The sequence below is a fragment of the Trichomycterus rosablanca genome, chromosome 1 (genome assembly GCF_030014385.1).
Source record: "Trichomycterus rosablanca isolate fTriRos1 chromosome 1, fTriRos1.hap1, whole genome shotgun sequence".
Lineage (NCBI taxonomy): Eukaryota > Metazoa > Chordata > Actinopteri > Siluriformes > Trichomycteridae > Trichomycterus > Trichomycterus rosablanca.
Window position 1 is genome coordinate 59,165,839 of NC_085988.1, and position 51,655 is coordinate 59,217,493.

General features: G+C 39.9%; 1 protein-coding gene and 1 long non-coding RNA gene across 6 annotated transcripts; one reads left to right on the plus strand and one right to left on the minus strand.

The window, feature by feature from the left end:
* Positions 1 to 3,532: 3,532 nt before the first annotated feature.
* Positions 3,533 to 49,616, minus strand: rerg (RAS-like, estrogen-regulated, growth inhibitor). Of its 5 annotated transcripts, XM_063004741.1 has the most exons (6): positions 42,256 to 42,329; positions 41,924 to 41,992; positions 33,175 to 33,350; positions 12,044 to 12,100; positions 6,065 to 6,138; positions 3,533 to 4,434 (listed from the first exon to the last, which is right to left on the minus strand). In XM_063004741.1, exons 3-6 carry the CDS (start codon positions 33,239 to 33,241, stop codon positions 4,015 to 4,017), a joined length of 618 nt encoding a protein of 205 aa, XP_062860811.1. In that variant the 5' UTR covers positions 33,242 to 33,350; positions 41,924 to 41,992; positions 42,256 to 42,329; the 3' UTR covers positions 3,533 to 4,014. The 5 variants fall into 5 exon arrangements, with proteins under 5 accessions (XP_062860811.1, XP_062860819.1, XP_062860828.1 ...); XM_063004749.1 differs by lacking the exons at positions 41,924 to 41,992; positions 42,256 to 42,329 and adding an exon at positions 49,565 to 49,616; XM_063004758.1 differs by lacking the exons at positions 41,924 to 41,992; positions 42,256 to 42,329 and adding an exon at positions 49,561 to 49,599.
* Positions 43,714 to 44,774, plus strand: LOC134323268 (uncharacterized). Its single transcript, XR_010014035.1, has 2 exons — positions 43,714 to 43,846; positions 44,346 to 44,774. It is a non-coding gene; the product is annotated as an uncharacterized LOC134323268 (long non-coding RNA).
* Positions 49,617 to 51,655: the final 2,039 nt, after the last annotated feature.

Sequence of the window (51,655 nt, forward strand, 5' to 3'; positions counted from 1 at the left end):
TCAAGAGAAGTAACAAATCACAGATGCTTCTTTTTATTGTGTTTTACAAAACATGTCTGAAAATGGGATTTGTACTTTATGCAAATACATGATGCTTTATTTAGTGTCCCACTTTAAAAGGGTAAACATGCACAATGGAAGAGAACAAATATACACAGAGAGGCAGTGGAAAACATTCCTGGGTCAGAAAACTATTAAACACACAGTTTGTCACAGTTTGTGTTTTTTTTTTAAAGTTTTCTGCACATTCAGAATCTGTTTGCGCCAGGAAAGGAGAATATTTACAGACCACTGCAGTTTCCACATTAACATGCATGTATAAATGCACCAAAATGCATTTAAAATATTAAAAAGTGGCATGTTACATTTTAAGCAAGGTTACACAACATCCAAATTTTCAGGAATTAAGCGGCTATTTACCAGGGTTATATCTAATAGGGGTTTCTGTTAACACATCACAGATGAAAAGCCAAGTAGTGATACATGTAACCAGAGTTGCGAATGATTATCTCATTGCATGAGGTTGTTATCGTTATCCAATAGTCTTCTTTTTCTTTTACTTATTATTATTATTATTCAGCAAATTTTGGCCAACTTTCTTCTTTCGCAATTTTTTAAAAATCGAGGCCATTCCAACATCCATCCCATCATGGCTTGTTCATGCATCACGCATTTTTTTAACCCCTTTTTTGTCCCATTCACTCCAATTTATTTTTTAAAGGCACATCGATCTATTATAATTCTGCTTGACCGTCAGCTTACACACACACACACACAGTCACCTGTCTGAGCAAAAGTATTTGCACCCCCACAACTGAGTGCTTGCACACAGTCATTTGCCTGAGCAAAATAAATCACACCCCCACCAACTACATGCTTGCACACACACAATTACCTGTCTGAGCAAAAGTATTTGCACCCCTACCAACTGCGTGCTTGCATACAGTCATTTGCCTGAGCCAAAAAAAATCACACCCCCACCAACTACATGCTTACACACAACTACACACACAATCACTTGTCTGTCTGAGCAAAAGCATTCACACCCCCACCAACTGCATGCTTGCACACACAAAGTCACCTGCCTGGGCAAAAGTATTCATACCCCCACAAAATAAGTGCTTGCTTACACACAATCGCAGATCTGAAAGTACTCACATTCCTCCCCCAACATGAATACACCCTAGCAAACAAAAAGAAAACAACAGCGTTCCTCAATTTGTCATTATTTTCATCCTTTCCCAAGCCATAGAGTTTCACTGACCTGACAGCCATTAAACTGCATGTAGTTTTTTAGTGGAGGCCAACAAGCTCTAATCCATTACCATACTAACCAGCATGCCTCTATTCCCCATTTTTTCACAAACCCACTGACATTACACATACAGTGTATCACAAAAGTGAGTACACCCCTCACATTTCTGCAAATATTTCATTATATCTTTTCATGGGACAACACTATAGACATGAAACTTGGATATAACTTAGAGTAGTCAGTGTACAACTTGTATAGCAGTGTAGATTTACTGTCTTCTGAAAATAACTCAACACACAGCCATTAATGTCTAAATAGCTGGCAACATAAGTGAGTACACCCCACAGTGAACATGTCCAAATTGTGCCCAAATGTGTCGTTGTCCCTCCCTGGTGTCATGTGTCAAGGTCCCAGGTGTAAATGGGGAGCAGGGCTGTTAAATTTGGTGTTTTGGGTACAATTCTCTCATACTGGCCACTGGATATTCAACATGGCACCTCATGGCAAAGAACTCTCTGAGGATGTGAGAAATAGAATTGTTGCTCTCCACAAAGATGGCCTGGGCTATAAGAAGATTGCTAACACCCTGAAACTGAGCTACAGCCTGGTGGTCAAGGTCATACAGCGGTTTTCCAGGACAGGTTCCACTCGGAACAGGCTTCGCCAGGGTCGACCAAAGAAGTTGAGTCCACGTGTTCGGCGTCATATCCAGAGGTTGGCTTTAAAAAATAGACACATGAGTGCTGCCAGCATTGCTGCAGAGGTTGAAGACGTGGGAGGTCAGCCTGTCAGTGCTCAGACCATACGCCGCACACTGCATCAACTCGGTCTGCATGGTCATCATCCCAGAAGGAAGCTGACGCACAAGAAAGCCCGCAAACAGTTTGCTGAAGACAAGCAGTCCAAGAACATGGATTACTGGAATGCCCTGTGGTCTGACGAGACCAAGATAAACTTGTTTGGCTCAGATGGTGTCCAGCATGTGTGGCGGCGCCCTGGTGAGAAGTACCAAGACAACTGTATCTTGCCTACAGTCAAGCATGGTGGTGGTAGCATCATGGTCTTGGGCTGCATGAGTGTTGCTGGCACTGGGGAGCTGCAGTTCATTGAGGGAAACATGAATTCCAACATGTACTGTGACATTCTGAAACAGAGCATGATCCCCTCCCTTCGAAAACTGGGCCTCATGGCAGTTTTCCAACAGGATAACGACCCCAAACACAACCTCCAAGATGACAACTGCCTTGCTGAGGAAGCTGAAGGTAAAGGTGATGGACTAAACCCAATTGAGCACCTGTGGCGCATCCTCAAGTGGAAGGTGGAGGAGTTCAAGGTGTCTAACATACACCAGCTCCGTGATGTCATCATGGAGGAGTGGAAGAGGATTCCAGTAGCAACCTGTGCAGCTCTGGTGAATTCCATGCCCAGGAGGGTTAAGGCAGTGCTGGATAATAATGGTGGTCACACAAAATATTGACACTTTGGGCACAATTTGGACATGTTCACTGTGGGGTGTACTCACTTATGTTGCCAGCCATTTAGACATTAATGGCTGTGTGTTGAGTTATTTTCAGAAGACAGTAAATCTACACTGCTATACAAGTTGTACACTGACTACTCTAAGTTATATCCAAGTTTCATGTCTATAGTGTTGTCCCATGAAAAGATATAATAAAATATTTGCAGAAATGTGAGGGGTGTACTCACTTTTGTGATACACTGTACATACTTATATTCAATCACCTTTGAACAAAAGTGTTCACTTCCACCATATAAGTGCCTGCCCACACACATAATCACCTATATGAGCAAAAGAATTCTCATTCCCACCCATTCTGTGTGCTTGCACACAGAGTCACCTATCTGGGCAAAAGTATTTGCACCCCCACTAAATACATACAAACACACACAAACACACACAAACACACACAAACACACAATCACATGCCTGCATACACACTAACAACCACCCCCCAGAACCCAAGAGACAACCACAATCACCTGTATTAGCAAGTGTTCCACCACCTACATGCTTACACACACACAATCACCTGTCTGTAGAAAAGTATTCACACTCCCACCAACTACAGGTACATGCTTACACAATCACACTTCTCATAAAAAATATTTCACCTGACACACACACATACTCTTTCACTTCTGAGCTGCAATCACACTCACATTTTCTTCAGGAAATGCACTTCTCTAGTTTAGCACTCTCTCTGTTATTATTATGGGCATGGGCAAAAGCTGATAAGTTTAAAAAGTAATGACAATTCTCTGCAACTTAAGCAAGGCACAATTTGGTTACAATTTGTACATCAGCCAATGAGCAACACATAAGAGTAGTTCTTTAGTATGGTCAAAACTTCCCTCTGAGTTTGTCTGAGTATGTTACCAAGCAAAAATTATCATTTTAAAAGTTCTATATAAATAAATTGAATTAAATTGTACTAAACTGCAATTCTATTTAGCTCTATTAAAATTGAAGTTTTGCATTGTTCTTTTGTCGTACTTTTTCTTTCTGTGTGCACAAAACCCTCTGACTTGTCATGTATGTTGCACTCTAGTGCTGGCAACTCACAAAACTGAATTAAAAAATGACTGGACATCACAAGTAATTGTTTCTGTCAAAATAACACTTCCCAATGGCTTTAGATTTTAATCAGTCAAACACAGTCCAATATTTCATCAGTCTCACTGTAGGCATTTAAGATTCCTTCCTTAGCTGTTTCATCTATTTCTCTCCACGTTTCTCCCTAGCTGCTGATCTTGGTGAGCATCTTGTTGATGGCCTGCTTGACATGTGTGGTAGAGCTGCGACGTCTGGTTTTGCCCTGTACGGCTCGTCGCCGACGGACCTCACGGCACAGCTCGTGAAAGGCTTCGGCCACGGTGCCCACACTGCCCGCTGTGCCTATACATGCAGAGCACTCATAGAAGGCACACGCCATGTCAGCAGCCAGACGCTCCCCCTCTTCAGTGGGCACCTGCCGTGCATGCTCTAGGTCAGCCTTGTTTCCAACCAGCACCAACGGCACATGCCGTGGCTTCCGTACTTCGTCAAGCAGGCCACGTAAAGGTGCCATGTCCTCAAAGCTGCCTCGATCAGTGATGTCGTAGACAAGTACAAATCCGTCACCCCAGCGCATGTGACCCTCCTTCTGTAGTAGGTCCTCCTGAATAGAAAAAAGTGTAAAAGAACTCCTCTTACCATAGTATGACAGTTGAATTTAATAATTTACAGTTTGACTTTCTTACATGTTTAATGTATTTTTACATCATTAACCTGTAAACTACAAATAAGTTATTAAGTAATCAGTGCTGTCAGAGTTGCAGCACTCCATAAATTAGCTATTAGCAGAAAAACTAGATAAAAGTAACTGTATGAAAATGCAAATAAATATTTCAGTATGAACCCAACAGTGGCGATTTCTCTAAGACTGCAAGGAAAGCTCAGCTTCCCCTAAAATGTCAAAAATTTAATTGTTAAATATGTACAGTTGTGTTAATATTTCATTGACTACAATTGTGTTAGAACACGTTCATCTCGAAGACGAGTTCGTTCAGAATCAGCTACTTATCACAAATCGACTGACTCAATTTTGTTAACTCCTGTAGCGTTAATGCATTTGCCCGTAGAAGTTGAGCGTCTATTCACTTCAATGGGACTGCATGGAAAAGTTTTTATCATTGCTTCGAAACTCGCCTGTCATTGGATAAATGCCACAATTTTGTCCCGCCCCCGGACGCTGAGCATCTCTGGGGGTGAATGGAGCTGTGGGCAGATCTGGACGCGGAGCTTCTGCAAGATGATTGGAGGATCAGTCAAAAGGCTGAATCCCGTTTTGATTAAGTGACGTGTAGATCTCAAAATAGCTGTCAATCACTGGGAGCTTCAGTCCCATCGCAGATTTTGCATCGAAGACAAACTGCAACCCATTTCTTGGTATTTGCTTGGTGAAATTACTTGACCAATGTCATTGTTCATTGTGTAAATAAAACACACTCATAGTATTTGTTTCAGGACACTGGTCAAGTCCCTGGAAAAGACACCTACTTGGTACGATAGGATCACAGGCCATTTTCTTGAAAAGGAACGGAGGGCAGAATTTATGTATAAATAAATTGACAAATTTTATGATGTAAGCCGACAACGAGCTTCCCCTCTTTGAAAGACCAGCAGCCGCCACTGGAACCCAAGATATTTCATGTTTTTTAAAACATGAAATATGTTGGGTTCATACTGTCTGCTATAGAATATGATTCAAAGTACACTGCATTTCTTTTTTATTTCTATTGTCCCAGCTGTTGCTAATATGATATTGTAAATGAATCTATGTGGACTGTCTTACAGGGAACACTGAGCATTACTTGACTACATGGCCACTACATACAGCACTTTCTGCTATAATCCACCTACATGGTGGTGTGGTGGCAGCATCATGCTATGGGGGTGTTTACAAGCAGCAGTGACATGACAATGACCTGAAACATACAGCCAAAACAACACTACAGTAGCTTCTGGGCATGTCCCTGTGTGTCTTTGAGAGGCCTATTCAAAGCTTAGACACAAACCCATCTAATATTTATAGAGAGACCTAAGAATGGCAGTTCATAGTCGCGTAGAGGTCTATGAACTGCTAATGAGGTCTAATCATTATGGGTGAATATGAGCAGATTGTTGGATAAAATGGCAATTATATTGCTTCAGAATCAACTTCACAAAACAATAAAGTGTTCAAATCACTGAAGGGGTCTGAATAGTTTCTTAATACACTGTATTAATTGAAATAAAGGAACATTAACCTGTCCAGCTGTGTCCAAAATCTCCATGCTGACTATTTCATCATCAACACTGACTTGGTGATGGTATGTAGATTCTGTTAAAAAGAAAGGAAATACATTACTGAAAAATAGACGTGTATGCATGTGTAAGTGTGGTAAAGCAAAGCAATACATTGCCTGAGATAATTATAATGGCATTGTACTTTTACAAGTTGACATTGTGTGGGAGGGCTATACCTGAGAAACTCAGTCTGTCCTGACCTTTTTAAGCCTAAACATAATTACAACTCATCAAACCCACACACACAGACACCATGTGTACTACTGATTTTAGATATTGCTGTATATCAGTAATATTATTTGCATTAGATGATTTATCTCAGAATAGCATCATGCCTCTCCACAAACATATTACTAGATGAGCCTCTTATGTGCTCAACTCAGATGCTTCATTCTTTAGTCTACATGCACTTTAGGTTATAATTAAAAATTATTATTGCTTGCCATGGGTAACATTTCAATAGAGTTCTGTTGCTGTGATTTCCTGAGAAAGAAGTCATAAGCCCAACTACCTTCTAACACACCTAATGATGGACCACCCAGCTGCACAATAACATCATGTATTCTGTAATTGAGTTATACTTGTTTAACTTCAGTGAGAAGTTAATTTATTCAGAATGTATTTTATACTTCCAAGAGGAGAACAGTGCAACAGGACTGCATGAAATTTACATAAATCATCCTTGCACAGGACTTTTATACAGGTCTTTTTTTCAGCAAAATATTCACTATGTGTCTGTTGTCATCCCCACAGAGTACATACAGACCTTAGATAATACATAGAAATGCAGAAATTACAACCCCAAGTCAAAAACTGAATGAAAAATGGAAGTAAAAAAACACAGTGTTTCTTATATTTTGACTTGTTTTGTCTGGTCAACTTCATTTAATTTAAAACACATCCATCCAGCAATTCAGGCCTGCAAAGCATTACAAAAACAGTTGGGATGGTAAAGCATTTACCACTTTGTAATGTAGCCATTACCTCTCACAACACTTAAAAGAACATTAAGCATTGAAGTGTTTCAGATGTTATTTTGACCAATTCTTCTTGCAAACACGTGCAACAGTACAGGGTTGTTTTGCATTTCAAAATTCTCCACACATTCTCTATTTAAGACAGGTCAGGACTTCAGGCAGGACAGTCCAGTACCCAAACCCTTTTCTTCCATAGGCTTCATGTCTTCGTTTAAGTGCAGCATGTGGTTTTGCATTGTTTTGTGAAATGCATGGACGTCCCTGGAAAAGATGATGTCTTAAGGGCAGCATATGTACTTTTCTGCATTGATGCTGCCATCAGAGAAGGGTAAATTATCTTTGCCAAGGGCACTGACACAGCTCCATACCATGACAGACCCTGGCTTTAGGACTTGTTGCTGACAATAGTCTGGATGGTCCTTTTTGTGTTTGGTCCAGAGCACATTGCATCCATTTCATTTTAAAATGATCTGATTCGTCTGACCACAATAAAAAGTTTTCCCCATGTGATGGTCCATGTAAGATGGCTCAGAGCCCAGAGAACTCAATGCTGCTTCTGGACATGGTTAACATAACACATGTAACTCTGTATTGTAGTGCTTGACGAAGGTTTGTCAAAGTAATACCTAGCTCAAGTGGTTGTATCAGCTAGTGATGAATAATGGTTCTTGATGCACTGCCAACTGAAAAAGCTTAAGCTTGTTCGCTTTCCTTTAGGCACTGACATTTCTCCAGATTCCTTAAATTGTTTAATGATATTATGCACTGTAGAGGAAGAAATATGCAAATCCCTTCCAATCTTTCTTTGAGGTTCATTGTTTTTAAACATTTCAATCATTTTGTCATGCATTTGTTGACAAACTGGAGATTATCTGATCATCTTTGTTCATCAAAGACTCCTGGATGCTGCTTTTGTACCAAACCATGATTACAATCACCTGTTGACATCATCTGTTTGGAATCACATAATTACTTAGTTTTTTTACTTCATTACTAGCCTTAAATTGCCCCCGTCCCAATTTTTTTTGGAACGTGTTGCAAGCCTGAAATGCAGGGATGGAGGTATATTAACAAATTAAATGAAAGTTGAGCAAACAAAACATGAAATATCTTTGGTTCAAACTGTCTGCAATCAAATAAAAGACAAAGTAAATGTAAGGAACATTCTCTTTTTTTATTTGCATTTTCCATATTGTCCCAACTTTTTCTGTTTTGGGGTTGTATAATTTAAATGAGAGAAGCCAATAAAGAAAGCCTTATACATTACCAAACTGTCATTGACACAAAAGGAAAAAATAGCCATTACTTTTTTTGTCTCTAGTATTATACAGAAAAAGAAAAATCTTTAATTTGAAAGAAATCTATAGCACTGCTATCCAGTTTTTATGCCTTACAGCTTGGTGTCAGAAGTGGAATTCCCAGTCAGTCAGTAGGCAAGTGTTCGGTTTTCTTTATTATACCTTAAAGCCAAGTCTGTTGCTGGGTAACACTAAGTCCATTGGTAAATTTGTATCTACTTTAAGGTCAGACCTATTGCTGGGAATCTCTTAGATTTCACGCATAATCAGTTTCAATTCTTGAGAATACAGGATCAGTTTGTTGCGGTATTTGATTTGACACTATAATAAAGCCCAAAATATTAATGTTAGTGTTGTCTGTATGATCATTTAGTATTATAATGAGGGATAAAAGATTCAAACCTAAACCAGGAAAGACAGGATGAATGAATAGGAACCAATTTGACTCAAATGTCAATTCATGGGTGACTAATAAAAACATTAAAAACTAAACCAGCCTGTCGTCTGAACCTTGTGTAGAAAAATCAAGTGCCAGTTTAGAGCAACGAGGTTCCGTTGGCCACAGGTGTACTGGCTCAAGTACATGGGAGGCATACTGTCATATGGCAAATTTTTACTAAACACTTAATCCCTTGGCTCAGGGCTTGCCCTCCTCTTGATGAGCTGTGGCTGCACCTGCTCTTCTTGTACAATATGCTGAGAAAATAGTCTCGTCACACCCTCTTGATCTTTACACCAGCCATCAGGTTAACACGATTTTGCATAATCTTTCAACACAACCTTTTTATCTACCCTTTATTTTTAACTCCTAAGTTGATTAGTGTGTCTAGGATCTTTTTAGCTGTAATAAATGACTTTCTGTTTTACTTGTGTTAATATGCTAGGTAACACAAAAATCTAAATCCCTCCAGAAATTGTTTTATCTTCTAGTCAAGTCTCCAAAAGTACCATCAGTCGTCACATCCATGCAAACAGATTTTTTTGTAATGATAACCCGGAAAAAGCCTTACCTGTCATCTAACCACAAGCACTCAAGGTAGGTTTGGCATAAAAAGAAGGATGACTACACTAAAAACGACCTAATGCCCACTGTAATTATAGTGGATGGTCTGAAAGGGTCTATGGTTGTGATGCTGTTTTTCCTCTGAAGGCCCTGGGAATCTTGTTAGGGTACAAGTCATCATGGAATTCCAGATTTCCAAAACATGTTTAATAAAATATGTCTGCTTCTGTCAGGAAATTTAAAAAGGGCAGCTCATGTGGCGCAGCGGTAAAACACACCAGCACACCAGAGCTGGGATTCCTGAACACATCGTTTCAAATCTCAGCTCTGCCATCCGACTGGGCTGGGCGGCTACATGAACAATGATTGGCTGTTGTTCACACAGGGTGGGAAAACCGGACCAGGGTTCCTCATAACCGATGCAGCTACTGCTGGCTGATTTATGGCACCTGCACAAAGTCAAGGAATAATGCACTGGTTCCTACACAAAGCTGGTCCGCATATGAACTCGCCTTGTGCAGGTGAAAAGATGCAGTCGGTACTGCACATGTGTCGGAGGGGGCGTGTGTCAGTTGCGGCGCTCCTTAGTCAGCGGTGGAGGGTAGAGGGGAAGCGTAATGCAATCAGGGTAATTGGATACGACTAGCTTAGGGAGAAAACGGGGGGAAAATTGCAGATAAAAAAAAAAGAAATTTAAAAAGGGTCATCATTGGATCTTCCAGCAGGACAATGATTCAAAACATATGTCCAGATCTATACAAACATGGTTTATTAAACACAAAATCAAGCTTCTGCCATGGTCGTACCATTGCATTGTTTATGCTGTTATTACTTTCTTTAACTGTCTAACTGTTACTAATATTAGCTGAGATATTTTAGGATATTTTGGTGATGCATTGTTAATAACTACAAAGCCAATTCCCAAAAAGTTGGAACATGAAGTAGAAGGTAAATACAGACATAAAGCAGTGATTTGTAATTTAGGGATTTTTTTTACCTTAGGGATAGGGATACCTTTTTTTAGGGAATTTAAAAATATTAGAGAATTCTCTGAGAAATCTCTGTGTATAAAGAGTAAAGCCAAAAACAATGATTACTGACTGTGACATTTAATTTCTCAGACAGCAGTGCATTACAAACTAACATGTACACTATATTGCCAAAAGTATTCACTCACCCATCCAAATCATTGAATTCAGCTGTTCCAATCAATTCCATGGCCACAGGTGTTTAAAACCAAGCACCTAGGCATGCAGACTGCTTCTACAAACATTTGTAAAAGAATGGGTCGCTCTCAGGAGTTCAGTGAATTCCAGCGTGGTACCGTAATAGGATGCCACCTGTGCAACAAGTCCAGTCATGAAATTTCCTCGCTACTAAATATTCCACAGTCGACTGTCAGAGGTATTATATCAAAGTGGAAGTGACTGGGAATGACAGCAACTCAGCTAAGAAGTGGTAGGCCACGTAAAATGACAGAGCGGGGTCAGCGGATGCTGAGGCGCATATTGCACAGAGGTCGCCAACTTTCTGCAGAGTCAATCGCTACAGACCTCCAAACCTCATGTGGCCTTAGATTAACTCAAGAACAGTGCGTAAAGAGCGTCATGGAATGGGTTTCCATGGCCGAGCAGCTGCATCCAAGCCTTACATCACCAAGCACAATGCAAAGTGTCGGATGCAGTGGTGTAAAGCACGCCGCCACTGGACTCTAGAGCAGTGGAGACGTGTTCTCTGGAGTGACGAATCACGCTTCTCCGTCTGGCAATCCGATGGACGATTCTGGTTTTGGCAGTTGCCAGGAGAACGGTACTTGTCTGACTGCATTGAGCCAAGTGTAAAGTTTGTTGGAGGGGGGATTATGGTGTGGGGTTGTTTTTCAGGAGTTGGGCTCGGCCCCTTAGTTCCAGTGAAAGGAACTCTTAATGCTTCAGCATACCAAGAGATTTTGGACAATTTCATGCTCCCAACGTTGTGGGAACAGTTTGGGGATGGCCCCTTCCTGTTCCAACATGACTGCGCACCAGTGCACAAAGCGAGGTCCATAAAGACATGGATGAGCGAGTTTGGTGTGGAAGAACTTGACTGGCCTGCACAGAGTCCTGACCTCAACCCGATAGAACACCTTTGGGATGAATTAGAGAGGAGACTGCGAGCCAGGCCTTCTCGTCCAACATCAGTGTCTGACCTCCCAAATGCGCTTCTGGAAGAATGATCAAAAATTCCTATAAGCACACTCCTAAACCCTCTGGAAAGCCTTCCCAAAAGAGTTAAAGCTGTTATAGCTGCAAAGGGTGGGCCGACATCATATTAAACCTTATGGAATAAGTATGGGATGTCACTTAAGTTCATATGCGTTTGAAGTCAGATGAGCAAATACTTTTGGCAATATCTTATATTGGTATATTGGTCTTCAATTATTTCCAGGTCAAAAAGTGTTTGCTGTCTGTTTTCATTTTCTTTTCTTACTTTCTGGAAAGCAGTATTTAATGCTTTTAAACTCTTCCTTTTTACTAAAAGAGGAACATTCTGCCCGGGATGCGTGAATCTCCCTATTTATTAACTTTCAAGGTTGCTTGTATGCTCTGAGCACAAGCATTATCAGCACCGCAGTAATAATGCCTAGTAGAACAAGTGCTTCTTACATGATGGATTTCTTACCAAGTGTTGGGTCATACTCCCAGATGAAGCGGTTGGTCAGAAGCCTCACAACCAGGGCTGAAGAAAAATAAAGAACAAGAAACAAAAGTGAATACTTTCACACCATAATTGCATGCAATCAGCCAGCATATGATATTATAAGGACATTATCAAGGAGCTTACTACATACTAAAAGACAGAGCTGTTACTTATTCCTGAAGATCAATCTCCAACCCAAGACCTAATCACCTCTCTTGATGACTCCCAGATCAGGCACAAAACTTTGGTGTTGTCCTGGATAACCAACTGGCCTTCTCTCTTTGTGTAGCCAACATGACAAGATCGTGTTGGTTCCTCCTCTACAACATCAGGAAGTTTTGTCCATTTCTCTCTATGGAAGCCTCTCGGATTCTTGTCCAGTCACTTGTAATCTCATGGCTGGACTACTGCAACTCCCTCCTGGCAGGTGCTCCTATGTCCACTATTAAACCCTTGCAATTCATCCAAAATCCAGCTGCTCGCCTGGTTTTTAACCAACCTAAACACTGTCACATCACCCCACTGCTGCGCTCTCTTCACTGGCTTCCTGCAGCTGCATGCATTCAGTTTAAAACACTGATGCTCACCTACAAAGCCAAAAATGGACCAGCCTCAAGTTACCTTTGAGGTCTAATAAAACCCCGCTCTGTACCACGCAACCTCCAAGCCCCTAGTCTCACTCAACTTGATCCTCCACCCTGAACTCGAGGAAGACAAGCATCAAGGCTCTTCTCTGTACTTGCACCCAGATGGTGGAATGAACTTCCCTTGTCTGTCCGATCAACCAAGTCTCTCATTGTCTTTAAAGAAGATTAAAAACCCACCTCTTTACTAAGCACTTATCACCAGTTGGAAATCAGACTTTAGAGGTTTAGGTTTAGCCATGAAGCATTAAGCTTTGTAAAAAAAACACTGAACAATAAGTGCAAAATATCATTCAGAAAAGGCTAAACTGGTTGTGTTTGTGATTCTAATCTTACTAAGATTATGGACCATTGTAAATTACAGGCAGGACCTGCGCAGGCCATACATAGCCATGTAAAAGAAAACGTGAAACCCCATTACTGTGCAGGCATAGAAAATAAGATGAATTATTTTGGTGTTAGGAACTGCATCTTTATCAGATTATGATTAATCTGGTGCCACATGGAAATACTTGACCATAAGGCTGAAATATAGTACACACCAGATAGCATGGCAATCCATCAAAATGCGTCATTCACTCCTACAATCACTTACTCAATGAAACCTAGAGCACATTTAAATCAACGGACATGTTTTGAGAGTGTGTAAACCCACACTGGAAGAACATGTTATACTCTCCACAGACAGTGACCAGAAGCTGCTGTGGAACACCACACTGCAAGTCCAAGGCAGAACAGTATGCACCTTAAAGCCATCTTAAACACTGTCAACTGAAATCATCATTCTGAGAGTGTGCCTAGTACAACTTCTACTTTTTTGTTTGCATTTAATTAGCTTTTATTTCACTCGTTCATTTAGTACATTTTCTTTATCTTGCATGATCTTGAATGAATAAAAAACTGTACATCAGAAAAGCATACTGTCTAGAAAAAGTCCTCAGAAAAGTCCTCTGTCTAGTTTGTCTATAAGTGGTCCTAATTTTTCTAGACATATTTTTTATTCTTGCTTGCTGGATGCTACAGTCAAATCAGTATTGTGGGTTATCATTTATCTGCAACAGTAAAGGGAAAAGGTATGTTTTTAAAAGCAGATGTCAGTCATCAGTCTCACCCTCCATTAACATGACCTTTCTAATGCCAACTCGCCATTTAAAATTCTTTTCCATGGGGGCTATCACGCTCTCATTTGCTTTACAAAAAGAACAAAAAGCCAGGTCTCTGTGTTGTTTCTGTAGCTTTAATGTGTTTTTTTGTGTGTGTTACACGTGAGTTAAAGGTTAGGTGATTCATTTTGGGTGCTCTTCTGAGTCTGAAGGGGTATATTTTACCTCATGTAAAGCAGCATTGTTACTTGCCTTTCAGAGACATTATAAGTGAAATTACTGACCTGGAAAGAACAACAATCTATATGTGGTATGTTGTTTTTGTTGTTGTAATGGGAAGGGCACGCCTCACTAAATCAAAGGTGAGGTGAATCTCCACACACCTGGTAGAGAAGAAATTGAACCCATGATGCAGAATCTCAAATCAAGGTAGAATAATACTGTGGCTAAATAATCACAAATTAAAAAGTTAAATAATTTGGAACGTAAAACTGATTAATTTGCCGCTCAGGTGGCGCAGCAGTAAAAACACACGCTGTTCACCAGAGCTGAGATCTCGAATACAGGCTGAGCAGCCACATGAACAACGATTGGCCTGTTGTTCAGATAGGGGCAGGTTTAAGCCAGATGGGGACTCTCTCTCAGACTAGTGCGATTACAACCTCTGCTGGCTGGTTGGTGGCGCCTGCACGGAGATGGGAAAGGAGTGCGGTAGAAGGTGTGGCACTCCATACAAAGCGCTGTACTGCACTGCACTCGTCAAGTGTAGGTGATAAGATGTTCGATTGCTGTGCACGTGTCGGAGGGGGCGTGGAGCAGCCTCATCCTCCCCAATCAGGAGCAGGGACCAGCATTAGTGAGAGGATGATTGACGGGCAGTAATTGGATACGCTAAAGTGGGTGAAAAAGGGGAGAAAAAAAAATTAATGAATTAATAAATACAACGTAACAAAGGAAATAATGGCACTGATATATAAATCAGCCGTTACAGAGAATTAAAGATAGAGTCCACAAATAAGAGCTGCCGACAACGTGAGCAAGACCATGCTCTCAAAATCAGAACAGAAGAACTCCCAGGACTTCCCAGTTTGGCCCTGGGTGAGCTTCTCTGACAACCGAGCAGAAGCTGCCTATTCCCATGGCCAAAATGGGGAGGGAGGGGTAGGACAAAGGGAGTTCACTGCCCTTGCAGCTGCGATCCCTACAGGTTGAAAGGTGAATAAGAAAATATGAGATAGAACGGGAATAGTGCAGAAATGATTGCTGGGTGCTGCAATTTGATGATGATCCTACAATCTGCTGTTGTCAACGAGTGTAAGACAAGGGTCTCATATTCAGAACAGGAGAACTTTTAGGACTTCATGGTACAGCGCTGGCTGAGGTTTCCCAACCCCTTGCGCCTCCCTTGCACAAGGAATGCATTAACAGGGTGTCACTCAACTCAAAAAATGGGCAGTTGCGATGTGGGTGTCCTACCAAGACAGTCATTAAGTGAGGCCCATGTCACCAAAACCGAGCCAAGTTTCCAGGAAACAAACAAAGTACTGACATTTATCTGTCAGCAAAAAACAAAGTGAACTTCTATCATGGCTTCAAGAGAAAAGGTGTGCCAGCTAATGCAGTGACTGAAAGAACAGAGAGAAGTCACGATATACAGGAAACCATACACCTGAAGCACGATTTACAGGTGAATGTCATTAAGAAAATAACCCTTCACACTGTGACTCCATGCTCCCACAGCCAGCCAAACTAGGTCACGCAGAAAGGCATGTATCCAAACAGAGGTGCTTAATATACATTCAGCATACATCCCAGTAAAGTCTTTTGATGCATATTGTCATACTGGCTGTGGGTATCAGGGTTAGGGTTAGGGTTAGTGAACAACTCAACATAGGCCTGGCACTAATATAGAGGTAACCGCCCCTTTCACGTAGACATACAAACTGGAGCACACTCATGCTGGAACAGAAAAGGGCCTTTCTTTAACTGTTGAAAAGTTAAAATTACTACAGCAACCTCAGGAACACTTAGCAACCATCCTCTATAACGCAATGACCACCTAGTAACACCTTAATAATTACCTAGCAACACCTATGTACGTTCTAGCAACACCTTAGCAAACACTTGATGTCAGTAACTGCCTAGCAACTTTTAACAACAACCTGTCACTATAGCAACAGTCAAGCTATACCTTAGCAGCCACCTAAGCAACAAGTACACATTGGAAACCCCTTAACAACACATTAGCATTTGCCAAGCATGCTTGTGTGCTTGCACACACACAATCAGCTGTCTAAGCAAAAGTATTCACACCCCCACCAAGGACGTGTTTACACACTCAATATTACATATCTCACCAAAAGTATTCAAACCCACTCAGGGTCTGCTGAGCTGCACTCGCTCTCATTTTCTTTAGGAAATGCACTTCTCTAGTTGTTATTATTATTAATAATATTATTTAGCCAGTTTTTGTCTGTCTTTCTTCTTTTACAATGTCCAAGAACTTTTCCTTTTTTGTTTATTTGTAACCTTGTTTGTTCTATGCCAGGTATTTCACTTTCTAGATGCATATAAAACATATCCCTGAAAAGTCAGTGTTTTTTTTATTCAAGCTAAGTATTATGTCTTGCCGTCTTGTTATCTTTTTTAGTTAAGTTCTATTTATTATAGTCAAGTATAATGCATATCTTAGTAAAGTAACAGATTTTCTGTCATGCCTAGGTTTGTTATCTATTCTTCTAATTTTTAGTATCCGAATTTAATGTTTTTCTTGCAATCAGAGCACACACTGTGAGTGTATATCAGATAACACTGTTGTTATCTTTTTTCCAGCATGACAGATTAAATTATAGCAATATCTTTTCCACTGAATGACTGCAGCATGTTATTGCCATGCACATGTTTCTAAGATAACCAATGTGACAAACCATTTCCACTGAAATGAGCTATAAATATATTTGCACGTGTAGGTTTCCAAGCCACTTCCTCTCTAGGGAGAGGTCACAAGCCTGTTCAAAACTCAGCATCCTGCAGAAGCTTTCCCAAACTGCCTAACTCCCCTGAAAGCACACTCTTGGGAATATTTATGCTCCCGGGAAGACAGCTCTGTCCATCAGCTCTTTCCTAAACAAAGGCTAGGATCAGCTCAGATTAGTAAACAGGTTCTGATTGGACATTTAAATAAGTTAAGAGGAGACAATTTATATTAAAATGCATAAGAGTTAAGACCTTTGACAGTGTCAAAAGAGAAGATTTAGTGGTTTGATATTTTCCAAAAACTACATTTCTACAAAATCCTACAAAAACATTCTCAAAACTCATTTTGAGTCCAAAATTTTGATTGAGATGATTTCTGATGAAAGACGTGAGTTCTTTACCAAATATATTTTCCAGTGCAGTACTACAAAATAATTTTTAATTTACTGCACAATTAAAACTACCAGTTTAAAAACATCTAAACTGGTGATTTTAAAGTAATAAAAAGAATCTATTAGGTATAAAACACTATTTAAAATGCACAGGAAAATTTAAGATTTAAGATCTCTACTAGAGGTTCAACTGACTATTAAAGACACTGAGAGCATCAGCATTTCTTATTCTTTAATGTGCTGTACAGCAGTGGGGGAAAAAAAAGTAAAAGCACTTATGTGCTAGATGTCATGACCGCAATCTGTTTATTAAAAGATGTATTTAACCGAATAGCTCGTGAAATAATGATGAAAAGTAAGAGAGTTCATTAAAGTGAATTTGGATGTAGAAGTCAATTACCAGAAACAGCGCACTGGAAAAAAACAGTTCTGACTCCCACATCAGAGGCGTCTACTTTCATTATGAAAAGGAAAAAGGGTCTGCTGGTCTTAGCACTAAAGCTGACATGAGACATTCTTTTGATTTCGTTAAATACCTCTCTTGGGATTTCGGCATCCAACTGAATCAGGCTGTCTCTGAAAGACAATGAGGAGCATTAATATGGCCAAAGGGCATAACATGGTATTGGTAATGGCCGGATGGAGTAATGAACGCTGTCTTCCACTCACTGGATGGCTATATATTATAACAAGGAGAGGTGGTGGGTCTCTGGTGCCAGGTTGCTTGAAAGGCTGAGATTAGTGCCCAGTTCCACCCGCTTTCTGCTGCCATAGTGTAAAACTCTATGGCATAATTGGCTGTTGTATGTGGAGGAGGTAAAGAATTCTCTCCCCGTCACTGACCAGTTACAATCTGTCTGAACTTGATGGTAAAACAGTCAATGGACAAGAAGAGTCTGTAGAACAGGTCTGTTCTCCTATATGGCTATGTTTGTACTCATTCAGAGGAGAGTGCAATTATGTGGGCGACTTTAAAAGCTCAATGGGAAGTCTGAGAGGCTGCATCTCAAAAGCCAGCAAACAATGGTTTCCCATCATAGCACTCTGGTGCTGGTAGTTGGGGTTCAGGGTGGTTGGGTCAGGCTTTTCCCTCTGATGAAAGAGGGTGTTGTTCGCTGACGTGCGGGTTAAGGGGTGGGTCACTTGTGGGCACAGACTGATATTGGCCTGTGGTCTTTAACCGATCCTATATCAATTGTAGTATTTGAGCATGCTGAAGCAAAATAGAGCCCTGTTGCTTAACAGCCTCTATGTTTGAGCAATAGTTAGAAATAAAAAAAAAATTGGGATTTTAGTATTAATCACTCTTAAACCATGGTCTGATCTTTATTCTGTCACAATAAAGAATGAACACACATTCTGCCCAAACTAGTAATACACATGTATGTCTTTATTCAAGACATTGACTATACATTCCCAGCCCAGGCTGTATTAATCTTTGTATTTAATAACTGGTAACCCCTTTTTAGCAGCAGAAACGTTTACTGTAGCTGCTTACCAATCATGCCTAATGGTGAGGAAGAATTTTAGATAATTCTTGGATTTCTTGCATGAACATTCCTCTTCAGGTCAGTTATCACAATACTAGTTACTTGATCCACTGGTGTGTGAAAACCCATTTTGTTGGAAGATAGAAAAACTTTGTACAAGCCAGGAGGCAAATAAAAATAAGTGGACCACTACACCACTGACTCATCCCACGTCCAGTGTGGATCCATCTGTGGGGCTCTGCTTAAAATGGTGTTGTCATGCTACCTCTTGAGGCATTTATTTATTTTATCTGTAGCAAGCATTTCAGCATTTTCATTTGATCAGGGTCACAGTTACATTTGGGATGAGATCTTGGTGATTGTGTGCAGTGTATGTTTTAGACCTAACTTGAGACAGCAATCCTTTTTTTTTTTAGATTAATGTTTTTTTCTGTGGTGTGTTCTATTTTTGTAAGGATTTTTCATGGATTTTTTCAACCCTGGATTAAGTAGACAATGTTTTCAGTGAAGAAGTATCTAGTGGTGTCATTAGTTTGGGCATAATAATTTTGTCTATTATACTGCTTTGGATGATGAGCAAACCACAGTTTATGAGTAATTATTGCAGACAGTCAGATAATTCCAAAAAGGTCAAAACTGTTTTTGCAATTGTATATTTCTATAAGAATAATAAAGTCTGAGTTATGTTAGCCAAGGAAAAGCAAATAAACAGCTGTCTTGTATTATCCATGTACTATTACTATCAGCAGCTTTGTGTTTAGATGAAGCATTAATGTGTATTAACTGAAGCCTTAAATAAAAATGGACTTTAATCAAAAGGAAATAATGTCCTGTTTGTTTCTCTGTAATCTCTGCTCAGGGATTATTGGAACATTTTGTCAGTACTGGTTTATTATTGATATCTGGACACCAATCAACAACATTATGAATTCCATTTATCAGAGATGCTATTAGAGCATTTTATGAACTAAATAGCAAATGCTTAACTGTGTGGGAGGACACATATAATGTCTGCGCCTTTCATATAAGAGCTAATAATCCCCTTACTAAATAATACCTAACAGGAAAAACGCATGTTCAGCCTAGTCACTTTTACATAAATCTCAGACAAAAATGAGCCCTGCTTAATTTAGAGCTTTCAAATTACATTAAAACGTACAAAAGGTGAAGATATTTGAAAAGAGCACAAAAAAGGTGAAAATGAAAACTGATGATTCATTCCATTTCAAAGGCAAATGTCACTAAATGATCCATGTGCTGTAATTTCCTCATGAAAAGAAGATCTTTAGGGTTTTCTTTTGTATATTTGTCACACGACATGCTTTTACAGTTGTAGTTAAAAGTTTTGAGACACAAAGTCACAAAGTTTGCCGCTTCAGTGTTTTTAGATCTGTTTTTTCAGATGTTTCTATGGTATACTAAAGTACAATTATAAGCATTTCATATCTTTTTAACTGTTATTGACAAATGTACCCTTCTTTTTCAAGACTTCTGCAATTTGCCCTGGCATGCTGGATATCAGCTTATGGGCCAATTAATCACTGATGGCCTGATTCTTGCCTAATCAGTGCTGGGAGTTTATCACAATTTCTGTGTATATGTTTGTCCACCCACTTTTTGCCTTGTGACATGGTGCTCCAACATGGCTCCTGGATTGTTGGGAGAAGTTGCTCTTGGAGGATGTTTTGATACCATTGTTTATTTATGGCAGTGTTCTGGGGAAAATTGTAAGTAAGCCCACTCCCTTGGTTGAGAAGCAACCCCAAACATGAGTGGTCTCGGTATGCTTTACTGTTGGCATGACGGAGGACTCATGGTAGTGCTCAGCTTTTCTTCTACAGACAAAATTTTTCCAGATGTCTCAAACAGTCTGAAGGGGGCTTCATCAGAGAAAACTTTACTATAGTCCTTTGCAATTCAATCCCAGTTTCCTGTCCGTCCTTGATGTTTTTCTTGTGAGAAGTGACTCATTTGCTGCCCTTCTTGACACCAGGCCATCGTCCAACAGCCTTTGCCTCACTGTGCGTGTAGATGAACCTGTCTGCTGCCATTCCTGAGCAAGCTCTGCACTGGTGGTGAGCCAATCCCATAGCTGAATCCTCTTTAGAAGATGGTCCTGGCACGTGCTGGACTTTCTTGGGCACCCTAAAGCCTTCTTTACAGCAATTGAACATCTCTCCTTGAAATTCTGAACCGATAAATGGTTGATTTGAAGCAGCAATGTCCTTGCCTGTACAGTTCTTTTCATGCAAAGCAATGATGGCTGCATGTGTTTCCTAGAAGGTAACCATGGTTAACAGAAGAGGACAATGATTTCAAAAACCACCCTCTTTTAAAGCAACCAGTCTGCTCTTCTAATACAATCAGCATGACAGAGTGCTATTAGCTGCCTTGTCCTGGTTAACACTTTCTCCTGAGCTAATGAGATCTTCACTGAAATGATGTTAGCAGGTTATTCTGTGGCAAGTCAAATTGGGAGTTTTTTTCATTTTCATGGCAAGAAATGACTTTAAACTGCAATTTATCTAATTACTCTTCACAACAATCTAGAGTTAACAAACGTTGTGAAAACCAAAATTCGTGTCAGTCTTAAAACTTTTGGCCAGAACTGTAGATACCTTTATAAAATGTAATACAAAGGGGGAAAAAAGCCAAAACAGTAGGACAACCTAATATTCTGTCAAAGCTGAGACGTGGACTTAGCAAAACATCTGAAGGACTCCTGTGGTATCTGGTACCAGGACATTACCAGCAGGTCCTTCAACTTCTGTATGTTTCAAAGTGGATCTTCCCATTGTGCATTCTGGTGCCTGCTCCTCTGCGGGTAAACGATGCTCACATGCCCAGTGTAGGTGCTTTTTATGGTTGACAGAAACTATCATGGACACTGGCCTGTGACTATGGAGCGCCATATACAGAAGGGCTGATACACTCTGCTTTGTAATACATTTAACTCATTACCAGTATTAAAATTACCTTCTGTTGGACTGTTTCAGACATCATAGCCTTTGTGTTTTATCAAAGAGTCATGGCCACTTACTGTTGGTAGGTATTCACTACAGCTTTGTGAGCACCCCTTGCTGATTCAGAGGCTGGCCCTTATCAAAGTCACACTGATCTTTATACCTGTGCATATCTGCAGCATTCAACACATGTACTACAAGCCCATTCCCCCGCAAATGGGTCCTAAGGTTTTGGTTCATCGATGTATGGCATTTGTCTGAAAATTTAATTGCCCCCTGAACAAATTTGGTTAAGAAGCAACAAATGCAACCAAATCGCTGTATAGAATATTTGGACCATTCATCTATGCATAGCTGCCTTAATATCAGCCTTACTGGAGAGCATTCAAGCATGAATCTCAATTAAGAAGTCCCTTTGATTAGCCATTGCGAAGTGAACTTGCTTAGATCCCAATGACCAAACATGCTTCTTTTTTTGGCAGAATTCGTGCTTTCACCCAGAACCTGAAGCAGCAAAATATCCCCTGTGTGTGTCGGGTGAAACTGAACCCAATTACCAATCAAATTAAGTTAATTATTTCATTTAATTAATTAATTAAACAGTGACATTTAGTGATGACATTTTTTTGGCTAATAAGCATCCAGGTGGACAGAAATTGCATGAAATACTTCTCTGGACAGTGGTCATTTTAAAAGCACACATCCACACATACACTGATAAGCCATAACATTAAAACCACCTTCATGTTTCTACACTCACTGTCCATTTTATTAGCTCCACTTACCATATAGAAGCACTTTGTAGCTCTACAATTACTGACTGTAGTCCATCTGTTTCTCTACATAATTTTTTTAACCTGCTTTCATGCTGTTCTTTAATGGTCAGGACCACAACAGGACCACCACAGAGCAGGTGACTGCAGTGACAATGACATAGTGGTCATGTGTTCGTGTGTGTTGTGCTGGTATGAGTGGCTCAGACGCGGCAGCGCTGCTGGAGTTTTTAAAGATCGTGTCCACACACTGTCCACTCTATTAGAAACTCCTACCTAGTTGGTCCACCTTGTGGATGTAAAGTCAGAGACGATCGCTCATCTATTGCTGCTGTTTGAGTTGGTCATCTTCTAGACCTTCATCAGTGGTCACAGGACACTGCCCACAGGGTGCTATTGGCTGGATATTTTTGGTTGGTGGACTATTCTCAGTCCAGCAGTGACAGTGAGGTGTTTAAAAACTCCAGCAGCGCTGCTATGTCTGATCCACTCATACCAGCACAACACACACTAACACACCACCACCATGTCAGTATCAATGCAGTGCTGAGAATGATCCACCACTTAAATAATACCTGCTCTGTGGTGGTCCTGTGGGGGTGGGGGTCCTGACCATTGAAGAACAGCATGAAAGGGGGCTAACAAAGCATGCAGAGAAACAGATGGACTACAGTCAGTAATTGTAGAACTACAAAGTGCTTCTATATGGTAAGTGTAGCTGATAAAATGGACAGTAAGTGTAGAAACAAGGAGGTGGTTTTAATGTTATGGCTGATCGGTGTAAGTAGAGTAAGGACATTCTGTTCTATAAGCACAAATAATTAGACTTAGCATGCTTCAAAGTGGAAGCAATAAAAAAGAATAAGAAGAGACTGCAGTCTGAATCTGTGTAGAGACTACTGCATAACAACTGCAACTGACGAGATCAAAGCAAGCACAAATGTTTTGCCTAAATTTCTTATCACACTTCTTTTCGGGAAAAAATAGTTAAGCTGTGTGCCACATGTGGGTATGCTATACGTGGAGAAAATCAGCTTTCTTTGCCATCTCACTTTGCATAAATATACAAACACACATACTCAGAGATGGTTATCTGTGGAGAGCAGGCAGAAGCTTGTCTGGTATGTATCAGTCCACCAAAAAGGACTTATACTTTATACGTTCAGAAAAATTATAAAATGTTCATAGATTTACTCATACAGCGTATCTGCTTTTTATTTAAATAATCCTAAGAAAGGGGACCAGGTAAACACACTGAAAATGGTTGTGGCATTTTCATAAAGGGCATTGACAGCCCCGAGCAGTAGAGAGAATGGTTATGAAATCGATTTAAAGGTAAAAGTACCAAGATTATTTATAGTAGGTGAAATGAGTATTTGATTTTCTGGTTAAAGGCAAATGCCAGTTCAGTTTGATCATGTTTGTACAGAATTTTTCTAAAGTCATGTTTGGAAAATGCAAATAAAATAAAAATGCAGTGTTTCTTACATTTACTTTGACTTTTGTTTGATTGCAGACAGGATGAACGCAAGATATTTCATGTTTTGTCTGCTCCACTTCATTTCATTTATTAATAAACCTTCATTCCTGCATTTCAGGCCTGCAACACGCACCAAGAAAGTTAAGACGGGGGCAATTAAGGGCAAGTAATGGGGTGAAAAAACTAAATAATGATGTGATTCCAAACAGTTTGGTACAAAAGCCTTTAATGAGCAAAGATGACCAGAGGATCTCCAGTTTGTCAACAAATGTGTGAGAAAATTGAAATGAAATTGAAATGTTTAAAAACAATGTACCTCAAAGAAAAATTGGAAGGGATTTGCATATTGCATAATATCATTAAACCATTCAAGGAATCGTGAGGAATTTCAGTGTATAAAGGCCATTGGTGCAAGCTTAAGCTGAACGCCCGTGATCTTCGATCTCTCAGACGGCACTGCATCAAGACCCGCCACTCAACTGAAAATGTGTATTGTGGTCAGATGAATCAGCATTCCAGGTCTTTTTTGGAAAAAAAAAAAAGGTTGCCATGTGCTCTGGACCAAAGACGGAAAGGATCATCTGTTATCAGCAACAAGTCCAAAAGCCAGGGTCTGTCATGTGGTCGTCTCAATGCCCTTGGCAAAGGTCATTTACACTTCTGTGATGGCAGCACTAATGCAGAAAAGTACATTGAGATCTTAGAGCAACATATGCTGCCTTCAAGACGTCATCTTTTCCAGGGATGTCCATGCATTTTTCAACAAGACAATGCAAAACCACCTGCTGCACACATTACAAAGACATGGCTGCAGAAGAAGAGGGTACGGGTCCTGGACTGGCCTGCCTGCAGTCCTGACCTGTCCCCAATAGAGAATGTGTGGAGAATTGTGATCGAAAAACTGCGACAACGACGACCCCGTACTGTTGCACATGTTAAGACGTGTTTGCAGGAAGAATGGGACAAAATAAAAGCTGAAACACTAAATCACTTGGTATCCTCGTTGCCAAGTCTTTTAAGTGTGGTAAAAAAAAATGGCGACATTACAAAGTGGTAAATGCTTTACTGTCCCAACTTTTTGTGGAATGTGTTGCAGGCCTGAAATGCAGGTTTATTAATAAATGAAATGAAATCTGCAATTAAATAAAAAAACAAAGTAAATGTAAGAAACTGTGTTTTTTTTATTATTGCATTTTCCATGCTGTCCCAAATTTTTCTGATTTGGGGTTGTAAATAATTTGGGACAGATGTACAGTGCATTTTCTATTTTTTACATTCCACCTGCTTTGGAGATCAACGTCAAGGTCAGCTTTATTCCTCAAAGAGTTGTCTGCTCCTCAACAACCATATTTTCTCTCAAACCCAGTCTTTTCAGACATCATGAACTGTCAGGAAGTAGCAAGCTGCCACAGAGGTAGCGTGACGGCTCTTTGCAGAAGCGGACCCTACATTTGGACCCATGGACATGAACTGCTCCAGTTGGTGGGGTGCTGCTCGTGCTTTGCCATCGTTGACTACTTTTCTCTTTTTCTTTCCTCAGACATTCTGACTTCTTGCCATATTTTGACACCCGTTTTCATTTCTACCTTTTTAGAGACAATTGAAACTTGGCAGCAGTGGGGCAGCAGTTCTGGTTACTAGTCCAGTACTTTAACCACTGAGCTACAAAATCAAATCATACTCTATTTTTTACTGTAGTGCTTTATACCACAGTATAAGAAACCAGCAACTGAATCCTTCTCTGTTTGTTTCTTATACATGTACATGTTCGCTTCTCATTTCCTTATGATTGCCCCAGAGCAGTCCAGACAGAGATTTATATTATCTACTCTAATCCCAAATGTCATTACTTTGAGATGTTCAATTTCCTCTGAACCATCTAGTGTAGGTACATATGGAATTATTTTTTTTTACTAGAGGTTCTTTGTTTTGATAGACTTGCTTCTATTATTACAATTCATCTATTTTTTGCGTTGTCTTGTTTAAACATCCTTTAGTTGGCACATGGTTGGTCCAGAAAAGTGGCTCCAAATGTCATGTTTCAATTGTAAAGCACCCTGACTGAGATCCAATGAGCCCATTTACAATAAGCAAAAAGGCCCATTATTTAGGTGGTGTTACTGCAATCGCTTCTGGGAATGTCACTGTAACTGAAGGAATAAGCCTTTTTGGCATTCTAGAACTAAAGGGTATTTTCTAGATCAGGTGGGTGATTGAATGTATTTATGTATGTATATACACCGATCAGCCATAACATTAAAACCACCTCCTTGTTTCTACACTCACTGTCCATTTTATCAGCTCCACTTACCATATAGAAGCACTTTGTAGTTCTACAATTACTGACTGTAGTCCATCTGTTACTCTGCATGCTTTGTTAGCCCCCTTTCATGCTGTTCTTAAATGGTCAGGACTCTCCCAGGACCACTACAGAGCAGGTATTATTTAGGTGGTGGATCATTCTAAGCACTGCAGTGAAACTAACATGGTGGTGGTGTGTTAGTGTGTGTTGTGCTGGTATGAGTGGATCAGACACAGCAGCGCTGCTGGAGTTTTTAAATACCGTGTCCACTCACTGTCCACTCTAGTGGTCCACCTTGTAGATGTAAAGTCAGAGACGATCGCTCATCTATTGCTGCTGTTTTAGTTGGTCATCTTCTAGACCTTCATAAGTTGTCACAGGACGCTGCCCATGGGGTGCTGTTGGCTGGATGTTTTGGTTGGTTGACTATTCTCAGTCCAGCAGTGACAGTGAGTTGTTTAAAAAATCAGCGCTGCTGTGTCTTATCCACTCATACCAGCACAACACACACTAACACACCACCACCATGTCAGTGTCACTGCAGTGCTGAGAATGATCCACCACCCAAATAATACTTGCTTTGTAGTGGTCCTGTGGGGGTCCTGACCATTGAAAAACAGCATGAGAGGGGGCTAACAAAGCATGCAGAGAAACAGATGGTCGGCTACTGCAGTAATTGTAGAACTACAAAGTGCTTCTACTGTATATGGTAAGTTGAGCTGATAAAATGGACAATGTGTGCACAAACAAGGAGGTGGTTTTAATGTTATGGCTGATCGGTGTATGTATGTATGTGGGGGGGGGTCGACGACGACCGTGTCTGCTGCAGACCCCCCCCTACATACATACATACCGGACTATGTGGGTGGGGTCTTCAAACACTGTGTAAGGACCCTGATTGGCAGATAGAGAGGTGCCTGTGCAGAGTGCATGGGTGAAAAAGGGTTCCACGAAGGACTGCAAAAATTTGACAGAAGGAACAAATATATAATAATAAGAAGAAAAGAACGAAAAAGAAAAAGACTATATCACATTGCATAATTACTAATAATAAGAAGAAGAAGACTAGCAGACAAAAATAGAAGAAGGAGAAGAAGAATAAACAACAATAGTGTGAATGCCTAATTACTGTCGCTTAACCTAATGTCATCCTTTTGCCACAGTCAAACAGAAGTCTTCCAGCTGGTTTTCCTCACAGTTGTGATTTCCTGATTATAAAACCCAATCAATCTAACTAGCTCGTTAGTGCACTGTCTGTTCTGTGCAGATAGCATTTAAACTCATGGGGCTTGGTTGCTACGCTAACATAGATGTTATATATCTGTCACTCAGACACACATCCACAAATACACACAAAATCCTGACTGTCCATCACCCATTGAAGTCACAGCTTTAAAGAATAGATGTAATGAATTAGTATTAATGAGTGGAGATGCCTCTGAGATATGTAGCCTATTTGGAACTACTGCACATCAATTCCTACTGCTGGTAGAAGTGGTCACAACAGATTGAACGGTTACAATTGTGTGATTTAAATAAAGCTATGCCCACAAAAAGAACACACCAATCAATGTTCAGCTTCTAGTCTGTAATTTTAAATAGTCTTTACTTCAAAGTAAACAGCAAGCTGAAAGGTCTTTAACCATGCATTATACAAATGACATAACCATGTCATAAACACGTCATTTAATGTATAATAACAATTTACAATTTTTTTCCTTTTTCTCCTGATTTTTAGCGCATCCAATTTTTACCCAATTGCGTTATGCTTCCTCTCCACTGGTGCTGACCACCGCCCTGATTGAGGAGAGCGAACTGACACACGCCCCCTCTGACACATGTGCAGTAGCCGACTGCATCTTTTCACCTGCACGAGGCGAGTTCATATGCGGATCAGCTTTGTGCACGGAGAGCCACACCCAGATCGCATTATTCCTCTACTCTGTGCAGACGGCATCAATCAGCCAGCAGAGGTCATAATTGCGTCAGTTATGAGGACCCTATCCATCTCCCTCCATGGATGAACAACAGCCAAACGTTCATATAGCCACCCAGCCCAGCCAGATGGCAGAGCTGAGATTCGATAAGATGTTTTCGAAAGCCCAGCTCTGGTGTGCTAGCATATTTTACCGGCACAATTTACAACTGTGATAGAATAAAATGCAAGAAACAGTGGCAACTTAATGGTAAAGTGACTTAAATCAGCAACCTTCCAAATACTAGTCCAGTACTCTGACCTACCACTGCCCATTAATCAGCTATCACATTTATTTAAGCTCATTGTAATTATTTGAGATTACCTTGATTAGCTGTGTGTTAAATTTAGTATAACAACATACCATTCCCTTTAGGTGTGCCAAACTATTAAATAGAAACTACATGCAGGCTGAATATGGTAAATGAATTTAGTAGGGAAGTAGGGATTCCAAGGGACATTGTGGTACAGCAGACTGGATTGGATTTCAATTTGTTAGATTACCACATCAAAACTGATTACAAAAAATAGTTTTTATGGAACATTGCTTTATAGGAACATTGTCTGATGCTTGATTTTTTTATGGATCACTGGCCAGTAATGAAAAGTTTTTATGAAAAGTTATGACATGTGGTATCCACTACGAAAAGGAAAAAGATTATTTTATGGCACAGTATTCAAGCAAGGTTTATTCTCATACAGTCTGAATCAAGTTTACATATTTTTTTCTATTATCTGTTTTAAATCTATTTTACATCTGTTGACTTAAAATGAACTGACCTCAGCTGATTAAACAATAATGTTTCTTATTTACAGCAGTATCTGTGGAAACAGGGCTCTAAGCAGCTTTTGGCAGGTTTACTGATGGAATTTGATCTGGAGTTACAAAACAGTTATTAATAATAAACAGTTATTCATTAAAGCTGTCATACATGTTTGTGTGTACTTATGCACATGCAAAAGCAACTGGTAACACTCAAAACACACTGCAATAGACCTTTAAACTACATTCATGTCATGTGGGAGAATGTATAGGGTTGTCAACATTTCTCATCATCCCACCTTAAATGAGTTCATGCAGCCATCCAACATCTATATAACCTTGATAAAATGATATTTGCTCCTTAATTACCCAAGCTAATTTAACTTAATATATAACAAGCAAAAAAAATACACTGATGAGGCATAACATTATGACCACCTCCTTGTTTCTACACTCACTGTCCATTTTATCAGCTTCACTTACCATATAGAAGCACTGTGTAGTTCTACAATTACTGACTGTAGTCCATCTGTTTCTCTACATACTTTTTTAGCCTGACTTCACCCTGTTCTTCAATGGTCGGAACCCCCACAGGACCACCACAGAGTAGGTATTATTTGGCTGGTGGATCATTCTCAGCACTGCAGTGACACTGACTTGGTGGTGGTGTGTTAGTGTGTGTTGGGCTGGTATGAGTGGATCAGACACAGCAGCGCTGATTGAGTTTTCAAACACCTCACTGTCACTGCTGGACTGAGAATAGTCCATCAACCAAAAATTTCCAGCCAACAGCGCCCCGTGGGCAGCTTCCTGTGAGCACTGATGAAGGTCTAGAAGATGACCAACTCAAACAGCAGCAATAGATGAGCGATCGTCTCTGATTTTACATCTACAAGGTGGTCCAACTAGATAGGAGTGTCTAATAGAGTGGACAGTGAGTGTACACTGTATTTAAAAACTCCAGCAGCGCTGCTGTGTCTGATCCACTCATACCAGCACAACACACACTAACACACCACCACCATGTCAGTGTCACTGCAGCGATGAGAATCATCCAGCACCTAAAAAATATTACATTTTCAGCAGACACTTTTATCCAAAGCGACTTACACAATGAGTGGAACACGATGAGCAATTGAGGGTTAAGGGCCTTGCTCAGGGACCCAACAGTGGCAACTTGGTGGTGGCGGGGCTTGAACCGGCAACCTTCTGCTTACTAGTCCAGTACCTTAACCACCAAGCTATCACTGGCCCCCAAAATACCTGCTCTGTGGTGGCCATGTAGGGGTCCTGACCATTGAAGAACAAGGTGAAAGCAGGCTAAAAACGTATGTAGAGAAACAGATCGACTACAGTCAGTAATTGTAGAACTACAAAGTGTTCCTATATGGTAAGTGGAGCTGATAAAATGGACAGTGAGCGTAGAAACCAGGAGGTGGTTTTAATATTATGGCTGATTGGTGTATATTAATCACTCATATGTTGGACATGTTTATTTAAAACAGCATCAATTCTTCTAGGTACACTTACACAAAGTCAAAGATTTTGTAGGATTATAGTCAGATGTATGATAACCAATTATACCAAACAGGTGATAATGATAATCATTTTCATATGTAAGTTAAACACAGTTATTAACTGAAACAGAAACAGCTGGCTTAATCTGGGTAAGGACCAGCCCAACTCAAAGGTTACAAAGGTGAGGCTGTGGAAGGTTGTTTCATGCCACAGGTCATACACCATGCCAAGACTAAACTCAGCAACAACACACAAGTAGTTATACTGCATCAGCAAGATCTCTCCCAATCAAAGCAGACTGGGGTTTCAAAATGTGCTCTTCATGCTTACTTCCCTTCAAAATTGACCAGCAGGGAGACCCAATTACACCCATCTACTGTTCTGAGAAATCTGGCCAGAAATTGACTTCATAGAAAAACTGCGGCCAAAAAGCCTTACATTTGACGTGGAAACAAAGCCAAGCAACTCAACCATGCAAGAAACATAGAAACTGGGGAGCAGAAAAATGGTAGCAGATGCTCTGGAGTGATAAGACAAAAATTGGCTAAAACAGAAGGCAGTTTGTTCGCCAAAGGGCCAAAGGGTACAATAACGAGGTTCTGCAGACAACAGTGAAGCATAGTGGAGGTTACTTGCAAGTTTGGGGCTGCATTTTAGCAAATGGAATTGGGTATTTTGTCTGGATTAATGGTGTCCTCAATGCTGAGAAATGCAGGCAGATACTTATCTATCATGCAGTACCATCACGGAGACAACTGACTGGCTCAAAATTTACTCTGCAGCAGGACAACGACCCCAAACATACAGCCAATGTCATTAAGAACTATCTTTAGCATAAAGATGAACGAGTCTTGGAAGTGATGATATGGCCCCCACAGAACCCTGGTCTCAACATCATCGAGTCTGTCTGGGATTACATGAATAGACAGAAGGATTGAGCAAGTCTACACCCACAGAAGAGCTTTGGTTTTAAGGCAAAGGGTGGTTACACAAAATATTGACACTTCTATTTTGAAAGCATTCTTACTTTAAAGTAAAAAAATAATAATTTTTATACTAATTCAGGAACAACTGTTAAGTTATCTCTGTTTTTGTTAGTCAAAAGTCTTGTAATCTTGTGTCATTTGTTGGAGGTTGTGTTTAAATTGGTTCTCTTAATAAAAATGTAAGTAAAAGTAACTTATGATCTATAAAAAAAAAACATTATACTGAAAATGAAGAAAGACACAAAGCTCAGAAATAAGAACAGACAGACCTAATTATATAAACAAACAATAAAACATGGGGGAATGTAATTTTGAGTAATGTATCTGCTATCCATTTTATTATACACAGATCAGACATAACATTTTGACCACCTTTGGCCCCTTTTGCTGCCAAAACAGCCCTGACCTGTCGAGTCATGGACTCCACTAGACCCCTAAAGGTGTGCTGTGGTATCTGGCACCAATAAGTTAGCAGCAGATCCTTTAACTCCTGTAAGTTGTGAGGTGGGGCCTCCATGGATCAGACTTGTTTGTCCAGCACATCCCACAAATGCTCAACTGAATTGAGATCTGGGGAATTTGGAGGCCAAGTCAACACCTCAAACTCGTTGTTGTGCTCCTCAAACCATTCCTGAAGCATTTTTGCTCTGTGGCAGGGAGCATTATCCTGCTGAAAGAGGCCACAGATATCAGGGAATACCGTTTCCATGAAAGGGTGTACATGGTCTGCAACAATGCTTAGTAGTGGTACGTGTCAAAGTAACATCCACATGGATGGCAGGACCCGAGGTTTTCCAGCAGAACTGCCTCAGCCGGCTTGCCCTCTTCCCATATTGCATCCTGGTTCCATGTGTTCCCCAGGTAAGCGACGCACACGCACCCGGCCATCCACATGATGTTAAAGAAAACATGATTCATAAGACCAGGCCACCTTCTTCCATTGCTCCCTGGTCCAGTTCCGATGCTCACGTGCCCACTGTTGGCGCTTTCGGCAGTGGACAGGGGTCAGCATGGGCACCCTGACTGGTCTGCGGCTATGCAGCCCCATACGCAACAAACTGTGATGCACTGTGTATTCTGACACCTTTCTATCAGAACCAGCATTAACATCTTCAGCAATTTGATCTACAGTAGCTCGTCTGTTGGATCAGACAACACGGGCCAGCCTTCGCTCCCCACGTGCATCAATGAGCCCTGGCTGCCCATGACCCTGTCGCCGGTTTACCACTGTTCCTTCCTTGGACTACTTTTGATAGATACTGACCACTGCAGACTGGGAACACCCCACAAGAGCTACAGTTTTGGAGATGCTCTGACCCAGTCGTCTAGCTATCACAATTTGGTCCTTGTCAAACTCGCTCAAATCCTCAGGCTTGCACATTTTTCCTGCTCCTAACACATCAACTTTGAGGATAAAATGTTCACTTGCTGCTTAATATATCCCACCCACTAACAGGTGCCATTCTGAAGAGATAATCAGAGTTATTCTCTTCACCTGTCAGTGCTCATAATGTTATGCCTCATCTGTGTATATAATTGCTTATTTCTAGGTCTTTTGTGCATCCTTGTGTGACAAAGCATGCTACAAACATCTGCCTTCTAGATTTTATGTAAGACCATAGATGTCTGCATGAAAACAAATCCATTTACAATAGACATATTGACTCAGCATCATTTAAAAAGGCTTGGTATATTTTAAAATGATCACATTACTGATATGTACTAACAAGTTAGAGTCCAACGCCTACCTGATTTCCCAACTCCAGCTTTTCCAAAAACAGCCACTTTAACTTCTGGACTCTTCGCCATGATCATAGAAGATATTTCATCACAAAGTGTCAGTTACAGAGATGACAGTTATCAGGGTGACATTGCAGCCACCTCATTGATTCATCTCTCTGTCTGCATATAAAGGGAGGATTTCCTGCAACCACAAACACAACATACACGTCAATATATACCAACCAATTGTGATATACTGTATCAAGTAGGGATGTCCCAATCACGTTTTTTTGTTCCCGATCCCGATCTTTAATTCTGATCCCGATCCGATACCGAGTCTCAAACCGATACTTGTATTTTCTAGATATTGTCTAGATAAGAACTAGATAACTGTTCACACAGTGCACACCTCAAGTACATTACAGTTATTCAAATTAATCCAATGTATATGTTGACATGAACAATAGCTCAGTACAACTGAATAGCTCTGCAGTGCTGTAGAAAAAAAATTGCCTGCCGTGTTGTAACTGTAACAAACTTTTCTGTGGTTGTATTGTGACAATGGTTTGATGGACGTTTCTACGTGAAGTGAGTGTGTTTTGACCCTTTGGGACTTCCATAGTGCATGGAATAGCGTGCTTGGCTAACGCGATGACTCTAGCTGTCCGCTATTCGGTACCGTAACAGAAGAAGTTAATAAAGTGTTATGCTCCCGACAATTTGTGATATATACCGTGTATTTATTTCTTTATTAAGCAAGTGCATCACTACGACGCTCGGTTACATAACTAAGCCAATCAGAGAGCTTGATACTGAGATGTTGTTCAGTCTTGTAACACGTAAACTCGTAAAAGCTGTATGTTATGGTCCTGAAGTTTTCATACTCGGATTAAAAGTTATTGTTTTGTAAACCGGAGTGATCCTTGACTCACACACCACATAAATAATAAAATTCTACAGTAATGAACGCAGCTCTGCTCCTACCGCCTCGTGAAAGGCTCGCATTGCAGACATTACACTTCACTGTTGGACTTGTTTCACTTTCCAGTTTAAAGTATTTCCACACAGCGGACATGCTGACGTAAAACAAAGGATCGGAATTAGGATCGACTTTAGTAAAGCCAATACCGATCAGTTAAAAAATGCCTTGATTGGCCCCAATTGTGATCTTTGAGATCGGATCGGGACATCCCTAGTATCAAGACACTTGAACTGTTGCTGTCTAAGTAAATTTAGGTAAATCTCCAGCTTAAATTGGGGTCAAGCTCAGGTCAAACATAAATATTGATCAAGCTCAAATCAAGCTCAAGTTCTACTCAAGAAGAGGAGGAGCTCCAGTCTGGATCACGACCATGTCAAGCTCAAATATTTGATCACGTCTATGTCAAACTCAAATTTGGGTCACACATACATAAGTCAAGCTTAAATATTGATCAAGCCTAGCTCAAGCTCAAATTCTGGTCAAGCTCAGGTCAAAATATAAGTTTGAATATAAGCCTTAATTTGGGTCAAGGACAAATTTAGGACAAATACTGATATCAACAAGGTCAGGAACAAACTTGGTCAAACTCAAATTCTAGTTCAGGTCAAGCTCAAACTTAGATTAAACCTGGCACAAAGCCAACTGAGGGTCTTACTTTAGTCAAGCTGAAACTAAGATCAAGCTCAGGTCAGGATTAAGTTTAGGTTAGGTAAAATTCAGTAAATTCAGTGATGGCATATTGATATGGTGTTATGTCTCAAAAGCATTATGGTAATGAATCTCATTTTTATGTACTGCCAAATGGATTATCTCCAAAACAGATTGCTCAGTGATAACATTAACATCATGACTCATGCTCAGTCATGGCGTGGGCACATGTGTGAGTGTGTGCCTGAGACATGGTCATAAATTATTCATTCACAAAGCCAACCAATATAGCCTGACACTAAATGGATTATGAAATTTATTTAGATTTGCTGTCACATGCCAATTTCTCTTGGGAAGCATATTTCTCATGGAAGCCAGATCCAGGTAACATTGCACAAATAACAATCTGTCATCTGTGTTTCCTACACGGTTTAAAACAAACATTTATCTGAAGCCCTGGAGAAAAGAAATGTATTTAAGGTGTCAGACAACCTAAAGTATGAAATAGGCTTTGAATGGCATGTTATAATAAGCTTTATTTTAAATGGCACTCACTTACCACACAAAATATAGCCATAACATCAATAAGGTATGTAATTTAATCTGGTAACACTGACATCTAAGTAGCAAAGTAAAAAATACATATAGATTTAAAAATAAGTAGTACTTGCCATCCTCTTTCCCAGTCTAGTCACTTCCAATTCCCGACTTTAACTCCTCTGCTGCTTGTACTACCCCCGTTCTCACCATCAGTCTTTTTTTTTTTTTACCAACCAGTGGTGGGTTCCCACACAGAGTATCAGACTTTGCTTCATGTGAATCCTCCCACTTGTGTCATGGCACATTGACCAGTTCATACCTAAACTAGATTGGTAGCAGTGATGAAATTTGAATGCAAGTACACTTACTTGTGAGCTAGTGTAATAGACTACTAGGTAGCAAGTTTAATACACCATTGCACAACACAAGCGCCCATGACTAGTACTCTTTAAGCAGCCCTTGGCAATAGTGTCACACATTTCAAGCAATTCAGGCTCAATTTACACCTTCAGCTGCTGTCTCCATGCTTGCACCTTCCAATATTTATAAGTGTAATTAAGCAGGTAAATATGTTGTGCCCAGCAACCTGGGTTGCGGCAAGGAGTGCCACATGATAGCTTTCTTTTCTTGGTCAGGGCAGCAGAACCACATGAAGCTACAATCGAGAAATAAACAACTATCAAGAAAAAAAGGGAAAAATGCAAACAATAATAATAAAGCATGTGAAGGCAATATAAATGCTGCTCATATTCATAATTACTAAGGCTGCATTACTATAAAAAATTTAATGGCCGCTCAGGTGGCGCAGCAGTAAAATATGCTAGTACACCAGAGCTGGGATTTCGAATACATCGACTGGGCTGGGCGACTATATGAACAACGTTTGGCTGTTGTCCAGTTGAATGAAGCTATATGTATGTATTTGCTCCCTAGACAGATTCAAAACAGAGCCTTTTTCCCCACTGTATTCCGGTGTACAATTTATGGTCCTTACAGGGTGGAACCATGCTGGTAACCTTCAGCAAGCCTTACTGAGGTTAAGTTGTTAAAGGTGGTTGACCTAAAAGGTGCATCATTGTAAGACTGCTTGTCTCAAATGCTATTAACTGAAGCAAACTTAAGTCTTTGAAGTTAGTAAGTACACCTACAGCTCCATTATTAGAAACAATACAATTATATAAGGCAGGACCTTCCTTTATTCACAGAACAGCTTAAATCGGTGTTGATTTGGAAACATCCTTTTGACATTTAGATCCAATTTCCTTGGTTTCATAGCATAATTCTTGCAGATTCATGAAATGACATACCATGATGAGTGACTGAGTAAACCACATGGTAATAATATAAAAACTGAATAATTTTCTGGAACATAAAATGGTACAGTACATCATTTGTTAAAGTACAGTTTTAATTAAAGTCTAGGGATGTAACGATGCACCACAAGACAGTTAATAACCGATTCAAAAATTCCATGATTCAAATCGATTTGACATGTAAAATGAATTAATATTCACTTTAAACAGCAGAGGGCACTGGCGCTATACACCTCGCCTGGTTGACGTCACTATATGCCTGGTTGCCAGATTCAGGGTATTTTAGCCAAATTGGGCTTAATTCAAAATTGTTTTGCATAGTTTGTACTTACCTCAGAAATAAAAGGACATTCATTATTTAGATAAATAAAAGATAAGCACAAAAACAGTATTTTATTTGATTTTTTAAGAGAAATAATAAAAGGAAACTTTGTCATAATTTGTCTTTAATTTCAGTTAAAAAAATCATGAAATAATCGTATCCTGAACCCAGTATCGTGAATCGCATCACATCGTGGGTAGTGTGTATCGTTACATCCTTATTAATGTCTGTTATTTTTAAGACAGTTGTTTTATGTGAAGAAACCAGTTTTGAGAAAAACACATAATAAACTCTAGTCCCTTTTTCAGTTAGTGGACTTATTACTGAAATAACAAACAATTAGCTGTAGGAGCCTCAACAGTCGGGTTTTATAATAACTAATTAATAATAACTGGCTTTCTGCTTTTGCTTAATCATTTGAAATATGAGCATATTTTAATGGCATTAAAGCTGTCTGTTGGGAAGGGGATTAAATTCATTCAAATATAATATACTTACTGTGATTTCATTTTTTTTATTTAATTTAATGCCCTTATTACAATTCAGAGCGTCACACATTCTCTGACCTTTTAACCCATGTTCTAACACTAAACAATTATGGGCTTACCTAAGCAGCTGAGTAAGGATCTGAATATGAATGCAATTTATTCTTACAAAGCAGCAGCATGAGTTTAGCAGTTCATTAAAATTGTGAAATTCAGGGCAAAATCTAAAAGACCAAGCTCATATACTGACTAGAAACGCAGAGCAAAACCACAGTGTCTCAGGAAAAATACCTGCACCAATGTACTGTGCAGTGTTGCTTGTACAAACATGATCTGCATGGAAAAGTTATCAAAAACCTTACATGCAACTTTATCACATAATTCAGTATCTGAAGTATTCAAAACAACATCTAGATAAGACAAAAGCATTTTGGGAACAAGCGCTTAGTCTGAACTTTAAAAAGCTCTTCACCCTTACAGATTGCAACTTGATCTTTTTTATATAGCTTTCAGTGATTTTTTTAAACATATTGTAACACAGCAGGATGCATCTTGGTACTCAAGTGTGATGCAAATTCACACAACTACAAGAATGAAAAAAGAACCCAGGTGCAAGGTGTTTTAATCATGAACGACAGTGTGGCTAAAAAACCACTAACAAAAAATGGATAACCACAAATAAATAAAGTGCCCATAATAACAGAAACAAAGAAACAAATGAAAGACATAAAAGCAGCCACAGCCGACAACTGAGAAATTGGATAAAACAGGGATAGCATAGAACTAAGAAATGGATGACACAATATGACAGACTGCTCAGGCCATCTGCGACAATCCAGCTCTCGGAACAAACAGTAAAGATAGAAAATTTTTAAAAAACGGTTGGTTCCGGCAATGCACAAGTGACACCCCAACCCCACCAACTACCACAGACTGCTCATAACGTGGTTTTGTAGGTGGAGTCCATTTCAGAAAAAGTACAAGCTGCTTCTGGGGCAATCCGCTTTATCAGGTGGTTTCATTATAAGGCCTAAAACATTGCGACACCTGGGTGTGAATGCTGGCAGCGCACACCAGCAGAAGACCAGACCAGGTCCAGCAGCCCACTATCACAGCTACAGAGAACTGCTAGTGTGCATGCAAGAATATATGACTGTATATCAGTTTCTCAGAGAAAGAACTTCTAGCTGGACTGAAATAAACCCCTAAAAGGTGCAGGTCATTGTCATTCAAGAGAAACTGACACCTGATCATCTGCAAATTCATGACGGCAGAAGGGCATGACTCTTAACGTGGCTCACTGCCAAATTAATTCACTAAATGAGCCTCATTACACAAATCTTTGTTTTTGCATATAAATGCATAGTTTTTTGTTCATAATTTTAAGCATTTCAAAATTATAACATGAATGCATAGCCAAAGGAAAGAAAAAAACTGAATTTAGAATTGCTTGAGGACTTGATTATAGACCAAAGTCAGGGTGGAGACCACTCCCTTACAGAGAAACATCTAAACGCCCAAATTACAACCTGGCTTTATGAACTTGAACTGACGTCATACTAAGTATAGGGGAAATTTGACAAACAGGCTTAAGTTTCTGAACACTGAATTAAAATTGTAAATAGAATTCATTTTTTATTGGGAATTTCTGACAATGATAGCTCTTGGAGCTCAATTTATTATATGTTTTGGTTTCTATTCTCTCAGCTATTACTGGGTTAATGGGCAGGGTTAGTATTTCATATTTACTGTTTTCAGCGTATTTATGGTTTCAAAACTTCCTGATTATGTGGCCTTTCTGGTTAGATTGCAGTTGGCTGTGCTTATAGGAGGAACATAATTTTAACTGGTTTGCCTTCATTTAACTTGGTATTTCAAATATACTTTAATTTATGTATACACATTTGTTTGTCAACCCAATCATTCAAAAAAGTTTATTTACTCCTATTGACAGTTGCTGGCACACTTACTCTCTTTCGTATTTTATGGGGTTTGCATGGTTTAATCTATCATGGGGGCAACCAATCAAAGCAGCTATCTAACAATTTTTAGACCACTGATAAATGCCTGGCCTCTAACATTTTCAGCTGTCACACATGCAGAATGTAATTTGGCATTGCAGAGACATCTCTAAAAAAGCATATACACTGATCAGCCATAACATTAAAACCACCTCCTCACTGTCTATTTTATCAGCTCTACTTACCATATAGAAGCACTTTGTAGTTCTACAATTACTGACTGTAGTCCATCTGTTACTCTGCATGCTTTGTTAGCCCCCTTTCATGCTGTTCTTCAATGGTCAGGACTCTCCCAGGACCACAACAGAGTAGGTATTATTTGGATGTTGGATCATTCTCAGCACTGCTGTGACACTGACATGGTGGTGGTGTGTTAGTGTGTGTTGTGCTGGTATGAGTGGATAAGACACCTCTCTGTCACTACTGGACTGAGAATAGTCCACCAACCAAAAATATATCCAGCCAACAGCGCCCCATGGGCAGCATCCTGTGACCACTAATGAAGGTCTCAAAGGTGAAAAACTCAAACAGCAGCAATAGATGAGCGATCGTCTTTGACTTTAGATCTACAAGGTGGGCCGACTAGCTAGGAGTGTCTAATAGAGTGGACACGGTATTTAAAAACTCCAGCAGTGCGGCTGTGTCTAATCCACTCATACCAGCACAACACACACTAACACACCACCACCATGTCATTGTCACTGCAGTGCTGAGAATGATCAACCACCCAAATAATACCTACTCTGTAGTGGTCCTGACCATTAAAGAACAGAGTAAAAGCATGTAGACAAATAGATGGACTACAGTCAGTAATTGTAGAACTACAAAGTGCTTCTATATGGTAAGTAGAGCTGATAAAATGGACAGTGAGTGTAGAATAAAGGAGGTGGTTTTAATGTTATGGCTGATCAGTGTATATTACATATTGTTTTAAGGGATTATTCATAATCTGTGCACTGTCTCTCTCGTTTTGTTAATTTTACTTACTACAATTCTTGTCCAATATTTCTTTGGTTTTAGTACAATATAAATTTGCTTTTATTGAATAAATATTTATTTAATTTTATTTTTATGTTTTATCATTTTCATTTCATTTTTGACATTTAGCAGACGCCTTTATCCAAAGCGACTTACACTACAGTTACAGCAGTGGCAGCTGCTGGTCTTTCAAAGAGGGGAAGCTCATTGTCGGCTTACATCATAAAATTTGTCAATTTATTTACACATAAATTCTGCCCTCTGTTCCTTTTACAAGAAAATGGCCTGAAATGTGTTGCAGTTTGTCTTTCGACTTCACTCGCAAAATCCGCGATGGGACTGAAGCTCCTAGTGATTAAGTGACTAATGAAGTGTATTGCTTTGGCAATACGAATGTCCCTATTTGTCATGCCAATAAAGCTTCTTTTGAGTTTGTCAATCAAAACGGGATTCAGCCTTTCCACTGATCCTCCAATCATCACCCGCCCACAGCTCCATTCACCCCCAGAGACGCTCAGCGTCCGGGGGCGGGACAAAATCGAGGCATTTATCCAATGACCGGTGAGTTTCTGAGCATTAAAAAAAAACCTCAACGCAGTCCCATAGAAGTGAAGAGACACTCAGCTTCTGCGGGCAAATGCATTGACGCTACGGGAATGTATGAGTTAAGTTAAGAAAATCGAGTCGATTTGTGATAAGTAGCTGATTCTGAACGAACTCGTCTTCGAGATATACGTGTTCTAACGCATTTGTAGTCAATGAAATGTTAACACAACTGTACATATTTAACCATTTAATTTCGGACATTTTAGGGGAAGCTGAGCTTCCCTTGCAGTCTTAGAGAAATCGCCACTGAGTTACAGTATACAGTCTGAGCAACTGAGGGTTAAGGGCCTTGCTCAAGGGCCCAACAGCAGCAACCTAGCAGTGGTGGGGCTTGAACCAGCAACCTTTGGATTACTACTCCTGTGCCTTAACCTCTAGGCTACAGCTTGCCTGATGAAGGTCCAGAAGTTTTACCACCGGTCAGGGTGGTATTCTGGTCCCAACTTAATATATGAATGCTTTTTAAAGAATGGTTTACTGTAACAACGTGTCCTACACACCTAGCGTTGTTTCCTTAAATAAGACCTGTAACCACTAGTACAGTACACTGTTTGGTATGTTCTCCTCATAGCTGTACTGTGCATAAAGTAGTTGCGATAACTTACGACGAGATATACTGTACATAGTAAATGCGGATAAATGTGTGTGTGTGTGTGTGTGTGTGTGTAGTCCAGAGTGTATTCCTGCCTTATGTTTTCAGGGGGCGCTAGACACACCGCGAACCTGACCCGGACTAAGAGATTAGTGAAAATAAATGAATGTTTGGTTAGTTCGTGTGGTTAATTAATGTTGTCCTGCAGATTGGGGACATTTTATGACGCGAACATCCCCGCACAAGAGGAGGAAAAATAGCAACGCACGTTTATTTATTTTCACTAACCGCTTCATCCTGGTCAGGGTCGTGGTCCGGCGTCACCCGAAAACACGGGGCCCAAGGAGGGAATACAACCTGGACAGTGCACCGATTCATCGCAGGTCAATAAACACAGCAAAAAAAACCACATACAGTTAATAAAGAGGAAACACCCATACCAAAACAGAAGCACCCATTATAGCGTTTATAATAAGCATTCCGAGCAGGTGGCACACTCAGCCAGCGGCACACAGAAATACTGCTGTTCTATGACATGCTAGAAAGTAGACTGTCCTCTTTAACCACATTTTATATTCCACATTTTATATCGCTTTTATGATAAGAAAAAGGTTAATTACCTCCCAGCGTGGATTTCAGAGTAGTGGACAGACGCAGTAGGAGGTGGTAGTGAAGCAGCTGTTGCAGATGTGATGTGGTTACTGTGGTATAACACACAGTGCAGAGGATAATGAGCGACCCGCGCTGGAGGGACGGACACATCGAGGTAGCACCGTCCAACCAAAAGCCAAATATCAGTTTTCCAGTCTGTTGCTCCCTCTTGTGAGCATCTCATGTACCTCGGTAAATTAAATTGTTATTTGTGAACCAATGTACAGTCAAGTTTCACCTTTTCCACGTTTTATTACATTACAGACTCATTCTATAATAGATTGAGTTAATTTTTTGTCACTAAATTCTACACAAAAATAGCCCACAATGACAAAGTGAAAGCAAGTTTTTAGACATGTGTGCTAATTTATTAAAAAAATGTAAAACATTAAATGTACGAGTGTTTTAACCAGCCCAAACACTGCCACATCACCCCGCTGCTGCGTTCTCTTTACTGGCTCCCTGTACCCAGCTAACACAGAACGTTCCCGTAACGTTAGATTTTGGTTCCCCTATGGTTATTTTTAGGGAACCATCCCATAACGTTATGGTAACGTTCTATTTTCGTAAAAAAAAAATCAGCGCTGTTCCCGGAACGTTCCGGGAACTATGAAACCTAACGTTCTCTCATGGTTTTATGAAAACTAACAGAGAACGTTATCTAAAAGTTGCCTTAAGGTTTTCTTTCTTATGTGTTTCAAGTAACGTTCCAGTAACGTTCCCGGAAGGTTTTGCTTGAGACGGTCCATGTAGATCAACCTTTACTTACAAGTACCAACTATAAAACTATGAAACCTAACGTTCTCTCATGGTTTTATGAGAACTAACAGAGAACGTTAGTTAAAGCTTGTATAAGGTTTTATTTCTTATGTGTATAAAGTTTCGTTCCAATAACGTTCCCGGAAGGTTTTCTCATGATCCAGAGAAATTAGCTCTATATATACAGTATATAGCAAGCAGAACTCTCCATTCCCAGCTAGCACAACCATCTGGCCCAGTTTCCACTTTTCTATCGGCACAGTCGGCCGAGTGTCAGAATCGACCAGAATCAATGTAGCCAGATCCGGCCCAGTTGTTACCACAGCTGGGTTTGGCTGGTGCTCGTAGAAACGCGTGCGCGCCGACGCTGGTTGTCCGGCTGAACAGCGTCACCATAGCAACAGTGCGACGCGAGCCGTTGAAAAAGAGGAATCGTTCGTTCGTGTGAGGTAAATAAACATTTAATCTTAACAACTTTTTACTTAGTAAAATGTAAGCAGAAAGTCTATTAATGAGTTTTGGATTAAGATAGAGAACAATTTGGAAATGAAAACTGTTTATGGTAATGTTATCTAGTGAGTTTCAGGTTAACTGGTAGTCTGAACTGAAACACTTCAGGTAACGTTAGCTAAAAGGCTAACAGTTTCTAGCATTAGACAACAGCTGCTAAATAATTGAAGCTCACTGAATACTGTGGATAACGTAAACTTAAAAGCTACAATAAGCAACAAGAACAACAATAATAAGCAACAGACGAACTACCATTTCTGACTACATCCACAAGGTGGACCAACAAAGCAGGTGTGTATAATTTAAGAGTGGACAGTAAGTGGACATGGTATTTGAAAACTCCAGCAGCGATGCTGTGTCTGATCCACTCATACCAGCACAACACACACTAACACACCACCACCATGTCAGTGTCACTGCAGTGCTGAGAATCATCCACCACCTAAATAATACCTGCTCTGTGGGGGTCCTGGGAGTCCTGACCATTGAAGAATAAGGTAAAAGAGGGCTAATAAAGTATGCAGAGGAACTGATGGACGACAGTGGAACTGTAGAGCTACAAAGTGCTTCTATAGATAGATTTTAGACTTTATTAATCCCATAATGAAAGTCAGTAAATGGTTAGTAAACTATATGGTTAGTGGAGCTGATAGAAAAAGAGTATACATACAATCAGAATCAGAATACTTTATTGATCCCAGAGGGAAATTGCAGTAGGAGGTGGTTTTAATGTTATGGCTGATCGTATATAATTTTATAACCCAAAGGTTGTCCCTTGTATTTTTTGTAGATATTCAAGTGTCCACTACCATCACTGAGCCACATTTGCTTATTCACCTCTCATACATGAGTAAAAACTATGAACACTACTCTGCAGCATCTAACATCCGGCGTAGATCATCAGCCAAGGTCACAAGATCCAGCAAGAAGGTTCTGGGTTCGATCCCCAGGTGGGGCGGTCTGGGTCCTTTCTGTGTGGAGTTTGCATGTTCTCCCCGTGTCCGTGTAGGTTTCATCCGGGTGCTCCGGTTTCCTCCCACAGTCCAAAGACATGCAAGTGAGGTGAATTGGAGACACTAAATTGTCCATGACTGTGTTTGATATAACCTTGAGAACTGATGAATCTTGTGTAATGAGTTAACTGCCTGTCCTGTCATGAATGTAACCAAAGTTTAAAACATGACGTTAAAATCCTAATAAACAAACAAACAAACTGTAATTTATATTGTTTTTATATATATTTTATATATTGTTCACTTTTTTAATTATTATTCTTATATGCAATTATATGTTATTTTCTATATATAATATTCAATTAGCTGTCATTTTGGTTCACTTTTATAATTGGTCTTATTTATAATATTCTGATTATTATTATTATACTACTTGCTGCAATTATCTTAATAAAATACTTTCTACTGCACAATCTGTAGTTAATCTGTAGCATCTGTAGTTAATCTGTAGCATAAATCTACTATTTTATCTATGAGGATGTGAAAGGAGAAGAAAACGGTAAATAAATGGTATCGTAGTGTTTCGGGGGCTATTCCGGCCCAGTTATGGGAGAGTCGGCGGAGATCTGGCATCCGGATTTGGGCCAGTGTATTTGGCCCGATTCTGGGCAGTCATTCAAAAAGAGTCAGAGCCGACACGGGCTGCCGGCACTGAACCAGATGCGGCAGGCTCGGCTCGGCTGGCAGGAGCTGCGCCGGAAGTGGGCCACAATTACAAGGCTAGCTGGGAAGGTTTCAATAATTTTAAGGTTACGGGAACGTTAGGGGAACGTTCCCAGAACTGTAATGCACAACCAAACGGGAACGTTCTATTTCCGTAAAGAAAACTTTCCTGGGGAACCAAAGGGCAACCAAAATGATCCGTTCTGGGAACCAAAAACTAACGTTCCCAGAACGTTCTGGGAACCAAAAATTGTTAGCTGGGTAGCTGCACGCATTCAGTTTAAAACACTGATGCTCACCTACAAAGCCAAAAATGGACCAGCCCCAAGCTACCTTTGAGGTCTAATCAATCCCCGCTGTGTACCACGCAACCTCCGAGCCACTAGTCTTGCTCGACTTGAGCCTCCAACCAGGACTAAAGGAAGACAAGCATCAAGGCTCTTCTCTGTTCTAGCACCCAAGTGGTGGATCGAGCTTTCTCTGTCTGTCCGAACATCTGAGTCTCTTGCTGTCTTTAAAAAACGATTAAAAACTCACCTTTTTACTAAGCACTTAAGCTGACTTTTGGTTCTAACAGGTTTCAGCAGATTTGTGTTCTTCGACTGTTGTTTACTAAAACTTGAGAAATAAAATGTTTACTATGGAAGCACTTCTGTAAGTCGCTCTGGATAAGAGCGTCTGCTAAATGCAGAAAATGTAAATGTAAAATGTGCACACCCTTTGATATGACACCCAAAAGTGAGCTGAGGTGCATTTTGTTTTTGCTAATACTGCTTGAGATGTTTCTACAATTTGGTAAATTCAATTGATTGGACATGATTGGGGATAGCCAACGCCTGCCTATATAAGGTCCCACAGTTAACAGTGTATATTAAAGCAAACTCCAAGCCATGGGGTGAAAGGAATTATCTGCAGACCATCCAGAAACTGGATAGTGTCAAGGCATAGATCTGGAGAAGGGTACAGAAAAATTGCTGCAGCTTTACAGGTACCAAAGAACATGGTGGCCACTATCATTCGTAAATGAGTGAGGTTTGGAACCACCAAAAATCCTCCTAGACCTGGCCGCCCGGCCAAACTGAGCAATCGGGGAAGACGGGCCTTGGCTGGGCTAAGTGTTGCTGGGTAGTTGCTAAGGTTTTGCTACCTAGTTGTCAAGTTGTACAGAGGTTGCTAAGCTGTTGCTAGATGGTTACGCTGTTTCTTAAAAAAGTGTATTGGGGGTTGCTAGGTGGTTATTAAGATATAAGGGATTGTTGCTAAGGTTTTCCTAGATGGTTGCTAGGATAATGGGTTAAGTGCTAAGGCATAGTTATGCGGTTGCTAAGGTGTTACAGGTGGTTGGTAGGGTGCGGCTGAGTGGCAGTGATGGTATTCTAGGTGATTACTATGGTGTTTCCAATTATGTATGTTGGTGGAAGGTGTGTGAAAACTTTTGCTGAGATATGTAATTGGGTGTGTGTGAACATTTATTTTGTGTTGGGTGGGTGAATACTGTTGCCAAGGCAGGTGACTGTGTCTGTGCAGGCATACACTTGGTGGAGGTGTAAATACTTTTGCTCAAATTTGTGACTGTGAGTGTGTGTGTGTGTGTGTGTAAGCACACAGTTGGTGGGGGGGTGAATTTGCTCAGACAAGTGATTGTGTGTAGGCATATATGTATACATGTATGTAAATGGTGGGGAAGTAAATACTTTTGCTAAGGCAGGGGACAATGTGTGTAAGCACATAGTTGGTTGGGGTGTAAGTACTTTTGCTTAGACACTGTGTCTGTGCAGACATCCACTTGGTGGGGGTGTAAATGCTTTTCCTACGCAGGTGACTCTATGTATGTGCAAGCATGCAGTTAGGGGGGGGGGGGGGGGGGGGGGGGGTTTATAATATTTTTGCTTAGACAGGTGACTGTGTGTGTGCAAGCAAGCAGTTTGAACTGATTGAAACTGATTTTTCCCAAAAGCACAAGCACACTATTTCCATATGGAATCTATCTTTATCTCTTAATAATAATAATAATAATAATAACAAGACGAACGTTGGCTACTACTAATAATAATACACTGCCCGGCCAAAAAAAAAAGGTCACACACTCTAATATTTGGTTGGACCGCCTTTAGCTTTGATTACGGCACACATTCGCTGTGGCATCATTTCCTCAAGCTTCTGCAATGTCACAACATTTATTTCTGTCCAGAGTTACATTAATTTTTCCCCAAGATCTTGTATTGATGATGGGAGATTTGGACCACTGCGCAAAGTCTTCTCCAGCACATCCCAAAGATTCTCAATGGGGTTCAGGTCTGGACTCTGTGGTGGCCAATCCATGTGTGAAAATGATGTCTCATGCTCCCTGAACCACTCTTTCACAATCTGAGCCTGATGAATCCTGGCATTGTCATCTTGGAATATGCCCGTGCCATCAGGGAAGAAAAAATCCATAGACGGAATAACCTGGTCGTTCAGTATATTCAGGTAGTCCGCTGACCTCATTCTTTGGGCACATAACATTGCTGAACCTAGACCTGACCAACTGCAGCAACCCCAGATCATAGCACTGCCCCCACAGGCTTGTACAGTAGGCACTTCAGCCGCCTCTCTTCTTACCCTGATGCACCCATCACTCTGGAACAGGGTAAATCTGGACTCATCAGACCACATGACCTTCTTCCATTGCTCCAGAGTCCAATCTTTATGCTCCCTAGCAAATTGAAGCCGTTTTTGCCGGTTAGCCTCACTGACAAGTGGTTTTCTTAAGGCTACACAGCTGTTTAGTCCCAATCCCTTGAGTTCCCTTTGCATTGTGTGTGTGGAAATGCTCTTACTTTCAATATTAAACATATCCCTGAGTTCTACTGTAGTTTTTCTACCATTTGATTTCACCAAATATTTAAGTGATCGCCGATCACGATCATTCAAGATTTTTTTCCGACCACATTCCTTCCTGGAAGATGATGTTTCCCCACTGTCCTTCCACTTTTTAATAATGCGTTGGACAGTTCTTAACCCGATTTTAGTAGTTTCAGCAATCTGCTTAGATGTTTTCTCTGCTTGATGCATGCCAATAATTTGACCCTTCTGAAACAGATTAACATCTTTTCCACGACCACAGGATGTGTCTTTCCACATGGTTGTTTAACAAATTAGAAGCTACCCAGCTAACAGGGAATGTTCCCACAACTTTCACTAATGTTACGTGAAAGTTCTGCTAATGTTATGAACAAACGTTCTCACAATAACGTTAATAGAATGTTCTATAAACGTTATGTGGCCTTAATAAATATTTTGTTCAATGTGTAACGTTATATGAACGTTCTTTTAACGTTTTTTTAAAACAAAATTTTAAAGGAGTGTGTGTGATATTCTTTAGACGCATATTAGGGAAAATTATATATATATATACTGTATATATATATATATATATATACTGTCAACTGATTTACATTGATTTAAAGAGGTCATAAGATGCACCACTGTAAGACTAAATTCATTGCTTCCTACTGAAAAGTTTTGCTTTATATAATATTTTATTTTATAATATATTTAAGATAAACCATTATTTTTCCAAAATATCCTCATTAGATTTTATAAAAACTGCATTAAAAACTGCGGTTATCAGAACCCATCCATACAGGACAAATATTACATTACATATCATTCAGTTAAATGACTTTATAGCGCCTTGTATTATGTCTATTCTGCACAAACCTCTCTTCTTTACACAGCACGTCAGTCTCCAACTACGGACGGTCGGACACCTCGTTCTGCACATGCGCACATCCGCACTTGACTTGAGACCATTATTTTAACCAACCGTAACTTTAAGCGAAATACAAATGTCGTGTTTTCAGTTATTTTACTCTGAAACATGAGTCTGCCAAAGTACGTGCTTGTGTACTTCTTTGAAGATGAAATTCCTGCCACATGTGTTATTGAGTCAGTGCTCACTGAAGGTCAAAAAAATAAAGATCTCATCGACGGCTAAACTGTTGTTGTCAACTTAAAGTGAGAAATGAAAAAAGACGTTCGTCATGCCCTGCTAATCTAAAAGCTATCGGAGTTTTCCAAAAGTGCGTCGTTCACCCAAAGACCCGCAAATATGGACATTTCAGAAGCTCCCCGTCCAACACACTGATGTAAGTTAACAATGATTAACAAAGTAAAGCTGCAGCATCAGCGTTTTTTTCATATTATTAGCATTAACATTGTTCAGATATTTACCTACCATTTTTACCGATTACATTCGAACCACAAATAAAACGTTTCACTAAATTTGTTTGGAATTCATTGACTGCAAAACTCATGAAGACACGTCCATTATTTTTAAAAACTCACCTACGGACAAATATTTCCTCAGATAACTTCTGTATTAGACATGCAGCACATCTTTAACCCTTTAATCATCTCAACAAGAACTCAACTTATCCAACTTATTATTCATGATTTTGTCTTCAAGTTAGAAATGGTGTTTTCTTAAAGTAAGAATACCAATATTTTTTTAGTTTAACACATGCCATTCAGTGAGTAGATACAGCCCCAAAGAAAATTATTTAAATACAGCTTATTTTACTCAAATATTTTGATTTAAAATAATGGTTGAACAGATCATTAAAGGGATAAAAGTGCCACATGTTTTGTTAAACTCTCTTGAGTTTTGCTTTACATTAATTATGCCAAAATTATTTTTTTGTTATTGAAATATACTACTCAAATAAAAAATGGGACAGTATAGAAAATGCAAATAAAATAGATGCAGTGTTTCTTACATTTACATCGACTCACATTCTAAAAACGTTGGAGAAACGTTAAAAACGTTAAAAAAACAACTAAATAATGTCATGATTTCAAACAGGTGATGTCAACAGTTGATTATGATCATGAATTGGCACAAATCATGTTCAGATGAAAGGAAGAAAACAGGTTAATTGTTAAGGTGGTTTACAGGCTTAAAAGAACAATCTTTATATATAAAATGACCGCTTCCATTTATACTAACAGCATTTACTTTTACTTCTACTTTTAATACTTAAGTACATTTAATATCAAATTACTTTTAATACTTTTAATACTTTTAAGTACATTAAACATCAGATACTTTTAGACTTTTACTCAAGTAATATTCTAAAAGGTGACTTTTACTTCTATCAAAGTAAATTTCTGGTAAGATACTTGTACTTTTACTCAAGTATGGCCTTCCGGTACATCACTGCTTAGTATCTCGTGCGCACCACTTAGTATCTCGTGCTCACCACTTAGTATCTCGTGCGCACCACTTAGTATCTCGTGCTCACCACTTGGTATCTCGTGCTCACCACTTAGTATCTCGTGCTCACCACTTGGTATCTCGTGCTCACCACTTGGTATCTCGTGCTCACCACTTAGTATCTCGTGCTCACCACTTAGTATCTCGTGCTCACCACTTGGTATCTCGTGCTCACCACTTGGTATCTCGTGCTCACCACTTAGTATCTCGTGCGCACCACTTAGTATCTCGTGCTCACCACTTAGTATCTCATGCTCACCACTTAGTATCTCGTGCTCACCACTTTTTTTACATTTATTTATTATTATTATTATTTTTTTTTTAAATCACCATGTCACCTCAGGGGCTCCGTAAAAACCCACATTACACACTACATCTCTTATACTGATACCCTGTATTACATAATAAAAAACTGATTTTTATTCATAACTTCAATAGCATTAAAGTATTTAGCATATTGATAACTTCAATAGCTTTTGAAATATTCAGCATATTAGTAACTTCAATAGTTTTTAAAATATTCATCAAATGCGGCTCTACACTGGGACTGGACTGACTGCATAAGCAAATGTACCTTGATCATATGCTGCACTATAAAGATGTCCTCTCAGCAGTGAAAACTTCTCACTATGCAGGTAAAGGGAATACTAGGTGTCTCTTTTCAACAGTGAAAAGACTACTCCAGCCACCTGCACACAACATGATCAGTAGCAGCACTAAGGAACAATGCTCAGCTTTTTTGAAGTTTTTCAATTCCAAAATTTGCACAATTCATGAGCAGCTGTCCTCTGAAATAACTGTGCAGTCTGACTCACTGTCAGCAAACATCACAGATCTGTTTTCACCCTCTGTTTTATGTGACTTTAGTCTTCCAACTGAAAGTCATATTTTTGAACTTGTTTCCAAGTCCAGTACGTCTACTTGTTATTTGGACCCAATTCCTACATCCCTACTAAAAGTTTGTTTGCCTTCGATCATTTCCATCATATGTAGAATTATTAACTCTTCCTTGACCACTGGTATAGTTCCCCCTTCACTGAAAGTTGCCATAATCCGACCAACTCTGAAGAAACCTGGTTTAGACCCTTCTGATTTAAATAACTATCGGCCAATTTCAAATTTACCATTCATTTCCAAAATCCTTGAGAAGGTGGTTGCAGCTCAACT

Excerpts from the sequence above, each read along its gene's own strand:
- rerg (XM_063004749.1), bottom strand. The coding sequence starts at position 33,241 with ATGATCATGGCGAAGAGTCCAGAAGTTAAAGTGGCTGTTTTTGGAAAA. Across the intron at positions 12,101-33,174 it reads AGCTGGAGTTGGGAAATCAG|CCCTGGTTGTGAGGCTTCTG; the intron begins GTAGGCGTTGGA and ends ATTTTTCTTCAG. Across the intron at positions 6,139-12,043 it reads GGAGTATGACCCAACACTTG|AATCTACATACCATCACCAA; the intron begins GTAAGAAATCCA and ends TCTTTTTAACAG.